We start from the raw sequence: 71864 nt of genomic DNA on the forward strand, positions 1-71864 counted from the left end.
GAGAGTAAGCTTTCAGGGAACATAAAAACTGACTGTAAAAGCTTTTATAGATATGTGAAGAGAAAAAGATTGGTGAAGTCAAGCGTAGGTCCCTTGCAGTCAGAATCAGGGGAATTTATAATGGGGAACAAAGAAATGGCAGGCCAATTAAATACAAATTTTGTTCTGTCTTCACAAAGGAGGACACAAATAACCTCCGAAAGATGTCGGGGAACATAGGGTCTAATGAAAGGGAGGAACTAATAGAAATCAGTATTTGAGGGAAATTGTGTTAGGGAAATTGATGGGATTGAAGGTCGATAAATCCCCAGGGCCTGATAATCTACATCCAAGGGTACTTAAGGAAGTGGCCCTAGAAATAGTAGATGCATTGCTGGTCATCTTTCAAAATTCGATACACTCTGGAACAGTACCCATGGATTGGCAGGTAGCTAATGTTACCCCACTGTGCAAAAAGGGTGGTAGAGAGAAAATGGGGAATTACAGACCGGTAAGCCTGACATCGGTAGTGGGGAAAATGCTAGAGTCCATTATAAAGGATGGACTTGGAAAAAAGTGCCCGGATTGGACAAAGTCAACATGGATTTACAAAAGGTAAATCATGCATGACTAAACTACTGGAATTTTTTGAGGATGTAACTGGTAAAATAGATAAGGGAGAACCAGTGGATGTGGTGTATTTGGACTTGCAAAAGGCTTTCGATAAGGTCTCGCATAAGAGATTAGCGTGTAAAATTAAGGCACATGGGATTGGGGGCAAGGTATTGACTTGGATAGAGAACTGATTGGCAGACAGAAAGCAAAGAGTTGGAATAAATGGCTCTTTTTCCGAGTGGCAGGCAGTGGCTAGTGGGGTACCGCATGGATCGGTCCTTGGACCCCAGCTATTCACAATATATATTAATGATCTGGACGAGGGAACTAGATGTAATATCTCCAAGTTTGCAGATGACACAAAGCTGGTTGGGCGTGTGTGCTGTGAGGAGGATGCCGAGAAACTCCAGTATGATTTGGACAGGTTGGGTGATTGGGCAGAAGCATGGCAAATGCAATATATTGTGGATAAATGCGAGTTTATTCACTTTGGTGTCATAAACAGGAAGGCAGATTATTATCTGAATGGCAATAGATTGGGAGAAGGGGAAGTGCAATGAGACCTGGGTGTCCTTGTGCACCAGTTGCTGAAAGTAAGCATGCAGGTTGAAGTAAGATTAAAAAATGAGCGTAACAGGGCACGTTTAGTAGAACGCAGTTGCGGCAGCAAAATGTGTAAAGATGAAATGTACTAATTATTCTATGTTTAATTGCAGAAATGACCATACCAGTTTAGAAAGATGAAACTTACAAAAAGAGACACTGACATAACCCTTTTCTGGAAAAACAAAACTTAGTACTGGTCAAGAGAGAGCATGACTCGTTTCTCAGAAATCACATGTCCTGGATGACTCATTTCCAAGAAATCAGAGGGTCCACAGGCCCCTGCAGTGAAAAGTGAAACTTATGTTACAGGCTACCTTGTATAAGTTAGACACACCTAGTTAGTGATTAATGTATAGACTTTTAAATCGATTGGACCTCTGGAGTAGGAGGTCTCGGAAAATGTGTATAACTGTGTGAACCTCAAGAGGTTTGGTGGAGTCAGAGCCTTGTGTTGGGACGCAAGAGCCATAGCTCCCCAGGCCTGAATAAACTGTTTTGACTTCAATTATTGGGTCTGTCTTTCTTACAACAAGCCAGTGACGTCGACCATGTATATCACTTGGTCCGCACTTTGGGGGCTTACATCACAGGTGCAGCAGGCGGTTAAGAAGGCAGATGGTATATTGGCCTTCGTAGCGAGAGGGTTTGAGTACAGGAACAAGGATGTCTTCCTGCAGTTGTACAGGGCCTTGGTGAGACCACATCTTGAGTATTGTGTGCAGTTTTGGTTGCCTTATCTGAGGAAGGATGTTCTTGCCACGGAAGGAGTGCAGCGAAGATTCACCAGGCTGATACCTGGGATGGCAGGAATGATGTATGAGGAGAGATTGGGTCGTCTGGGCTTATACTCGCTGGAGTTTAGAAGAATGAGAGGGGATCTCATCGAAACTTATAAAATTCTAACAGGACTAGACAGACTAGATGCTGGAAGGATGTTCCCGATGGTCGGGGAGTCCAGAACCAGGGGTCACAGTCTAAGGATCAGGCCAAGTCATTTAGGACAGAGATGAGGAGGAATTTCTTCACCCAGAGAGTGGTGAACCTGTGAAATTCTCTACCAAAGAAGGCAGTAGAGGCCAATTCATTAAATATATTCAAGAAGGAGTTGGATATATTTCTTAAGGCTAAAGGGATCAAGGGATATGGAGAGAAGGCAGGGACTGGGTACTGAATTTGGATGATCAGCCATGATCTCATTAAATGGTGGAGCAGGCTCGAGGGGCCGAATGGCCTACTCCTGCTCCTATCTTCTATGTTTCTATGTTTTGAACAAGCCAGTCCTTTGTGAGAAAACATTTTAAAGCCCATTTTTACCTAGTGCAAAATTAACCTTATTCAAGGCCAACAGCAATAGGAAACCTCTTTGGACAAAAGTAGTTTTACTAACTCTTTCCAAATGTAAAGACTAGGACCACGTCATTCCAAATTCAGCTAGCACACCAGAATTAACACAGGTGGGCGGACGCGCGCACTGAATCAAGCCAGCTCAGGTTTAATTTTACAAATAATAATTTTAAAAAAGCTGCAAATTGTGTTGGTCTGAAACAAAACCAGAAATTGTTGGAAATACACAGGTCAGTCAGTCAGCATATGTAAAGAGAAAAGCCAAGTTAATGTTTGAGGCTTATACCCTTTGTCAGAACTGAAAATTGAAAGATAAGCCAGCATTTTAATAGGGTTGAATGAAAACAAAAAGTGTTTCATACAATCCATCTTTTTTACCATGCGCAGTTGCAACCTGCCCTCCTCTATTTAGCAGTATTGCTTCAAACTATACTGCAGCTGTCCTGGTCCTCTGCTTTACGTCATCCTTTTTTTTGTTCAGCACTTTAATGAAAACACATTTTTCCTTTCAGGTAGCTGAAACCTGAAGCAATTCTTGGATTCCAATTCCAGATCCTTCGTTCCCTTCCTTCTGACCCTCTCTACTTCTAACCTCAGTTCTTGCTGGGATTTAACCTTCCCCTCTATCATCCCCTTTCTAACCCTAAATTATTTGTTTTCAGCAAGAGCCTCGGCTTTATCCCTCATGTCAGCACCTCAACGACTTCTGAGATTGATATGATTCTGCACTCTTCTACCACCTCTGTCTTTGTTGAGGCGGCTTCCCTTCCTGTTTTCAGCCTTCTTCACCCTGAATCCCTCCCTCTAAGCCATTTGCCTTTATTGATCCTTTTATTGAGAACTGCTACCATGATATTGGCTGCCTTAGTTTCTCTACTCCCGCTACTTAATCTATGTCCTTCTAAATTCATCTCTCTCTAGTCTTAATTCCAACCCGATCATCATTAAATCTGCTGACAAAAGGGGCAGTGTTCTCATGTGGTGGAAGGACCTCCACCTGGCTGAGGCTGAATGCCAACTATTGGATGACTTCTCTATCTCCTTCTAGAATTTGACTCCAATACCAAACGCCAAAACATAATTGCCCAGATTGTTATCGATCTCATCGCAACTGGAAATCGCCACTTGACCCACCTCCACTTCATTTTTCTCCAACCCTACTTCCTCCACTAGATACACAAAGATGATTGTATGAATAGACTGATTGGTGGGACAGCGGTGAGCTGAAACAAACTAATTTCCTTTAACATTCCACCATTACATTGATGACTGTGTTGGTGCTACTGCCTGCTCTCACTATGATCTTGATAATTTCATAACTGTCCTCCTAATTTCCACCCTTCCCTTGTCTCAGTCCATCTCTGACTTTCCTCTTCCCAGACTGCTCTTTCTATTCCTGGCACAGGGCTTTCCATGGACATCTTGTAGGGGTTTGCAAAATCCCTCAGCCCCGAAGATACTGGAGATATTAATCCACATCGTGGACGGAGACTGTGCGTGATTTTAAATTGTCTCTGGGTTGGACAATGTTTTAAAATGTGCCCAGAACCGCAAAAGGCTGCGTTGAGATGGGCAGCATGTGGACAACACCGGAATCAAGGAACTTTGTGGAAAAATTTGCACACTTTAAGACAGCACATTTTATTTTAAAATAATGTACTCTTGAGTTTTGAACTGTTTAAATTGCAAAGGGGTTTAAAATGGCCATCAGAAAAGCATGGCCAAGGACAAAAGAAAGCAGCTCGAGGATGTCTGTGAAAAGTGGGAGGATCAAGCAGTGGCAGTCAGATTCTGCCAATCAAAAAAAGGGAGTTTCCCTCCCTACAGAGGCCATGTTTGTTCAGGATGTTGACATAAGGGATTATCCACTTGAGACTGCAGTTTCGGTGACCGCAGGACAAAGGGGCTTCTGTTTACATAGTAATCCAACTCCATTCAAAGCCCAGCACACAATTGAGACACACCTAAACTACGGAAGAGATTTTTTAGACTAAGAAAAAGAATGAATGGGTTTGAATCACCAATTACTCAGACAATAGGGCAGTTGGGTCCCTTTTGTTTTAGCCAGATGAACTCCGGATGTGGGTGGGAACATTTCGGCCCCAGAATGAAGACACATTCAAACCACCCCAAGCTTTATTCGAAACCCATTCAGACAATGGGAGCAGTTTGGCCACTGGGAAATAGCCCGTTTGAATCAGACAATCATGGCCTTCCTCTTGTGTATTCAAACTTTTTGGCGCGAATTTGCACACAGACCTTTTCAGCGCCAAAACAGCAGGAGCTCACAGGATATAAAGATAGCTTCTCAGAAGCATTTCTCTCTTATTTTCCTTGGACTGCAGGTGAGCTCTTCTCTCTCTTTGGACCATAGGTGAGCAGGTTTCTGACTCCTCAGCAAGACAATCTAGTAAGGAGTTAGAGGGGTGGTAATTTAAGGGAAATTGCTAAGATTATTACATTGTAGCCATTTATCCCTTGTTTTTGCCGTCTGCCTTCCCCGTTAAGCAATTTTACAAAGATCATGTGTAGTTTCTTTATTGCTTTGATCGTGTGGTGTAGTTTTCTTTAGTTAATAAAGTTTGATTTTCTCGCATCCAGACCATTTTGTCTGTTTTAATATATCATTAATTATAAGTTCCTCCAGCCAGAACTGGAAGGGTGGGTTTAGCGATTCGACACCGCTGTTTGGTATTGGTCTCAGTGCAGTGGAAAGAAAAGGCTGCTTGACCAGGTAAATTACCGTAAACCAGGTAAAGGCAGGTAAATTACCGTAAACCAGGTAAAAGATGCCCCCTACAATCTATTACAAGTCCACTGATACCACAACTAACTCTCAATGTTCTTATCGCATTTGCTTCTCCAGCTCATTTGTTCAGAGGACTCCACTTTTCACCAGAACTTCTGAAATGTTCTTTTTCGTCAGCTGAGATTTGCATGCTACAGTTCATGAGAATTCAAGATATCCAGTAAGCTAAATTCACTAACAAGCTTTTCTGTTTAACTTACACAGTGGTCAACAAGACCTGTGACCATGTATGTCCCCATTTCCTATGCCTCTGCTCTTATTCAATCATCTCATGAAGACGAGAAGCTTCCCCTTGTCCTCACCTTCCATTACACCAGCCTCCACATGCACCAAATCATCTTCTGCAATCTACATGATCCCATCTCCAAGCACAATTTTCCCCTCCTCTCCAACAGCCTAGTTGTGTGTGTGTTTGTGTATGTGTGTATACCCTGCAACTGCAGTAATTTTTGGTTTTGTGTCTTAACTGTACACAGGACAGTATTATTTTGTCAATACAGATTGGAGTCCTTTTGTAACTTAAGTAGCCTTTATCTCAGTTGATTGAAAATGCTGTGATGTAATAAAAAAGACTCACACATCAAGGAACTTTAAAGTAAGCTTTAAGCAACTTATAATTATACTATATACAAGAGCGGTCTTCACCATGCCTCTAGGAGAAGCCCTTTTACATACTGAGCAGTTCAGTATTTACACTAGTCCAAACACAGGAAGTGACATATGCACAGGAAGTGAGGTATGCACAGAGCTCACAGTTCACAGGAAATGATGTGCACATAACTTCAACCGGAAGTTATTTATTATTATTACATTCTTCCTTCCTGCGAGATTAGAAGGCTGTGATCTTCCTTTTATTCCGCAGCCGCTGAACGAGGAAGAGTCGCACCCGTTTGGGTTCCCGTCGTAGCGGGTCACTGGTCCGCTTACATGCTGTTAGCCATTGGTCAGAGTCTGTGTGGCCTGGATTACCCTGTGAAGGGTCGGGGAGATCATGGCTTCGTGTACGAGCCCCAATAGGTGCAGAGTTGGTCTGTCTCTGTTCAGAGGGAGGTGCAGAGCTGGTCTGTGGCAGATCAGTACTTTGGTGCGCGGTACTGGGAGGGTCGCAACTTTGAGTACGGGGTACTACCGGCACCAAGCTAGTTGGTATCAGATCAGGATCCTGGAGAGGGGTACCTGGTAGGTTCCAAGAGGCTCCTGGTAAAATACCATCACTCGCTGTCCCACTAGGTCCTGGTGGGCAGGGAGCCAGATCCCGTAATGATACGGTAGATTCTCGGCCGTCGGGATATCGTATGTATGCATAGGTGGGGTTGGCATCGGTTAGTTCGACCTCGTCTACGAGAGGGTCATTTTTAGACGTCCGAACGTATCTTCGGAGTGGTACAGGTCCAGGAGTAGTTAGCCATGACGGGAGGGATGTCCCATAAGATGAGCGACGCTGGAATCCAAAGAACCGCTCATGAGGTGTAGTATTTGTGGCTGTAGAAAGAAGGGACTGTATAGAGTGCAATGCATCCGGAAGCACTGCTTCCCATTGCTGTTTTGGTAGGCCCCGAGATCTTAAAGCAAGATGTACGGAATTCCAGATGATACCGTTATACCTCTCTACCTGCCCATTTCCGATGGGATGATATGGCGTTGTTTTGCTTGTAGCAATTCCCCGTTCTGAGAGGTAGTCCTTGAGTTCCCTTGACATAAAAGATGGACCCCGATCCGAGTGAATGTAAGCCGCCATGCCACAGAGAGAAAATACTTGCTCAAGGCAGCAGATTACTGTGGACGCCAGCATATTGGAGCAGGGGAAGGCAAACGGAAAACGTGAATATTCATCAATCATGGTGAGCAAATATGTGTTCCGAGTTGAAGAGGGCACTGGGCCCTTAAAATCGATGCTAAGTCGTTACATTGGTTGGGTTGCGTGTATGAGCATACCATCTGAGGGGCGGAAGAACTGAGGTTTTAATTCTGCACAAAGCCGGCATTCTGAGCACATTTTCTTTACATCTCCAGTAGAAAAAGGGAGATTCCGTGATCGTACGAAATGTAGCATGCGCGTAACGCCAGGATGACACAATCCATTATGGACATCTATGAGAGTAGAGGACGACATAGTGGAGCAGAATGCTCGTGTGAGGGTATCCGGGGCCACATTCTCCTTGCCAGGTCGATAGTGAATGGTGTAACCAAAAGAGGCCAGTTCCATCCTCCAAAGCTGTATTTTATTATTCTTAATTTTGGTTCATTTTCGATTATCGAGCATGAAGGTGACTGATCGCTGGTCCGTGATTAATGTAAAGTGCTGGCGAGCTAGGAAATGGTTCCACTTCCGTGCCGCCTCTATGATGGCTGTGGCTTCCTTCTCAACCAGAGGATAATGTAGCTCGGCACCTTGTAAGGTCCTGGACATAAATGCTACAGGACGACCTTCCTGATTTAGAGTAGCCGAGATCGCCACCTCCGAGGCATCACATTCAACTATGAAAGGGAGATTCTCATCGATGAAGTGAAGAGTCGCTTTCTCCAACTGTTTTTTGAGAAGGTTAAAGGCTGCAACAGCCGCTGTTTCCAATGGAAATGATCTAGCATGCAGCAAGGGTTGGATTTTGTCTGAAAAATGAGGAATCCATTTAGCGTAGTATGCAAACAGACCGAGAGCCCGACGTAAAGAAGCTGGCTTGTTAGGTGACGGGAGCTCTTGGAGTGGGCGAAGTCTTTCTGGGTCTGGCTTAATGATACCATTGCCTACGCAGTAGCCAAGGATGTTGATGGTCGGTTGCGACTCAACAGATTTAGATTCATTCAAAGTTAAGTTACGGTGATGGAGAGCATCCCGAAATTTTTGGAGGTTGGCGTCGTGTTCCTGTTGATCGTGACCTGCAATAGTAATGTTATCAAGATAGGGAAAAGTGTCCCTTAAGTTTTCCTGCTTAACCAGGCCATCCATTGCCCGTTGGAAGACAGCCACTCCATTAGTAACCCCGGATGGGAGGCGACGAAATTGGTACAGCCGTCCATTAGCCTCAAAGGCCGTGTACTGCTTATCTGAGACCTTCAAGGGTACCTGATGATAGGCACTTTTTAAATCGTAAGTTGAGAACACTTTGTATTCGGGTAGTTTATTAACCATATCATCAATGCGTGGCAATGGGTAGGCGTCCAAGTCAGTATATTGATTGATGGTTTGCAAATAATCAATGCATAGTCGTTGTTTGTGAGGTTTTAGAGGGTTCTTGACGATGACGATTTGAGCCCGCCAGGGCGACGAACATGGTTCGATGATATCCTGTGCTAAAAGTCGAGAGATTTCAGCCTCAATAAAAGATTGGTCTTCCTGACTAAAGCGCCGTGATTTTGTTATTATTGGTTTGCATCGAGGAGGAATACTGGCAAATAATGAGGGTTCATCAAGTGAAGCTGCTGATAATGCACAAAACGGTCATTTAGACAGTATATTAGAAATAGTAAGTCCAGGTTTGGATCCGCCGAACTCAATGGTGAGTTTCTCATGCTGTTTTTGAAAATCCAGCCCAAGATGAGATCACTACATAAGTCCTTGAGCACCGAAAGTCGGGTGGAGGGATACATGCGACCATTAAGTGTCATATCAATAACACAAAAGCCGGAGATTCTGGTATTAAGTGATGACTGAGCCATCGCAATTGCCTGGTCCGATGGGAAGATATGTAGTTTCAATTTCGCAACAATCTGTTCTCGAATGAAACTATCAGTACTTCCTGAGTCAATTAAGGCATCTAAGGTATGCCCATTAATTGAAACTTTTGTAGCTGCATGGAACAGGTTCTGCCGGCAAGCAGCTGTAATTGGTGTGGTTGCACAGAGAGTGGCTGAAACTCTAGGTGTGCTTCTTCGGGAGAGAGCTCGAGAGGAAGCTTGATAGGTCCTAGCCAGAGCATCTTGATAGGCCCTAATTGGGGCAGTTCGGTAGGCCTTAGCTGGATAGGCCCTCGTAGAGGCTCTTGATTGGCAAACTTTTGCAAAGTGTCCCTTTTTATCGCAATGACTGCAGATCGCATTGCGAGCAGGGCAGAATTTCCTAGGGTGAAAAGAATCTCCACAAAAGAAGCATTCCTTCCGAGATTGCCAAGAGGCTGCTAAAGTGGGGTCATCCTCCTCTTCTTCATCAGAATTATCATCAGGATTAGATTCCTCCATGATAGGGTTCACCTGAGGCCACTTGAATCGTCTGGTTGCAGTTACAGCAGCAGATCGAGATCTGGGCAGCTGATAGAGGTCTGCATTTTTCTTTGCCAAATCCAGAGAACAAGCCAGGTCAAAGCCTTTTGTAGCTCAAGTGTTTTACTTTCTAGTAGACGCTGGCGTATAAATGGAGATTAATCCCGCAGATGAAAGCATCACGAATCATTTCTTCGCGGTACAGCTCAGCCGAGGCTGCCTGAAAGTTACAATCTACGCTGAGCCTGCGAAGTTCTTGAAGGAATTCGTTAATCGATTCCTCTGGCCCTTGTCGGGCTGTGGCCAGTAGATGTCTAGCATAGACCTCATTTGCGGTCTTGGCATATAGTTTTTTAAGTGCCCGGATCACCTCATCATAATTATCCCATTCATCAACATATTCAAACACTGTTGGGGTCATATAGTTGATAAGTATCCTCAGTTTAGTAGAAGCATTCGCTTTACATTCATCAAGAAAATTCTCAAAAGTACGGTACCAATGCTTCCATACCCTGCCAGCTGCTGGTGCGTTTGGGTCCAAGTCCAGACGAGTAGGTTAAAGGATGTTTTCCATGATGGGTGGTTCCCTGGATCCTTAACTCCGAGTTTGTCCGAAGGTCTAGTATTTGTGAGTGTAAATACTAAGTTGCTTAAATTGATGTAATAAAAAAGACTCACATATCAAGGAACTTTAAAGTAAGCTTTAAGCAACTTATAATTATACTATATACAAGAGCGGTCTTCACCATGCCTCTAGGAGAAGCCCTTTTACATACTGAGCAGTTCAGTATTTATACTAGTCCAAACACAGGAAGTGACGTATGCACAGGAAGTGAGGTATGCACAGAGTTCACAGTTCACAGGAAATGATGTGCACATAACTTCAACCGGAAGTTATTTATTATTATTACATGCTGTCTAGGCAGATATATACTTTGAGCCATCTCTCCTGGTTCTTCTGAGATCGAAAGGAAAAACTGGAGTTGATATACGGTGAGTAAGCAAAGAACCACGAAAGCTAAGGGAGATTATCTTAGGTTCAGTATTAGCAAAATATCGTATGTTCTGTAACTTACTATAATGTTTATTGCTACTAATCATTTGCTATTTTCAAAAACTTTTCATAGTTTATGCTTAAGACATTGTCTGATAGAATACCACTTTCTAAAGCCTAGTAGTTCATGAGAATATGAGATATATCAAGTAAACAAAATGCATTAACAAGTTTTTCTGTTTAACCTCCAGACTAGCTTTGGGAATGGTCTTGGACATAGAAATGTACACTCCAGGTCATTGGGAATGAGAGCTCACTCTCAGATTTACCATGCTTGAAGCAAGACCATCCCTAAGTAATAACAAACTAAGATTAGAGAATCAGTCAAACTGTAAAGTTAAATTCTTCAGTAGCAAACAGCAGTTTTTATAATAAATGAGATGCAGATCATGAGCTAGTTTGACCAGCAGTGGAAAAAGAACCAATTTGAACTACTTAAATAAGAGACTGAAAGAACAATGGCATAGGTTTGAGGTCAGTGGTAATGGCACAGAAGGAGGCCATTTGGCCCATCTGGTCTATGCTGGCTCTCTGTACATTCCAACAAGAGGGAAGGGTAAGGGAACCAAAGTAAGGGCTCCTTGGATGCCGAAGGAGATAGCGAAGATGATGACAGAAAAAGTGTATGATGCATGTCAGGTGAATTCTTCAAGGGAGAACCAGACCAAATACAATAAGTTGAGGGGAAAGTGAAGATGAAAATAAGATTGGCAAAGAGAGAATATGAGAGTAGAATGGCAGTTAACATAAGGGAACCCAAAAATCTTCTACTGGCATGTAAACAGTAAGTGGGTAGTAAGAGGCAGGGTAGGGCTGATTAGGGACAAAGGTGATATATGCTTAGAGGCACAGGGCAAGGCTAAAATACAAAACTTTTTTGTATCTGTTTACTAAGGAGCTGGATGCTGACAAAATAGCGGTAGAAGTGGAAAAGGTAGAACCAATGGAAGGGGTGAAAATTGATACAGGATGTACTAGAAAGGCTGGGAATGCTTAGGGTGAATAAGTCACGTGGTCCAGATGGCTTACATCCCAGGTTGCGAAGGGAATGGGGGAAGGAGATAGTGGAAGCGCTTGCCATCATTTTCCCATCTTCCCTAGATGAGGGGGAGGTGCTGGAGGATTTGAAAGTGGCACTAGCAAAGCTCCCCGCAAGAATATTTGTCCTGCGGCGGAGGAAGAATTGAGCCAGTGCAAACTGAAGGCTAATGAAAAGGATCAATGTATACTTGAGCTAGAGGAAAAGGAGAAACAGCAAGTAGAGGCTATGCACTAGCAAAAGGTGAAAGAAAGGTAATAGCATGAACAGAATGGCTGGACATTTACAATAAACAATCCAATTGAATGAAGATTCAGCCTATTGTACCAAAATCTGTTCTGAGGTAAACACATCATAGTTTGATATTGGGAAATGGTCAGTAAACCTGAGTATTTGAACTGCTAGCAGAAGTAAAAGTAACAGAAAATGCTGGACTCAGCAATATAGGCAGCATCTGTGGAGAGAGAAAGGGAGTTAACATTTCAGGTCAATGACTTTTAATCAGAACAGCTTTTTACTTCAGATTTCCAGCAATGCTGCATTTTGCTTCAGCAGAATTAGAAGAAATGAAACCAACTACATGGACAGGGATACTGATGCTACTCATTGGGAAAGCTTTAACTATTCTCACATTTAGAACCCAACTCTATTATTCAAGTCTTGTAATTTCATCAGAAGCGAGTGCATTTCAGATGAAACAAAATGAGCCAAATGATACCTGAAAGAAATGGTTCTGGAGATGTATGGCCTGGGAGGAAAGAAAGCAAGAAATTATTACAATATTGTCAGATGTGAACTAAGGTGGAGTGTAATTTCTGTGAACTGTTTTAGGAAGATTTACCAGTTACTGAACAATGCCAATCATTGTGGTATCAAGCACTAGGAAACCTATGTAGGTGGGAAGTCACTTGCTCCATGCTGACTTTAGCCTGTGCACTGGAGCTTGTGTTGATAAAGCCAAAACAAACTCAGATGCTAGTGTTTATATGGCATTTAAGTGAGTTAGGATGGATCACAAAGTAGCTGCCTATATCTGTAGCATAAAAACAGAACCTGCATTTAGAGCAGCTTTCATGTCAGCAGGATCTCCCAAAGCACTTCACAGCCAATTAAGTAATTTTGAAGTGTAGTCTTTATTGCAATGTAGACAAACATAATTGGGAAGATTGATTATGGATTGACTACAAATCTGGAAGAAAACAAAATTACCCAGAGTTAATGAATGAGAATCAAACAAAGAGTTTATATAGCTTAGGGTGTACTTGTATGCAACTATGTGAAGGGCAGAATTTATTACATTAAGGATTACATGTAGAATTAGAGGTTTACAGCACGAGGCCATTTGACCCAGTGTGGCTGCAGCAACTCTTGGGTACAGCAATCCAAAGATTGTCTCACCACCTTGTTCTTTTCCCCATAACCTGGCATATTGTCCTCAGCTTCAAATGTTTATCTAATTTTCCCTTAACAGATGCAATGGTCACTGCATCATACATTTCTTGTGGCAAAGCATTCTCCCAACAGTACTGTAAATAAATTATCTTGAGGCTTGTTAATTATTAAATGAGTTGAACATAAGAACATAAGAACATAAGAAGTAGGAGCAGGAGTAGGTCATACGGCCCCTTGGGCCTGCTCCGCCATTCAATAGGATCATGGCTGATCCGAATCTAGACTCACGTCCACTTCCCTGCCCTCTCCCCGTAACCCCTAATTCCCTTATCTGCCAGGAAACTGTCTATCTCCATTTTAAATTTATTTAATGTTGCAGCTTCCACAGCTCTCTGGGGTAGCAAATTCCATAGATTTACTACCCTCTGAGTGAAGAAGTTTCTCCTCATCTCAGTTTTGAAAGGGCAGCCCCTTATTCTAAGATTATGCCCCCTAGTTCTAGTCTCACCCATCAGTGGAAACATCCTCACCGCATCCACCCGATCAAGCCCCCTCACAATCTTATATGTTTCGATAAGATCGCCTCTCATTCTTCTGAACTCCAATGAGTAGAGCCCCAACCTACTCAACCTTTCCTCATACATCAACCCTCTCATCTCCGGAATCAACCGAGTGAACCTTCTCTGAACTGCCTCGAGAGCAAGTATATCTTTTCTTAAATATGGAAACCAAAACTGCACGCAGTATTCCAGGTGTGGCCTCACCAATACCCTGTATAACTGAAGCAAGACTTCCCTGTTTTTATACTCCATCCCCCTTGCAATAAAAGCCAAGATTCCATTGGCCTTCCTGATCACCTGCTGCACCTGCATACTAACATTCTGTGTTTCATGCACCAGGACCCCCAGATCCCTTTGAACTGTAGCACTTTGCAGTTTCCCTCCATTTAGATAATAACTTGCTCTTTGATTTTTTCTGCCAAAGTGCATAACCTCACACTTTCCAACATTATATTGCATCTGCCAAATCTCTGCCCACTCACTTAGCCTGTCTATGTCCTTTTGCAGGTTTTTTATGCCCTCCTCACTCAATGCTTTCCCTCCCATCTTTGTATCGTCGGCAAACTTGGATTGTTGCACTCGGTCCCTTCCTCCAAATCGTTAATATAGGTTGTAAAGAGTTGGGGTCCCAGCACTGACCCCTGCGGAACACCACTGGTTACTAATTGCCAGCCCGAGAACGAACCATTTATCCCAACTCTTTGTTTTCTGTTAGATAGCCAATCTTCCACCCATGCCAGTATATTACCCCCAATCCCGTGATTTTTTATCTTGATCAGTAATCTTTTGTGTAGAATAGAAAGAAACTATTTCCTCTGGTAGGAGAGTCCAGATCAAGGTCATGGATTGAGTGTGTTCAGGATAGTTTTCTGCAATATGTCCTCGGACCAGCAAGGAGGCAGGCCATATTAGATTTAGTGTTGAGTAATGAGCCAGATTTAGTTAACAGCCTAACAGGGCATGAACATTTATCCAATAGCAATCATAGAGTTCAAAGGGGTGAAATTCGGTTGGTCGCGCCACTGATTAACGCCTAAAGAGGCCGAGAAGTGGGGCGCTAGCCAATTTCCGGGTGGGCGCAGGGAGCCTAGCGCCTCACCCCGTATTGAGCATGCATCTAGCGCCGGCGCAAACTCTTACGTCCGCTCACGGGCGCAGGCTGATCATGACGTCATTTCAGTGTGCAATGCCTTTTTTGCGCCCCGGACTGGAAATTGAGTGGTGCCCGCCTCCGTTCCGCCTGGCGCTAATAGTGACAGCTCACTGGAACGTTCCCCAGGCACTCTCGGGCTAGGGTGGCGCTCTTTAAAGGGGACTGCACTGTTATCAAAGCGTCAGCCATTTCGAGAGTGCAACTTGTTGGTTGGTTTCAGAGAGTTGCAGAGCTGCAGTGGGAGAGCCTTATTGCCATTCAGCCAGCGGTGCCAGAGGACCGTCAGCCCTGTGAACATTACCTTGCTGCTGGTGAGACATTACAACCTTTACCTTGTTCGCTCTTATTATGGGGGCTGCTCTGGAGGGGAACGTCCTGCTGGTCAACCATGCTGAGAAGGCACAGAGACGGAGGGAGAGAGGGCCAGGAGTGGCCAGACGGGGGAGGGCAAACAGACGTCGCCACAGCAGAGCTTACGCGGCGAGGGTTTTCAGGCAGCAGTTCTCCTACCACAACATGTCGGAGGAGCAGTGTGTCAGAAGGCTGCGATTCCACAAGGAGGTGGTGACTGAGCTGTGCCACCTGCTTCAGGACGATTTGCAGCCGAAGATACGGTGCAGGACCTCTCTGTCGGTGGCCGTAAAGGTTACTGTAGCCCTGAATTTCTTTGCCAGCGGCTCGTTTCAGGCAGCAACTGGGGACATTGCTAACATTTCCCAGTTTGCGGTGCATTGCTGCATCCGCCAAGTTACAGATGCCCTATATAAGAGGAGGCGGCAATTCATCTCGTCCCCTTTGACACCGGAGAAGCAGTGGGAGCGCGCACAGGGCTTCGCGGCAATAGCTGACTTCCCCATGGTGCAGGGCGCCATTGACTGTACGCACGTGGCTTTGCGCGCGCCTGTACATAATCCCGAGGAGTTCCACAACCCCAAGGGGTTCCACTCCCTCAATGTACAGCTGGTCTGTGACCACCGGCAGCTGATCCTCGCGGTCAACGCACAATACCCTGGCAGCAGCCACGATGCTTTCATCCTGTGACAGACCTCAGTGGCAGACCTTTTCGAGGCCCCGGCTCACCCACGAGGCTGGCTTCTCGGAGACGAGGGCTATCCTCTGTGCCCCTGGCTTATGACCCCGCTCCGCTCGCCCAGCACCCCAGCAGAGGAGCAGTACAACGCCAGCCATCACGCAACACGGAACATTGTGGAGCACACAATCAGTGTGCTCAAGCAGCGGTTCCGCTGTCTCGACCATTCGGGGGCGCCCTGCAGTACTCGCCGGAGCGAGTCGCCCACATCGTCGTTGTCTGCTTCATGCTCCACAACCTCGCCATCCAATGCACCCAGCCAATAGGAGGAGGGGGAGGGGGAGGAGGAGGGGGAGGGGGAGGAGGAGGAGGGGGAGGAGGGGGAGGGGGAGGAGGAGGAGGGGGAGGAGGAGGAGGAGGAGGGGGAGGAGGAGGAGGAGGAGGAGGGGGAGGAGGAGGGGGAGGGGGAGGGGGAGGAGGAGGGGGAGGGGGAGGGGGAGGAGGAGGAGGAGGAGGGGGAGGAGGAGGAGGGGGAGGAGGAGGAGGAGGAGGAGGAAGAAACTGGAAGGGCCCTCCGTCAGAGGCGCATAACGGGTCGGTTCTAGGCCCCTCTGACGGAATGCTTGGTGTCATTGGGAGAGAACCGTCTGGGTCACCCAGAGCCTATGAAGGCCAGAATGATTGCAAATAGTATAGATGGCCATTGTAAATAAAACCTTTTCTTTATTTTCAAAAATGTGCTTCCTTCCAACATGACAAAGCAATGGCAACCGAAAGCATAACTAACGAAATAACACATAACTGTCTCGCAAACCCGCCAGACTACCCAAAACATAACTAACATTCACAGCAGGTGTATACGGCCTTGCATTCAACAAATAAGATGTCTCAGCAGCTCCCTCTACTCTTTACCCCTTGATGGTGATCTACTTCTCTTACGAGATCGGCCCCTTCCTGCAGCTCCTCCATAATTGGACCCCAGTGGCTGCATCAAGGCTGGGGGACGCCTGCTGAGTGTCCGAAAGCGCAGAAGCCCCTGAGGGATGGCGTGGACGACCTCTGGGCTTGGAGGGCCCGGGTGCTGACTGCTCCAACTGTGCATGGGTGGAAGCAGTCTGTCCTGCAGGTGGTGCCAGCTGCAGTGGAGACGTCCCAGTGGTGGCATCAGGAATGCTGACATCCTGAGAGCGGACACCTGCTCCGTGCTCAGCCGACACACTGGCACTCTGACGGGGCAGCACCGCAGCATGCACCCCAATCGGCTGGTCCACAGATTGACGGCCTGCTGTGGTGCTGCAAGGGCCCCGGGTAATCCTGCCTGAGCCATCGAGGGTGGCAGCAGTCAGTGCTCACGTGGCCTCAATCTGCGTCTGCATGAGGCCAGCGAGTGAGTGCGTGGCAGCACTCAGCACTTGCATGGCAGGTGCATGTGCTTCGGTGAAGCCCTGGACAGTCCTTTCCAGTGCTTCGCTGAAGGCTGGGACAGTCCTTTCCACTGCTTCGGTGAAGCCCTGGACAGTCCTTTCCAGTGCTGCCCCGAAGCCGTGGACAGTCCTTTCCAGTGATGCCCTGAAGTCCTGGACAGTCCTTTCCCGTGCTGCCCCAAAGTCATGCGCACTCCTTGCCTGTGCTGCCCTGAAGTCTTGGACACTCCTTGCCTGTGCTGCCCCGAAGTCTTGGACACTCCTTGCCAGTATCTTGATGGATTCAGGCATCCTTGCCACTGCAGCCATCAGCTCAGTGTGCCTGAGCCGAGCCTGGGCGCTCATTTCAGCGAGGGACCGCACCTCTTCCGCGCTCTGTGCAGCAGTCATCGTGGCCTGACTCGCCCTCCGGGGAGACGGCCCCCGAGTTTCCCTACCCCCCTTGCGTTGCTGCAGCCTGCTGGTTCCTGGAATTGGTTCCTCATCAGAGCCAACCGCCCCCCCCCCGCTCCCCTCCAGGGAAGTACTATCCCCAGTCTCCAGATGGGCTGGCTCGCCTGAGGCTGGCACGGATGTTCCAGCTTCCTCCTGCTGGTCGCCTCCAGAGTCAGTGGCACTGGCAGCTTGAGGGCCCATCTCCCGAGCTGGTAATGCAGCACCTGAAAGCAGGGAGGTTAAAGAGTGGCTTTAGCGAAAGGACAGGGTGGCAGCAAGGGATGCAAGATTGCTGCAATGCTATGACATGGGTCCAGAGTGAAAAGCATGCTGGTGGGGGGAACAAGTGGAAAGAGACAGATCAAAAAGGTGATGACCTAACCATCGCTGTGCACAATGGGGTCGGCAGCTCCAGTGGTGACAGGTCCAGTCATCCGGCCTCCAACAATCTGGTGAACTCTCTCCTCGATGTCCGTGAGGATCTGGAGGCGAGGAGGTCCTCCTCCGGTCCGAAGCTGCTCTTTGCGGTTCCTGGCCAGCTCGGCCTGCAGGAGAAAGGACGGGAAGTGATGAAACATGATGCCCTGAGCTGTCATCTCATGCTCCCCATGGTGGAATAGCCCTTACATGATGCCCTGAGTTTAATGTGCATGTGTGTTCCCAGTTGTCATCTCATGCCCCCCATGGTGGACTAGCCCTTACATGATGCCCTGAGTTGTCATCTCATGCCGCCCATGGTGGACTAGCCCTTACATGATGCCCTGAGTTTAATGTGCATGTGTGTTCCCAGAAAGGGCCATGGGTGCTTGCGGACAGATGGCCAATGGGGCATCGCGCACCCTCTAGCCATAAAGTCAGGTGCAGATGGAGGGACGAAGAAGATTGCCGAAACACCACTCACCCTGACGACCCGAGTGAGGTCGTTGAATTTCTTCCTGCATTGCACAGGGCTCCTGGTCACCATGCTGTTGGAGTTGACCTTTTGAGAAACTTCCCTCCAAGCTCTGTGGTATTCCTTCTGATTAGGCCTCCTGCCATTGTTGGGGTACAGCACAGCTCGCCGGCGCTCCACTGCGCCCACCAAAGCATCCAATGCCCCATTGGTAAAGCGCTCCGCTCTCTGCCTCACCCTCTCCATCTTCTCAAAGTTTTTAACGCCACAGAATGCACAGCGCCGATTTTGAGGCCTACAAGTCGCAGAGTGTGACTGCTGATCCTTACTGACCCACCCCTTTAAGAGCTGGCCGGTGCCTGAAAGTCTCGTGGTCATCGATTATTGACAGCACCTGCGCTGCACCCGCCCGTGCCGATATTGAGTAGCGCCGCCGAGTTAGCGCCTTAGGAGCCCCGTGTAATGCCTGATTTTGCGTCGCAATCACCTTTAGGGGTGCTGCAACCCAATATCGCGCGAGGTGGCGATAAGTTGCGTCTGGCTATAAAATTTGCGCAGCGCCAATTCTACCGCCCCAAGCGGGGCTATACCCAATTTCTAGGCCCAAGTGTTTGAAAGGGAGAAACACAAAACAGCCAAGATTCTAGGATTTACATAATGCTGACTTCAATCTGATGAGACTGTCCACAGTAACTGGACAAATCTGTTAATGGGTAAAATGACAGATCATCAGAGAGAGATGATCAGAAAAGAATTTAATATGATACAGAACCAGGTTAATACTCCCAAGGTGCAACAGCTCTACTTGACACAAAAGCACCATGGATGACAGAGGTGAGGGACAATATGAACCAGTTTATACCCCCCAGGTGCAACAGCTCTTCTTGACAAAAAAGTGCCATGGATGAAAGGTGAGGGACAATATGAAAAAGTATACAAAAATGCAAAAACTAGTACAGATCCTGGCAACTGCAAGAGATAAAGAACAAAAGGTGACAAAAAACAGATAGCAAGAGTGGGAGTGTGAAAAGAAACTTGCAAGGGACATCAAAAACCACCCCAAAACATTTACAATTATATTAGAGAAAAGGGTGGTCAGGAGCAATATGGGCCCCTTGAAAACTGGTAATACTGTAAATGAAAGAGGAAATGTTGAATAATTACTTTGCATCAGTATTTACAGTAGAGGAAATGGTTAGAATGCTGGACATCAAGTTAACTAATATTGAATAAGGGATGAGGACTTACCAAAATTAACAAGCAAAGTAACAGTAATGAAGAAAATGGCACTAATGAGGACAAATCCACCAGGACCAAATGGTTTCTGTCCCAAGGTTCTAAAGGAAGTAGGCGAGAACATTGCAGATGCCCCAACTATAAGCTTCCAAATTTCTCTCGATTCAGGAACCATTCTTTTAGAATCAGAAAATTCTGCATGTCACTCTGCTATTTAAGAAAGGCAAGAGGGAAACCAGAGAATTATAGACCAGTTAGCCTAACATCAGTTGTTGGGAAATTACTAGAATCTATAATTAAGGATAGAGTGCCTGAACACCTTGAAAATTCAACTGGTCAGAGAACCAGCATGGATTTGTAAAGGGCAAGTCATATCTGAAACTTGATTGAATTTTTTTGAAGGTGACTAAAGTAGTGGACAGGGAATGTCCATAAATGTTGGGCTGGATTTTGCGAGCACCCACATGCACTGAAAACCGGCACTTGTGATCTGCTACGAATGCTCTTACCAGATCATCCACATGCCCAAGTAAAGGGACTCTGCAGGTGGAGAGCTGCATTTTGCACAACGTCTGCCTGTTAAATGACGTCAAATTCTTACAGCTTGAGTTTAAAAAATAAGAACTGAAATTTGATAATTTACAAGTTATAAGTTACAAACTTAGTTTTTTAGCCCTGTAAACATTAAATATTTTAAACAAATTCAATTTTGAGATTAAGTGGCATTTAAATAAATTAAACAACTTAAAATTGTGTATTTTTTAGCTGATCCCATTCATACTTTTGACAGTAACCTTTAAAATTAGAGCTAAGCCATTCAGGGTGATGTCAGGAGGCACCAAACGTTCGTGGAAATCTGACTTCACCCCCAAAAGCTGTTGAGGCCATGTGGGTCATTGAAAATTTCAAAATTCAGATTAATGGATTGTTAGGCAAGAGCATAAAGGGTTAGGGAACCAAGGTGGTTAGATGGAGTTAAGAAACAGATCAGCCTTGATACAACTGAATTACAAAATAGGCTTGAATGGCTGAATGACCCACTTCTGTTCCTATCTTTTACTATTCATGAGTGAGTAACCTGATATTCAGGATGTTATTGGTCAGCTGCCTCAAAAGGCTAGTGGTCCAAGTGGGCCAGATTGTGCCAGGACAGCTAGTTGGAATAAATGTTGGAATTGTTCAGCACACTTGATCCCTGCCCCTTAAGAGCCATAGGGTCACCATGTCTACAGAGAGGGGCTGTGCTGTGGAGTTCCTAGAAGAGAAATTATGCCAGCAGCAAGTCCCACACTAAGAATGGAGAGGCACAGAGCCTGGCTAAAATAAGCAAAAATGGACTGAAAAAGTTCAGTTTTCTGACCATGCCATATAGCTAATAGTCACGGTTGAGGGGAGCCATTTTACCCCTACCAAAATGTTTATGGAGGAAGCCAGACAAAACAGAAGGTATCCCATGTCTTGCCTGCCAAGGAAAGGTTGCAAGGTGGGTACCTTAATCCAAGAAGGTGGTGAACTTCAGGCTATGATGCTTCAGGCAAGTGGCTGGCTAAATTGAGTGGAGAAAGCAGAGATATGGGGGTAGATTTTCCCGAACCTGTCGGGAAGAAGGCGGGACTTCCCCTTTCGGGTTTTTGACCCGCCTACTTCGATGTCTGGTCAATCTGCTTTTCCCTTGATTGACCTTGTTGAGTCTGCCCAGCAGGCTCAGGCCAATTAAGGGCCACCTGGCAACAGGTGACATCACAGACTGTAATTTCATGTCAAGAGTTCTTGACAGATGAAATATCAATGTTTCACAGCTGTTTGAAGCTGTCAAACACTGACAGTCTGAGTTCTACCATGAGTCATTCTGCACAGACTCAGTTAGAACTCTTACCGGCACTCAAAGCTGAAGGCTGTCACTTTTCACAGATTGCAGCCGATCAGCTTTCAGTTCCGGCTGAGTGATGCGCTCCCGACGGCTACAGGAAGAAAGGCTGTGAAGTTAAGTACAGGTAAGTAAAAGTTCTTTACACACTTTAGACACACCAAACACACTTACCTTTACACTCATGCACCCATCACTCACCTGAGTGCCAACATCGCGACCCCTCCAGCTCCTTCAACCCGACGGCGCGCCTGCTCCAACCTGGCGTGGTTTGGAGCCGTCGGGAATCCCACACAAAACCCCTCAAAATAGGGATTAGGCTAAAAACTGCAGTTAACTGGCACTAATCCCTTCCCGCCTGGTTTCAGCAGGTCCCAGTGCGGGGCGGGTACCCTGCGCCTCTGAAACTTACGTGGGGTGGGGTTTTGGGCGGGATGATGTCAGGACCCTCAAATTTGGGATTTCCCCCCCCCCACACACACCTGAAACCCCGCCTGACGGCTCCACGAAACCTAGCCCATACAATTTGTTCAGGGGGTAGAAGCACTTTGGCAGTTTGTATTTTGCATTGGTTAGTACAATGTGACACTTTATGGGCAAACACAAGATGGATACTTTGGTCTATTAATTAGACCAATGGGGTGGCAGAGTTGCCCCAGAGTCAGCACCACAAGTGTCCCTTCTGAAGGGAACCACCAATACAATCCAACATGTGGTCCAATTAAACTGAAAGATGCTTAATAAAACAAAGCCCCACTTCAACAAAAAAATGAATCTTATACGCCTAAAGTGTTTATTAGACACTATTCCCCATGGTGCTTACCAGTCAAGAAAGACTTGGTGCCTAAGCTTGCACTAGGGTTAGGCAATTGTTAATACCACATGGTTCCATGGATTAATTTGAAAAGTTCCTGAATTGGTAAGGAATTAGAGAAAAACCTCACCAGCCAAACATGCAATCATAAGCACTCACCGACTACCCAACAATTGGCACAAGTCAGAATCATGGCAACACAGCTTGGGACATACAAACATGAGCTGTTTACAGCATCAGATACTTCTAGGTAGTGCCATAAAAACTGTTCAATTTAGTTTTTTGAGTTAACAAAAAAAAAAGACAGACACCATTTGAATTAGAGTACTTTAATTTAAGATTGTGATCTGTTCATTTGGCATTGGTGACCAACAAGTCCAAGTACATTAAAAGCAACAATTATTGCTGAGCCTCCAATCAGTAGCCATGGCCAGGAGTAGGACTGCATGTGATTATCTGGAAAAAGCAAGACAAAAATAAGATTTCAGAATCACTGCTTAGGACTAACTCAAGAATGGTTAATCACCTTTCATGATCTGGTTTTCCACTGTAGGGAATTCTGCTAAGATCACCACTGCTCCTGATGATACAGATCCCTGCAGATGGTGCTTGGCATCAGCACTTCGACCTGCAATGACACAGCTTGTCAGTAGTATGCAACAGGCAACACCCACATGTTTTATTCTAATCTTAATACCTTACCCATTCGCTGTTTTCCTGGTACACATTGACCAGGACAGAGCAGCCCATTTACTGGTTCCTGCCTGCACAAGACTACACTGCAATGAAAGTACACCTAAAAAATAGAAGTACAGCATTATAGTGGGACATTATGTAGAAAGCTTTGACCAACATGTTGCTCTGAAGCAATCTTCACCTGTTCCAAGGTATTCTGGTTTCCAGAGGTAAAAGCAAACATCTTGACTTCAAACCTTTTGAAGTGAGTAGGATATCTGACCCTCTCATTACTTGTCACTGGATGGAAGATGGTCATATGCAGATCAGCCTTGTTCGCACAGCTATTAACAAAACAAGTTGTTACTCAAGTCAATCATTAGCTTCCCATCTTAAAATCAGAAGAGAGGCAGAGACTTGCCTTTTGACAATGATAGGCCACTGTGGAAGGCTGCTAGTGCTGTCTGGTGATGCAGTTGCCCAGCAATCTTGCAAAAACAATTCAATTTGTGGATCTTCACTCTGCAACAGTTGCACTTCAAAGTAGAGGGGATCAGTCAGATACTTCACTACTGGATAGTCACCTTCTTTATAAAGGTTAGAATACAACACATCTGCAAGAATCCAAGCAAAATAGTGAGTTCCAGAATACTGTGGTTGGAAGTTCTCTTTCCATTGCATGTCAATAATTCAAAGTTAACTGATCTTGGCTATTCTGGTTCAATAAGCAAAAATGCAGATGTGGAGTACAACTATTTTAAAATGGAAGCTAGTATAAAGCCACTGCAGTTTAGGAGTTTTACCTTTGGCAAGTTGCATAACCAAGACTACAGGTCCATATCCAGGTACAACAGTTGGCTGAGGATTTACTTGGTGTTCAAATTGAAGATGCAGAGAGTCATTTACATGGTAATGACAAGATATTGCAAGCCTAGGAGCAAACAGACATTTACTATTTATATGCATGTATGGGAGGGGCGGGACCCTTCACTCAGATTCTTACCGATATATTGGGTCACTAGCTGGTTCTGATTCTTTGAAGTACACCACTTCATTCTCATAGATCATGTAATCCTTTTCAAACTATCACAAAAGAAACCAAATAGTCAATTACTAAATGCTTGCTGAGCCCTTACTGCAGACTCACTCAGAAGTCATCCATTGTCAGCTTACCCTTCTACTTGTTCCACACGAGTTGGCAGAAAATTCAAAGATGGCTTTGAATTCATCACTCGCTTTTGGTCCACAGGTTTTATCCCTCAGCATCATTTTGCCAGTATCTATTCCCAACAATGCTTCAAGTTTTAGAGCAGTAATGACCATTCTTCCATTTGGGAAACAAGCTGAGAAATAAAAAAAAGTCAGTATGCCAATGCAGTGCAAGACAGGCAGGAGTTAGAAGTGACAGCAAGAGCTTACTTATGAAGTTGGCTGTAGAAAGGCTGCAGGAAACAGAAAAGTTGGTCAGCACATCCAGGGTTTTATTATCCTTCAGTCGGAAGTCAAATCTGCTTCTAAGGCCTTGGTTGTTTATTGCCTGTAAAGAAGCCAATTAATCAGATCAAATTTTAAAAAACAAGCCAAAAGGGACTTGGACTTGGAAGAAGAAGCTTACCCCATGGACAACTTCAGCTGCATCATGTGGAACGACAAGTATTAAGTGGGTACCATTATCTCTTGAGATGTAACCACTCTGCTCAGCAGAGTGAGGGGTTAGTAGTACATTTCCAATGAAAGGAATCCAGTACTGATCCAAGGTTCCATGTGTTACTACCAGTGTCATGTTTTCTTCATCACAAAAGCCATTTGCCACAGGAAGTACTAGAGTGAACATTATAATATTACTTGAAGCCTTTAAAGCAAGCATTCCTTCCTTGGTCTGCACAAGGACAAAAACGTACCTATTTTATGTTTATGTATTAAATGAGCAACATGTGTGAATATCACATTTTCTGGTACCACAGTCAGGGCATAGATGATTTCAAGGGTATATTGTTCAACACCATCTCCTATATACTAAAAAGAAAGTGAAGAGTCAGCAACAGGTCAGTGTGGAAACATGCATCCTACCCCAATATTCCATTACCTTGCTGTCTACAACTGGTGACTGCATTGGAACTTCAAGAATGAAGATTCTATTTAGGGCGGTCTCATTTGTGGTAGTCCAGCTGTAAACATTAAACATCTGGTTTTGTTCATCCACAGGGAAGGATTGAGAGCCCAGAGTGAGCTTTTCTAGTTCAGCATCAGGAAGAAAGTTGCCTAGTGTGACATTGAATAGCCATTGCTCAGGAATGGTCTCTGGGAGAGAAAAAGTTGAACTTTGAATACATGTATGCATCAACATAAACAAACCATTTAATCTTTCACTGCATAGAAAGTTCAATTAGCCATGTAGAGAAAGTGCAAGTTAACTGAATTGGTCAGCTTTGAGTTCTACACCCTTGATCCAATGCTATAAAAGTGAGCACTGAACAGTTTGTTGGAGCCCAGTTAAAGACTTTTTCACCTTGGAGCCTGGATTTAACTCACTCAGAATGATGGACATGCTGTTGGAGAAAAAGCTCCCAACTGGAGCAGTTTTGGCAGCATGAACCCAGTTCTTTTGGGAATTCTTCCTTTCCCCAATAGGGCAGGACAATAGAGGGGAAAGATGGACTTAATGTCTACTTGCCTGTTCCTGTAAGACCACTGCTCAAGCACTCCCAGTGGGAATCAAGGTAATTGTTGATACTTGTAAATTGCTGAGGTCAATTAGAGGTCAGTAACTTGCTTGTAAATGTTAGCCTCTAGATCAGAAGAGTGGGTGAGGAGTACACATCTCCACTGAAAAGATTTATAAATAATTTTACAAGAGATCTGCTTAGAAACAGAGAAGTGTTTTGTTTCCTCTTATCTTCTAGATAACAAATGTAACCAACAGCTAAGGGTGGAGCCATTAAAGGTACCACCTCTCACTTTGAATCACTCCACCCTTCTTGCTTCCTCATCTGTTGAAATTCTTGGTTTTTCTTTCTCTAACTGGAACTTCCATGTCTCCTTGCTGAACCTGCCTCCAAAAAAGTTAGTATTGTGGCGACACGCCACCATTGGACATAATCCGCTCACGGTGGCACGGACAGTTTACGCAGGTGCACTGCCGGCAGCAGCCGCCCCCAGTCGTGGGCCCTTTCCTCCGGCAACTTGTTTCCCGCAGGGACAGGCTGCCGGGAGCACTTCCTGTCTGGGGAGTATTTAAGTGGTTGCGCGGGCTTTTTAAGCACTTGTTTTGCCATGATGTAAATTAAAGCAGTTGTGTTCCATCAACTCTGGTCTCGACTCCCACGTTTGCCGCGGTATCTCAACAGTATCTTGTATTGTTCCAAATGCATGTTTTCCTTCAGTAACTCTTAATTCTTCACAAAGCCTAAATCGATCCAAGACTTAAAACACTGCTCCCATATTCAGGAATGTATCTCCAACGACTTTTAGGTATTTCTGGACAAGATAAAAACTAAAACTTGTTGTCTGATAGTTGATCCTTTGCTCACCTCTAGCCTCCAACCTCTGACACAACCTTTCTTTCTCTATTCATCGATACTTCTAAGATCAGAGCTCCTCCGAACTTTTGTCTCATTCCTTATAAGCCCTAAATATATTGGCCCTGAAATTAGATCAGGGGCTTGCCGCGCGTGCAAGCCCCCGATCTGCACTCACCCTGCGCGCCGACATCTGAAGCCCGGGCCTGCTTGCATTTCCTTTCACAGGCCCAGTTCAGTTGTCGGTGCGCTGTGCTAACCTGATCCAGCGGCGTAGTTAGTGCGATGTGCCGGCTGGGATCAGGTGAGCACTGTGCAGCCAATCAGGGGAGGGGAAACTCATTCATGAGTTTGACAGTAAGAACTGTCAAACTCATGAAAAGTATGGGCTGCCAAAACACTACCTTAACTTTAAATAAAATTTAAAAAAACATCCCACTGATTATAATAACTATAAATAAGTTTTTAAAAATGTTTTAAACAATTAATCAATTTTTTGAAAAAAATAAATTTTTTAAAAATAGGGTCTAAAACTAAACTTACCATCCTGTAAATTCTTTAAAAATAACAAACCTGTGGGAAAAAAATTTCTACATTGCACTAAAAGCCCACTTACCTGAAAAACGAAATACTTACGTCTTGTTTTTCCACGCGTAAAGACCGGAGGCCTTTACACGCGTGCAACACTGAAAAAAAAAAGGAATTTTACTGCGCATGCGCTGCCTGTGCAGTCGCACGCGTTCTGCCTCTGAACCGCTTCATTCAGAGGGCAGGAAATGCCGGATTTCCCCGCATGCGCTGTGCATGCTGAAAACCGGCATTTCCTCCAGCCAGACGCATGAGTACCCCGACCGTACTCACGCGTTGGGACAGGAATTACTGGCCCAATGTTCTACATGCTCGTCTTCCTCCCTACATTGCCAATGTGCTGAGAACATTGCACAGGCTTCTGCTCTAACTCATTCCTTCCTAGAACTTCATGATTGTGAAAATATGAGTCTTTCCTTTCACTTTCCTTTCCTGTGGCCATTTAAATCTTAAATTTGGAGTTCCCAAATCACCATTTCCTGATTTACTTTGTTTTCTTTTTTACTCTTTCTAACCTTGGTAATGTCCTACATTATGGTCCTTGATCCTTTGTATGTTGACTTCTCAACAAGGAACAAAAAGGTTCCTAAAGGCTTCTTCCTACTATGTGTAATGATCAGTAACCTGTCATTCTGGAACGGTACGCTAGGTGGTGCTGTATGTATATAAGAGTGGGCTACCCACGATGCACCAGGCTACCCACAAGGCAGCAGTCAAGATGGATGCCTCTACAGATACTGTACCTAGTTCACATGTGCTCAATAAAGTGTCTAGCAAAAGCTAGCTGTTCTTAATAAAAATGACTAGTTATTAATGAACATAACATGGTACCAGGATTGGTAAGATCTGCTGAATATTGTGCAACGTGACATGGAGAATTTGAAGCCACCAGAGCGTTTGAAACTCACAGGGAATATCGACTACAATTGGCAGACTTTTAAACAACAATTCGAACTCTACATTGCTGCCATCGGGTACGGTACGAAGCCAGACGCAAGGAAAATAGGGTTTCAATTCACGGTTGCAGGCCCACAGGCGATAGAGGTATTTAATACATTTGTATTTAATCCAGAGGAGAACAGAGGAAAATTAGACGATGTGCTAAAGAAGTTTGATACACATTGTTCTCCCAAAAAGAATGAAACCTATGAGAGGTACATCTTCTGTTCTCGGACACAGCAGCAAAATGAGACTTTTGATAGCTTTATAACTGATCTGAAACTGAAAGCACAGACATGTAATTTATCTGAGCTGAAAGCATCCATGATTCGTGACCAGATTGTGTTTGGTATTCATGATAAAAAAGTCAGGGAACGTCTGTTGAGAGAAACCGATCCAACATTGGCAATTGCTGTGAAAATATGCCAAGCCAGCTAGCTAGCTCGAAAGCACGCGAAGACTTTCAGTGAAATCAATAATGATGCGATTGTAATGAGTGATAATGCTGCTGTCGGTGCTGTGTCCTACAAGGGGAAGAAACGTGGGCAGAACAGAAATGAAAAGCAATCGGAGGGTGAAATTTTTAATTGTAAATGCTGTGGTGACAAATACCAGTTAAGACAATGCCCAGCGTTTGGAAAAATGTGCAGAAATTGTAATGGAAAGAATCACTTTGCCAAACAATGCTTTTCAAAAGTAAAAACAAAGAAAGGGCAACGAGTTAATGTGATTGAGGACACTGATTTAAGTGAGACATTTTTTGTACGAATGGTGTCATGTGACAATGTCAAAAATGAAACAGAAAATGTGCAGCCCTCAGATATGGACAATGCTGAACATAAAATTAATGCAGTAAAAGAGGACAAATGGATGATCCCACTGCAGATAAATGGAGCATTAGTTACATTGAAACTGGACACTGGGGCAAAAGCAAACTTAATCAGTATGAGTGACATTAAAAACATGAAAGAAAAGCCCAAAATACAGAAAAAGTCAGTCCTACTGAAGGACTATAATGGACAGAAAATAGATAGCTTAGTTGTATGCAGACTTAAAGTGACAGTCAAAGACAAAGTGCATCATCTCATGTTTTCTGTTGTGGCTGAAGGACTTGATTCACTACTGGGTGACAAAGCTTGTGAGGACTTAGAACTGGTCAAGAGAGTATACCGTATAAACTGTGCCATAAGCAGACCAGATGACTCAATGGATTCTGTAGTAAATAATTTCCAGGATGTGTTCAAAGGATTTGGAGTTCTACCATTCACTTACAAGATCCAGCTAAAGGAGAATGCTCAGCCAGTGGTACATGCTCCACGAAGAGTTCCAGCACCCCTGCGTGACCGGCTCAAGAATGAACTGGACAGAATGACCACACTAGGAGTCATCAGGAAAGTCAAAGAGCCAACAGACTGGGTTAACTCCATGGTATGTGTAAAGAAAAAGAACAATGATCTAAGAATATGCATGGATCCAAAGGACTTAAATGCAAACATAAAACGTGAACACTACCAGATTCCCAAGCGAGAAGAAATCACCAGTGAAATGTCAGGTGCCAGATACTTTACAAAGCTCGATGCCTCACAAGGATTTTGGCAACTAAAACTGGATGAAGAGAGCACCAAATACTGTACCTTCAACACACCATTTGGCAGGTATTGTTTCCTCAGAATGCCTTTCGGGATAATATCTGCATCTGAAATCTTTCATAGAGCGATGGAACACATAATTGAAGGTCTGGAAGGAGTTCGGGTCTATGTTGATGACATCATCATCTGGGGCTCCACACTGAAAGAACACAATGAGAAACTGACTAAAGTGCTACAGAGCATACGCCGGAACGGACTGAATCTCAACAAAGCCAAGTGTCAGTTTGGCGTCCAGGAAGTCACTTTCCTAGGAGATAATCTATCTGGTAAAGGAATAGAGCCAGATATGGAAAAAGTAAACGCCATACTCAAAATGCCCGACCCACAAACAAAAAAGGAGTGCTACGCATCATGGGGATGATAAACTTCATTGGAAAGTTCATTCCTAACTTGTCAGCCAAGACAGCCTGTCTGCGAGACCTGCTACGTAAAACAAATGAGTTCGCATGGACAGAAAGACATGAACAAGAGTGGATAAACCTCAAAACAGTGCTGACAACCACACCTGTACTCACCTTCTTTGACCCAACAAAAAGTATCAAAGTGTCAACGGATGCATCAAAAGATGGCCTAGGTACGGTCTTGCTACAAGCAGAGGGTGAAGATTGGAAGCCTGTTGCCTATGCCTCCAGGTCTATAACTGATACTGAGTGTCGATACGCCCAGTTTGAAAAGGAATGTCTAGGCTTGGTAGTTGGACTAGAAAAGTTTCATGGCTCCATATATGGACTTCCCACCTTCACAGTTGAGACAGACCACAGCCCACTGGTTGCCATCATAAAAAAGAACCTGAATGAGATGTCTCCAAGGATTCAACGACTCATGATGAAGCTGCAAAGATATGACTTTGAACTGATCTGCACACCAGGCAAATACATAGTGTTAGCAGATGCACTATCCCGAGCACCCACAATGAGTCATGTGAGCTCTACTGAAGAAGACGTGGATGTTCATGTGAGTATGGTCACTGCTGCGCTGCCCGTGTCAGACACAAAATCAAAGCAAATAGCAGAAGAAACAGTAAAAGATACAGTATTACAAACAGTAATAGAGAACATTCATCATGGTTGGCCAAAAGGTTCCTGTCCAAAATATTTTCACATAAGGTCAGAATTGAGTGTCGCAAGTGGACTATTACTAAAACAGAACAGAATAGTCATTCCACAGGCTGTACGTCAAGACATGCTCAAAAGGATTCATGAGGGATGCCTCGGAATTGAAAAACGCAAAAGGAGAACAAGAGACGCTGTTTATTGGCCTGGCATAAATAAGGACATTGAGAACATGATAGGCAAATGTGAGACATGTCAGAAACACCAAAACAAACAAGCAAAGGAACCAATGATAGTAGCTGACATACCAACAGCACCATGGCAAAAGGTTGGTATGGAACTTTTTCATTTAAATGGTAAAGACTATCTAATAGTGATTGACTACTATTCTAACTATCCTGAGATGGCGCTGCTCTCAAGCACCACAGCAAGCAGTGTCATAATGCATGTGAAATCCATCTTCGCCAGACATGGAATTCCCAGGATTGCCGTTAGCGACAATGGTCCGTGCTTCAACTGTAAGGAGTGGCAACAGTTTGCAGCACATTATGACTTTCAACACATCACATCCAGTCCTTTGTATGCTCAGTCGAATGGTAAGGCAGAGAAAGGTGTTCAAGTTCTCAAGCAGCTACTGAAGAAAGCGACAGAAAGCAAGTCTGATCCTTATCTCGCCCTGCTGAGCTACCGAGCCTCACCTTTAGACTCTGGTTCTTCACCTGCTGAACTCCAAATGGGTCGCAAGTTGCGTTCCACGCTACCCTGCTGTGCAAAAGAAAAGCAGAGTAAGGAACTGAGACAGAGACTTCAACTGTTAAAGCTGAAACAGAAATCATACTATGACAAGTCATCCAAAACTCTGAAACCATTGACAAGGGATGATGTTGTCAGGATTGAGGATCCAGATGCATGGAACAGGAAAGCTACAGTTCTTGAGGAAGTAGGACCAAGGTCATACACTGTTAGAACTGAGGAAGGACAGATTCTCAGGAGGAACCGCCGTTCCCTCCTAAAAACACAAGAGACTATCGAAGAGCAAATCGATGACAATGCCGCAACTGAATCTTGTCACTCACCACCAGAACAATCTAACACAAATACACATACAGGCTCTCATGAAAACACATCGGACTTACCTGTGCTGAGAAGATCCACACGTGAAGTAAAAATGCCTGATAGACTTAATCTTTGAGTACAAAGAAAAGTACATTGAAAATGTATTGACTGTTGAAGATGTTTATGTTGTTATTGATTGATATTGATTGATACTGATTTTGTTTAACCTCAAAGAAAGGGGGATGTAATGATCAGTAACCTGTCATTCTGGAATGGTACACTAGGTGGTGCTGTATGTATATAAGAATGGGCTACCCATGATGCACTAGTCTACCCACAAGGCAGCAGTCAAGATGGAGGCCTCTACAGATACTGTACCTAGTCCACATGTGCTCAATAAAGTGTCTAGCAAAAGCTAGCTGTTCTTAATAAAAATGACTAGTTATTAATGAACATAACATAGATGATATAGAGCTGCAGACACAGATAAATGGTTTCAAGACCCAGTTAAGAAAACTCCTAACAGAGGAGAACACAGTGGTGGGCTCAGAGCTGCATGAGGACCAGGCTATGACGGTCCATTTAAAGGAGATAATAGCTGAGCTGGAGAGACATGCCAAAACAGTAAATGCACTTATATGGGAGGACAGGAATGCTTCGGATCAAGCTGCACAGAATGAGGTGTGCATTGTACTCTCTGGTGAAGAAGGCACGGCAGCGCCTATATTTCCTAAGGAGGCTGAAGGGATGTAACCTGTCACCCCTGATCCTCTCTAACTTTTACCGCTGCACAATAGAGAGCATCCTGACGAACTGTATCACAGTATGGTATGGCAGCTGTAGCTACTATGACCGGAAAGCCCTGCAGCGGGTAGTCAAAACTGCCCAACGCATTACCGGCACCCGGCTACCGACCATAGAGCACATATACCAGAAACGCTGTTTACGGAGGTCACGGACCATCATCAAAGACCCTACCCACCCCAGCCACAGTCTGTTCGCCCTCCTGCCATCTGGGAGACGCTACAGATGCATTCGCACCCGAATGACCAGATTTAGGAACAGCTTCTTTCCCAGGGCTGTCATCCTACTGAACTCCACAAATAAACTCGAAAGCCTGCACATCTGCCAATGCACTTTATTATGTTTATGTTAATGTATTACAAGCCAAATGAATGTTGTATGTGTAAATGTCTCCAAATGTACACTCTCGGGAGCCGCAAGCCTACGTTTCGTTGTACTGCACTTGTGCACTAACAATGACAATAAAGTTGATTATTATTATTATTATTATATGGGGCATGGTTGCTGGGCGAGGGCCGCAGAAACCTGGATGATTTAAAACAAGGTTTAGTCCCCTCCTGGATTAGCAACAAGCACCTCGCAACCCTCCACCCGTTTAGTAATTCGCTGAGCCCGTGTCAGCTCCGTCTAGCCTCTGAAGCCTACCCTGTCCCAGTGGATTGTGGACGTTCCAATCATACTATCTGGGGATAGTAGTGAGGATGACGGTCATGGGTGGGACAGCCCGACCCGCTCTGGTATACAGGGTGGAGAACATTGGGATCATTCAAGCGGGTGCACACGTTCATTTTGCAGAGGTCCCACCTTATGTCATAAAGTGGGAGCATGCTATGACAGGTACAGACCTCTCCGGGTGTCGGAGCCGGGGAGCACACATAATCCTGTGTCCCCAGCACTTGAATGCCTATTCGAGACCACAGTGCGGGTTTAAAGCTGCTGGTGCACGACCTGTGAACATGGAGGTAATGGCAATGGACCATGTTTCCCCTCAGGTAGCATTCATAGGGGGTGGGACATATTGTGTCACCACAAGTGCGCCCCACTACCGGCATGGACAGTACATCTGGTGTCCAGTGAGTGACAGCAGTTTTTGTTTTAAACCCGAGGCAGAAGTTCAAGTGGCCCAGGAACGGATTGTACCCATCCCTGAACCCTCGACTGTTCACCTCATTGTCAGGGAAAACATCACCAACCTGCAAAGTTACGTCACACATTTTGGCTATGAGATTCCCCCTATACCAGAACATCTTACCGCCCTATTAAAAGCAGTGGTCATCTGACAGAAACATTTCTATACATTGGAGCAGAAGGCAGTAGAGATAGGGGCCAAAATATTGGATATTGTGGTTCCACCCTGGTGGGACATTTTTGAAAATATAGAAGTCCCCTCTTGGATTAGGCTGGCTTCCCACATTTTAGTGGTTTGCCAGCTGGGAATAGTTTTCTATTTGGTGTGTGCAAAGTGCAAAGGAAGGGACCAATTGCTCCGCTCTCAGCATGAGGGAGCATGGGACAAAAACAAAAATAAAGGCTATGCCCAGGTATAAAACCAACCGTGAACATGATTAAAAATAAAGTTGAACAAGTGTGTGTGTCAATTTATTGTTCCTGTGTGTGTTTCCAAGTGGTGCAAGAGTGTTGGACCTCTCCGTGCGTGGATGTCAATGTAATAAAAGGTTTTACTTTGTGTATTTTGATAAACACTACACCCAAAAGGATGGGAGAGCGTTTCGTTTTGTGGGTGTATTAGTTTAGGTAATACAGGGGAAGGCTGGCTCCCGACGATCAGAAATTTTGCTCAGACCTGCATGATGCTGTAGTGTTATAAAGTGTCACAGGAGGGTGTGTAAGGTTCGAAAATTTCTGCACAACCCCAGAACAGAAGGAAAGTCATTTTAAAGTGATTTTTGAAACATCACAGAAGAAATATGGAAAAGGGGTAAAAGTGTGGTTGGGCCAGAACAGAAGGATTTCAAGGAGTTAATTTAAGGAAGAGATTTTTGGACTGTTTTAAAGAGTTATTGGGCAAAAGGGATTTAAAATTAAAATCCCAGGAAGTTTTGGCTGGTTTAAAAGACATATTCAGGCTTGCAAAAGGCTGAAACAACAGGGAGGCAGGGTGGGCCCCTGAAGTTTGGATATTGGACTGTCTGAGGAATGTCCAGGGACGCCCCAGTTTTACATGAGGACAATGAAGCCTGTTTTCCCGCCCAAAAGTCGCAGAGCCAGGTATCAGGTAAACAGGACATGTCCCCAGCCATACGAAAAAAGAACAACAGCCCTACAGTTACCATAAACAAACCACAGTCCAAAGTCAATTTAAAAGAGATTGACAAAAGTTTTGCATTTTAAATTGGTTTCAAGGCAATCCCGAAACCAGTTAAAAGCCGATTAAGTTTGGGTGAGCCATCCCCTAAACTCGTTAAGTTTTGGATGGGCCATCCCCGAAGCTCGTTAGAGTTTTAAAAGACATTAAGAATAATGAGCCCGCCAAATTGAACAAAGGAAACCGAGATTTGGCGGTCAGATATGCCAGGCCCCAAATGAGTATAATTGAGGCCTGCCTTTTCAGTTCAACAGTCAAGGACAAGAGCAGTGCAGTACAGTCAGTTCATTACCAGTTCGAGTTCAAGGTCGAGTGCAGTACAGCTCAAAAGAAAGATCATCATCGGAGACTCGAAGGAAGAAAGAAGAAACAGATATTGCGGCAACCAAAGGCCTACAGAAACCAACACCAGCCAATATTACCACCAACCAGGTAATATTGGGCCACCGTGACCAACAAGGAACTGACCGCTGAAAAGCTCACGAACCAAAGGCTTGTTTCCACTCTACAGGCTAGTCTAACTTATCCCTGGGTAAGATTTGGACACAAAAAGACTCTAACAACCCTAACCAAAGAAAATTGGGTACTTACCCGATAGATCCAACAGAGCGACTAACCGCATCAGCGGCCTCAACCCAACTGAAGACCCAACGCAGGTGCAGTCTTCTACCACGTCCGAGGTACGGCAGGCCCCAACCGCCACAACTAAAGAGATCCCCGAAATCGCGAACCTCTACAACTGTCAAGAAAGTCGTTTTTGGTGAGCATTTCCTGGTCATCAGGATTCCAGCCTAGCTAGCGTAGTGGGGTTGGGAGGGAGAGGGATTTTGTACATTGTAATTCTCCCTTGCTTATTCCATGTGTTCCCCACCCTTTTAAAGTGTAAGTTTTATCATATTGTATATTTTCCTGTCTCAAAATAAAGATCTGAATTCTTTTGACTAACCCAGGTGTCCGTTGCAAGTTTTATTACGACCCCTAAATAAGTCCAAAGTCTAGAACAAAAGGGAGTGGGAGCGATTTGAACCACTCAAAGGAGTCAGAGGTGAAGCTGACCACACACACAACACCACCCCCTACATGCTGCAGTCCGTGCGGTGAAGGTACTCGCACAGTGCTGTTAGGGAGGGAGTTCCAGGACTTTGACCCAGCGACGATGAAGGATCGGCGATATACTTCTAAGTCAGGATGGTGTGTGATTTGGAGGGGAACTTGGAGGTGGTGGTGTTCCCATGCGCCTGCTGCCCTTGTCTTTCTAGGTGGAAGAGGTCGCGGGTTTGGGAGGTACTGCCAAAGATGCCTTGGCAAGTTGTTGCAGTGCATCTTGTAGATGGTACACACTGCAGCCACCGTACGCCGGTGGTGGAGGGAGCAAATGTTTAAGGTGGTGGATTGGGTGCCAATCAAGAAGGCTGCTTTGTCCTGGATGGAGTCGAGCTTCTTGAGTGTTGTTGGAGCTGCACTCATCCAAGCAAGTGGAGAGTATTCCATCACACTCCTGACTTGTGCCTTGTAGATGCTGGAAAGGCTTTGGGGAGTCAGGAGGTGCGACACTTGCCGCAGAATACCTAGCCTCTGACCTGCTCTTGTTACTACAGTATGTGGCTGGTTCAGTTAAGTTTCTGGTCAATGGTGACCCCCAGGATGTTGATGGTGGGGATTCGGCGATGGTAATGCCATTGAATGTCAGGGGGCGGTGGTTAGACTCTCACTTGTTGGAGATAGTCATTGCCTGGCACTTCTGTGGCACTTCTGTTAGCTGCCACTTATCAGCCCAAGCCTGAATGTCGTCCAGGTCTTGTTGCCTGCGGGCATGGACTGCTTCATTATCTGAGTAGTTGTGAATGGCGCTGAACACTGTGCAGTCATCAGCGAACATCCCCATTTCTGACCTTATGTTGGAGGGAAGGTCATTGATGAAGCAGCTGAAGATGGTTAGGCCTAGAACACTGCCGTGAGGAACTCCTGCAGCGATGTCCTGGGGCTGTGATGATTGACCTTCAAGAACCACAACCATCCTCCTTTGTGCTAGGTATGACTCCAGCCAGTGGAGCATTTTCCCCCTGATTCCCATTGACTTTAGTTTTACTAGGGCCCCTTGATGCCATACTCAGGCAAATGCTGCCTTGATGTCAAGAGCAGTCACTCTCACCTCACCTCTGGAATTCAGCTCCTTTGTCCATGTTTGGACCAAGACTGTAATGAGGTCAGGAGCCAAGTGGTCTTGGTGGAACCCAAACTGGGCATCAATGAGCAGGTTACTGGTGAATAAGTGCCGCTTGATAGCACTGTTGATGACACCTTCCATCACTTTGCTGATGATTGAGAGTAGACTGATGGGACGCTAATTGGCCTGGTTGGATTTGTCCTGCTTTTTGTGGACAGGACATACATGGGCAGTTTTCCACATTGTCGGAAAGGTGCCAATGTTGTAGCAACGTTGATGCCAATGTTTGGCACATATTGCAGAGCTGCCTTGGAATGATATGTACTTATAAACATTTAGGCCATTGACTGAGTCTCTGATCTTATCTGAAAGTCAAGCAGAATGATACTGAATAACTGCCTCCCTGTTGAAGTGCAGCTGTGAAGGCAGATCTCTTCAGACACACCCCAATAGCTGTGCGTGGGTCTGTGACCAAGTTCCTTTGGTAGAATGGGTTAGGGTAGTCCTTCTCTGGTCTGGACAAACCTGCCTCTCAGATCTTCCTCCTCCAAAATAGACATTCTCATGGTCCAAACTCTTATCTTCTTCTTAGGCAGTCCCTCAGAACTGAGGATGACTTGCTTCCACACTAAAAATGAGTTCTCAGGTGACTGATCAGTCCAATGCAGGACCTACAGTCTCTGTCACAGGTGGGGCAGACGGTGTTTGAAGGGGCGGGTGGGTGGGGTGCTTGGGTTGACGTGCGCTCCTTCTGTTGTTTGCGCTTGGCTTCCAATTGCTCCTGGCGAAGAGACTCAAGGTGTTCGGCGCCTTCCCGAATGTTTCTCCTCCACTTTGTGTGGTCTTGGGCCAGGGATTCCCAGGTGTCGGTGGGGATGTTGCACTTTTTCAAGGAGGCTTTGAGGGTGTCCTTGAAGTGTTTCCTCTGCCCACCTGGGGCTCTCTTGCCACGTCAGAACTCCGAGTAGAGCATTTGTTTTGGGAGTCTCGTATCAGGCATGCGGACGATGTGGCCCATCCATCGGAGCTGATTGAGCGAGGTCAAAGCTTCGATGCTGAGGATGTTGGCCTGAGCGAGCACACTGACGCTGGTGTGCCTATCCTGCCAATGGATTTGCAGGATCTTGTGGAGGCAGCATTGGTGGTACCTCTCCAGTGCTTTGAGGTTCCTGCTGTACATGGTCCATGTCTCTGAAGCATACAGGAGGGAGGGTATCACTACTGCTCTGTAGACCATGAGCTTGGTGCTTGGTTTGAAGTCCTGGTCTTCAAACACTCTCTTCCACAGGCGACTGAAGGCTGCACTGGCACACTGAATGCGGGTTGGACTTCGTCATCGACGTCTGCCCTTGTTGACAGTAGGCTCCCGAGGTATGGAAAGTGGTCCACGTTGTCCAAGGCTTCATCATGGATTTTGATAATCGGGGGGTAGTACTGTGTGGCGGGGGCAGGTTGGTAGAGGACCATTGTCTTATGGATGTTTAGTGTAAGGCCTATGCTCTCGTATGCTTCGGTGAAGGTGTTGACGATGGTTTGGAGTTCGACCTCAGAGTGTGTGCCAATGCAAGCATCATCTGCATACTGTAATTCGATGACAGAGGATGGGACAACCTTGGATCTGGACTGGAGACGACGGAGGTTGAGCAGTTTCCCGTTTGTTCTGTAGATTAGCTCCACTCCAGCGGGGAGTTTACTGAGGGTGAGATGAAGCATTGCAGCCAGGAACATTGAGAGGAGCGTTGGTGCGATGACACAACCTTGCTTGACCCCGGTCCATACGTGAATTGGGTCTGTGTTGGATCCGTTGGTCAGGACCACAGCTTGCATGTCGTCGTGAAGCAGGCAGAGGATGGTGACAAACTTTTGAGGGCAGCCGAATTTGAGGAGAACACTCCATAATCCCAGAAATCCAACTTCAAGAGCATGAGTCAAGAAAGAAGTCAATAAGGAACATGAATGGGAGAAAATACACAGAAAGCTATGACAAATGTTTCGGTGTGCCTCTATCAAATAGTAAGGGACAGTGAATTCATAGAATCAGAGAATCATATCGAACAGAAGGAGGCTCTTTGAAAGAGCTATCCAATTAGTCCCACACCCCTGCTCTTTCACCATATCCCTGCAATTTCACCCCTTCATGTATTTATACAATTGAAGATGAGAACGTTTTTTTCCTGTCTATAAAGCATTAAATGTCTTAATTTGTATGCATTTTATATATGTTGTGGTGCCCTCGTAACAGAAAATGGCTTGGGGAGGCTCTCCTACACATTATCATTGCGGATTGTGTGAAATCTCTGAAAATTGACAAGACAGTGAGGACGAATGCTATCAGAAATGAACTGGAACCTGGGAAGGGATGTATGGAGGAGTGACGGCATTTGAGTTTCCATCGTTCATTTCACTTGGTTAATTTGCTCCAACAGCTCATTGGGATCGCTCGTGGAAATCCTCTGTCCTCCGAGATCAGTGACTTCCGATTGGTCAGCAACAACTCAGTAAGTGTTTCATTTTAGGGACAACTACCGCCAATTGTGAGGGAAGTGGTTGAAGAAGGTGATCATAGGTGTATATATATATTAATAGTTCCTTCAGTTTGTAGTGTAGATTGTACACTACATTATAGGATGGGTGTGTTGTTGGGGTAAGCCGGTTACATGTTCTCTAAGTAGTGATGTTTCATGTACGTTCCACATTGAGTGTGTTTCTTTTCCTTTCTAGGATAACGTTAGTTCTGACGGCGTTCATTACTAACACATGGACGCAACGCTCGCCGCCTCAAGGTCAGAATGGGATTTTTAATGACCTTTTTGTCTCGGTATAAGGACTTCTGAGCTACTTCCCTTCTCTCCCTTTTTTATGTAGGTCTTTTACAGAGTGGCTGTCAAGGGCGTCTCTTCTGGATCCGGCTGGATGCTTCCTTTCTGCAGGACAAATCGTGGACTCTTGGGGTCACGGGTAACTCTCTCTTTCTCGCGCGCGCACAATATTGGATGCTGTTTTCCTGTTCTGTCCCAATCTCATTGCATCTTTCGATTGCTAGATACAAGCGGCAAAGTCTATCTGCTCACTCCACTGTTCGCAACCGAATGTGGGTACAGTGTATCTGAGGATCCGTTTGGCAATGTTGTGTTGCGTGCCTCGGTGTTGGCATGCCTGGTAGTAAACGAGGTAAGACTTTGCGTACACTAGATGTTACTAAAATTATATTTCGCTATTAGCGTTCGGAAACCGGTGGGTAATACTGACATGTGGTTTTGCGTTTTAAAATCGCACGCACTTTGCTGTGAGCCAGTTGTTTGAGGGGCCCTCCTTGTAAAAGAGGGAACTTGGTCGGTAATTGAGGCATTTTGTGGGATTTGCAATTTTACATCTTTCCCATCTAGTTGCGGTGAACAGGATTGAAGAGGCCTCTGACCAAGGCAACTGCTTAGCCATGCCTGAGCAGATTTAGCTCGATAAGCAAAATACTGCAGATGCTGGAAATCTGACAGAAATTGCTGGAAAAACTCAGCAGGTCAGGCAACATCTGCGGAGAGACATTTGAGTTTATTTTCTTTCCGGTTTTGGCTGGAAACGTCAACTCCAATTTCTCGCCACGGATGTTGCCTGACCTGAGTTTTTCCAGCAATTTCTGTTTCAGATTTAGTTCGTTATGTTAAAGTGAAATGAAGCAAGATGGAATGTGTGTGGAGCATAAACCTGTTTGGCCGAATGGCCTGTTTCTGTGCTGTGAATTCTATGTAATACTATTGCATGGGGTTCTTGCCTGTTCTGGGCCTCATTAATAATACAATCCCCTTTTCTGTGACCACTGAATCTTGCTGATGTGACCGCAGTGGTTCTGCTGGCTGGGTGTCCTAAAGCACTCTAGGAATATCCAGTAAATCATTGTTTCATTTATAAAATGAGCTGTTTGACTTCTCATGGGCTCTGCTGCCCTTCTCTAATCCATTGCCAATCTCTGATGCCTGTTTGGGGATGTGTGCTTCTGCATCTCCACACATGGTTCAAGTCCCTGACCTTCATGCTTAAACACACAACGTCAGTGTATTCTAGTGACATGGGGCAGTGAGTGCTGATTTCAGACCAGGATTAATTAAAAATGTCCTAGTAAAGGATCCCCTTAGAATGAGTGACCATAACATGGTTGCATTCCATATTCAATTAGAGGGTGAGAAGGTTGGATCTCAAACAAGCGTGCTAAGCTTGAATAAAGGAGACTATGAAGGTATGAGAGTGGAATTGAGTAGAGTGGATTGGGAAAATAGATTAAAGGGTAAGATGATACATGATCAGTGGTGTACATTTTAAGGAGTTATTTTACAACTTCCAAAAAATATATATTCTACAGAGAAGAAAAGGGTGTAAAAGAGACAAGAGCCATCTGGCTAAGTAAAGAAATTAAGGATAGTATTTGACTAAAAACAAGGGCATATAAGGTAGCCAAATCTAGGGAGAGGATTGGGAACACTTTAAAAGACAGCAAAAAGTAACAAAGATTGATTAAGAAAGATAGATTATGAAAGTAAATTAGCAAAAAATATAAAAACAGTAAGTTTTTAGTTATAGAAAAAGGGTGGCTAAAGTAAATGTTGGTCCCTTAGAGGATGAGACTGGGAAATTATGGTGGGGAAATATGGAGATGGCAAAAACACTGACTATTCAATCAGTCTTTACAGTAGGAGACACTAAGAATATCCCAACACTGGACAAACAGGGGGCTATAGGGGGGGAGGAGCTAAAGACGATCAAAATCACTAAGGAAGTGGTACTCGGTAAAATAATGGGACTCCAGGCAGATAAATCACCTGGACCTGATTGCTTACATCCTAGGGTCTTGAGGGAAGTGGTGGTAGGGATTGTGGATGCATTGGTAGTATTTTTCCAAAACTCCCTGGACTCAGCAAAGGTCCTGGCAGACTGGAAAACTGCTAATGTAACACCCTTATTTAAAAAGGGCAGTAGACAGAAGGCTGGAAACTAAAGACCAGTTAGCCTAACATCTGTGGTAGGTAAAATATTGGAGTCCATTATTAAGGAGACAGTAACAGGACATTTGGATAATTTAATAGGACAGTCAGCATGGTTTTATGAAGGGGAAGTCATGTTTGACAAATTTGCTGGAGTTCTTTGAGGAAGTAACATATAGGGTGGATAAAGGGGAACCAGTGGACGTAGTGTATTTAGACTTCCAAAAGGCATTTGACAAGGTGCCACACAAGATTATTGCTTAAGATAAAAAAATCATGGGATTAGGGGTAATATTCTGGCATGGATAGAGGATTGGCAATCTAACAGAAGGCAGAGAGTTGGGATAAATGGTTCATTCTCAGACTGGCAATCAGTAACTAGTGGTGTTCCGCAGGGGTCAGTGCTGGGTCCCCAACTCTTTACAATCTATAACGATTTGGAGGAGGGGACCGAGTGTAACATATCAAAGTTTGCAGATGATACTAAGTTGGGAGGGAAAGTAGTGAGTGAGGAGGACATAAAAAAACCTGCAAGGGGACATAGACAGGCTAAGTAAGTGGGCAGAGATTTGGCAGATGGAATACAATACTGGGAAAGTGTGTGGTTATGCACTTTGGCAGGAAAAATCGTAGAGCAAGTTATTATCTTAATGGCAAGAAACTGGGAAGTACAAAGGGATTGGGGGTCCTGGTGCACGAAACTCAAAAGGTTAGTATGCAAGTGATTAAGAAGGCCAATGGAATGTTGGCTTTCATTGCTAGGGGGATAGAATATAAAAATAGGGAGGTATTGCTTCAGTTGTACAAGGTATTGGTGAGACCGCACCTGGAATACTGCACCGTTTTGGTGTCCATACTTAAGAAAAGACATACTTACACTCGAGTCAGTGCAAAGAAGGTTCACTCGGTTAATCCTGGGGCTGAGGGGATGGACATATGAGAGGTTGAGTAGATTGGGACTCTACTCATTGGAGTTCAGAAGAATGAGAGGCGATCTTATTGAAACATATAAGATTGTGAAGGGGTCGGATCGGGTGGATGCGGGGAAGATGCTCCCGATGGGTGAAACTAGAACTAGGGGGCATAGTCTTAGAATAAGGGACTGCTCTTTCAAAACTGAGATGAGGAGGAACTATTTCAGAGGGTGGTAGGTCCATGGAATATGCTGCCCCAAAAAGCTGTGGAAGCTACATTACATAAATTTAAAACAAATAGACAGTTTCCTAGAAGTAAAGGGTTATGGGGAACGGGCAGGAATTTGGACATGAGTCTAGGTTCGGATCGGTCATGGCCCTGTGGGTAGCGGAGCGGGCCCAGGGGCCATGTAGCCTGATCCTGCTCCTATTTCGTGTGTCTAATTCTGTTAGATTCATGAGATGGTTCAGTGATAGTAGATTGGCGGTTAGGATCACATCAGCCATGATCTTATTGAATGGCGGAGTGGGCTCGAGGGGCCGATTGGCCTAGTCCTATTTCTTATGTTCTTAAATGCTTTGTTTATGCTATTCTCTAGTGGAATCAGGATTTAATTCTCCTGGTCTGCTCCTAATCAGTTTTTACTGGTGGATTGTGATGTAATGGCAGAAATGACTTTCTGATTCTGGATGGATTTCTCAGTGCTGGAATGACTAATTTTCCACGAACTTTGTTAAGCTCCAACTTTGTCAATTCCAGGGTGATGACCTGTTTAGGCTAACTGTACAAATTTGGATTGCTGCAATTGGTCATATGGAAAGGGCATCAACTTACCTACATACCATGACTTGTTCATATTTCCCATGGCTGGCGAGAGAAATCCTATGTGAACAGAATTATATGGAGGTATGCATTCTAGCTCTGGCAAAGACACTAGGGCTAATATGGTTTCATTCCATATTCAGACTTGCAGATTTAATTCAGTTCTTCACACTTTTTTTTTTCCTGGACTATTGGTTGTGGTTTTTTTCTTGACTGTTTTAATTGTGACAAGTGTTGCTAAAGTAGATTCTCCCTTTTTTACATGTATGGATTTGTAATTTGGACAGTGAATCTTCTAGGCCTTGCTTACTGTTGTGGTCCTTGAGCACTTTCCATGTAAAAGCTGTAGCATCATCCAGCAAAGTGAACCATTGATTAATGAGTATAATATTCGATTCCTGACAGCTGAAATTGCACCCACTAAACTAAATAAACCTAAAGCACTTATTCACTGCAATTTTATTTCTTTAATTGTCCATTCTGTTTGAGCACTTCTACACATTGACAATTCAATAGTTCTTTTTAATTTTCATGGTCCTTCTCTGGTACATTCCTATTGTACATCTAGAGGGAGTGTGGCAATTTGTTTGTTCCCTGATGCAGCAGGTCCTTGGGTGGGTCCCAACCTGCTTGTCCCCCCCCGACCCCCAAGCAGCCCCTTGTGTTACAAGGGGTATGGCCAGTGACTAGACCCATAATGGTACAGCTGACAGCCAGAAAATGTATTTAGGGACTCTCCCTGCTGGACTTCCAGGGTTAAGGGAGAGGAAATTGGTGCAAGGTTCCCAGCAGCTGCAGGTTGGCACTTGTGATTAAGTCAAGGATTCATGGCTGACTGGTCATCTAGCTGAGATCTTTGCATTTGTTGGAAGAATCCATGCCACTAAGTAAAGTGGCTGCTCAGCCTGGATCCTGATGGTTGCAGTGTTGGGTTGGCAAGGATTCTTCCTACAGCTTTAAATTGTGCTCTACTTCTGTAGAAATTAGGGAGGAAGACCAGATGATTCAGCTGTTGGCTAGTTATTAGTGTAACTTAAGCTGTACATCTGATGAATTTAAATCTTGTGGCCATGTCTAACTACAGCTAGTGTTTATCTATGGATTTGGGATGAAACTATAGTAGTTAGGAAATACTAACTGAATTCTTGAGGGAGGAATTAACTTAGTTGTGCAAATTAAATTACTTTGGAGATGAAATGTATAATTTGAAGTATCATTACCAGTAAAATGAATGGAGAAGTAAGGCAAGTAATTTTCTTCTAGCTTATTTATTGACTTGAATGACCTGTGTTTGGCATTGGGCAGGTTTCAGTACAAAGAATCATACCAGGAATTGAAAATGACTATAATGAAGACTGGATGGCAGCTATTCCATCAGTAAGTTGTTTGCCCAGCTTTTGTTCACTTCTGGAATCTGATTGCATTAGTTAAGTAACATGTTAAATATGGTTGTTTTAGGCACATGAAGCTGAAAACTCAGTTTGGCAAGTTGTATTTCATCTTCCTGAAGGAACTAAAACCATGACTGTGAATGAAACTTTGGGGGCTCATTACAGAATTGACACGACTGTTTCTCGGCTATTATTACGAGCTCCCTATAATGCAACCGAAGCTGAGCAGTTAATGGTGAGTACTGAGATGGCGCAAGCAAATATTACTTTTGCATTATAATGTTCTAGGGTAAGATGGTTAAATTTACCCTTGTCCTTTTAACCCATCCAACCGTTTCAAAATTTCAGATCTGTGGAACAGACAACACGAGGATTTGAGTAACTTTTTTATTTTTTATTTTTGCTTGCATCAGCAAGAGGTTACAAGTAAGCGTGCTCAAAACTGATGCATATAATACTCTAAGCATACACCGGTTTATTCCCTTACTTTAAGATCAAGCAATAGTAAGCATGTAGTGTTGGCTTACTAACACCAGCGAGTGGTCAGTTTGGCAATGGTTAGATGTATGACTTTTTCACTGGCAATTGACCCAGCCCCGAGTGTCTTAAAACAGCATCTCTTATACCCTTAAAAACCTGGGCAGGCTCCTGTGTATATGTCCCAAACTGAGACGAAATGATCGGCAGTTGATTTCCTCTTATTGGTGGCCCCCAAAGCCCTTCACACCACTTGCCTGAAGATGTTCCTGTAACGCCCAACAGTTTATTCCTGCTTGGGGTCTGTTGCTTCCATATCTGATTAACAGCTTTCGTACCAAGTTCCCACAGGAACCAATCTCTGCCTCCCAAAGCATGCTGGGATATTAAATTTGGTCATGTTCTAGCAAATGGCTTATTCTTAGTCAGCTGTAGCTCGGTTGGTGGCACCCTTGCCTCTCAGAAGGTTGTGGGTTCAAGTTCCACTGCAGAGACTTGAGCACAAAATCTAGGTGACACTGCAGTGCTGAGGGTGGAGGTGCTCTTTCAGATGAGACAAACTGAGGCCCTGTCTGCCCCTTGGGTGGATGTAAAAGATACGATACCACTATTGAAGAGCAGGGATGCTATCCCTGATGTCCTGGCCAATATTTATCCCTAAATCAACATCATAAAAACATGGATTGTGGGAGTTAGCTGTGTGCAAATTGGCTGCCATGTTTCCTACATTACAACAGTGACTACACTTCAAAAATACTTCATTGGCTGTAAAGCACTTGGACATCCAGTGGTTGTGAAAAGCACTAAATGCTAGTTCATTCTTTCTAGGTAGAAAATGTGCCAATATCTAGCATCCGATCAACCACCTTCTACAAACAAGAATGGATGATCATCTTGATTGACACAGCAGTGGCCTGTCCTACTGGTGAGCTTTTTTACTGGGTGTCTTGTGTTTCTAAACCAAGCTATTACAAAATCCACAAGTAGTTTGCATTTACCCAACATGTGCACGCTAAATGTTTCATCCCTTGTCACAAGAAACCTCCCTATATATTCTCAAATCTACTTTACACTTGACTCTCTTGCATGTGTATTGTTTAGATACTTGGTTAATCCCAGGGATGAGGGGATGGACATATGAGGAGAGGTTGAGTAGATTGGGACGCTACTCATTGGAGTTCAGAAGAATGCGAGGCGATCTTATTGAAACATATAAGATTGTGACGGGGTTGGATCGGGTGGCTGCGGGGAGGATGTTCCTGATGGGTGAAACTAGAACTAGGGGGCATAGTCTTAGAATAAGGGGCTGCTCTTTCAAAACTGAGATGAGGAGGAACTACTTCACTCAGAAGGTGGTAGGTTCATGGCATATGCTGCCCCAAAAAGCTGTAGAAGCTACATTACATAAATTTAAAACAGAAATAGACAATTTCCTAGAAGTAAAGGGAATTAAGGGTTATGGGGAGTGGGCAGGAATTTGGACATGAGTCTAGGTTTGGATTGGTCATGGCCCTGTGGGTAGCAGAGCGGGCCCAAGGGCCGTGTAGCCTGATCCTATTTCGTGTCTAATTCTGTTGGATTCAGGAGATGGTTCTGTGATAGTGGATTGGCGGTTAGGCTCAGATCAGCCATGATCTTATTGAATGGCGGAGCAGGCTCGAGGGGCCGATTGGCCTACTCCTGCTCCTATTTCTTATGTTCTTAGACACTTTTTTGTATGTCACAAGTATTAATGTGATGAATTGGGATATACTACTTGTATCTTAACTGTCTGCAATCTTAGTGTTAAGATCTGTTTCGAGAGCCATGCCTTAATGATTTGAAGAAGCTTGCTTTGATTTTCTCAAGCTATTTTTAGCATTCTTCAACTAAAAAACCCAAGACATTAAGATCTTGACTTATGATCATACATTGAGGTTCAATATTTATTGCAAAATGCACTTGAGGCTCAATGGATGTTTATGAATTTGCAGTTAGTGAATACCATTGGCTGTTTGACAAAGTTGAGAAATAGACAAATATTTATCTAATCTCCTCCTATATTCACAGATGGCACTACTTTTGCTGAGAATAAGATCACCTGGCAAATTCCAAGAAGAATCCCTTCACTTAGTTTCCCAGAAGAACAGTTCTATGATGACTCTATTGTTATGGGAGTCAACCATGTTGTACTGAACCCAGATACAATAGCTGAAATGAATTATACATTGACATACAATGATACAAACATTGTTGTTGTCATTCCCACTGGAGCAGAAGGTGGTTATTACAAGGTTTGTAAGTGGTATTGCCAAGGTCAATATATGAATTGCACAACTTTATCTGTTGCAATAGTGGTGAGGACTACTTAATAACCAGCTACTAACTTGTATTTCAGAGCCACATCGCTCATGGACAATATGGCATTTTGTACTACATAGAATTATTTGTAGAACATCAATGGAAGCTAACCAAGTACACAGTGATCCATCCAGTTGCCACTCCCTTCATGCCTCAACCACCAATTGTGACCAATAGTAAGTAATCGGAGATGACCTTCCTTTTAAATGGAGTAATACTTTGGATAATTGTTTTCTCTTTTCTCTCTCCCAGATACAATTCCAGCAAAGCGAGTGTTCAATGTTACTTTAGGAAACTTCCTTCCTGATGTAGAGCTTGTAACTCTAACTATTGGCAAACAGATAGTCACAGTGGATCAGGCAGATGAGATGGGATTCAAAATCTATGCAACTACATTGCCTAACGACACTAAAGCCTACATATTGGAAGTTCCATTTGAGAATGTAAATGTGAGGCAAGAGGTAAAGTGGCTAGTCTAATCTTTGTCCTGATGTACAGATGGTATCCCATTGGTTTAACTGATTATATCTTCATGCCTTTCCTATGTTGTAGAAACGAAGGTCATTACTTGACTTCACAATTGCTAGTTATTAAAATCACAAATTTTATTAGGTCATTGCTCAATTGAAGTAATCAGAACTCGACCAAAGCATTGGTTGAACTAGCAAGCTTTTACACTAAATTATCCATTGTCAATATTCATTGTGGATAAATGTGTAAACCTTATGTAGCCCGCAAAATCCAAATTGAACTTTTTGAACACTGAATAAACAGTATTTAAACAATAACCTGCCAAGCTGTTAAATGCTTGTCAAGTGGAACCTTATGGGCTACCTCCAGGGGCATAGCTGGTCAGACAGCCAGATTTGATTGAACAATAGCCTGAGCTGTTCTGTAGTCTTGGAACAGTCTATTAATTCTAATCCTACTCTCACCTGAAGTCTTGGGTTGTTTCCTTCAGTGGCTGCCTTTTACAGTTTTGGGGGTGGGGTTGATCATAACCGATTCAGCAGAATACTGGATTCTGAACTAACTCAAATGCACCCAATGTCTTTTTCTTGCTAGCTGTTCTGGAGTTTTGCATGGTTTTTGTGCTGAGATTGCCAACTTCCTGAACCCAGGGGGGTTCAGATTGCAGCTGTGTAGTACACTTCTCAAGGATTTAAATGGAGGCTTTTTTGCAAACCCTGCCCCAACCCCTAGATTATTCTAAAATCTTTCAAACAATTTAGATAAAAGTGGAAACTGTAGAAATACAAAGTGCAAGTCAATAGCATTCATACTAGTGTGGTTAGTCTAAGGCTGACTTGATTGTGCCTAGTAATATGGGACTTGGTGGTTTTGTCAGGAGGCAGTGTAATTTAGTGTGGGGGGGGGGGCAAGCACCAGTAATCAGGTTCTAATACAATAGCACAAGTATTAACACTGGGAGTCAGTTGTCATATGTGCCCAACTACTGTAGAACCTACAAGCTTTTTTCTCCAATCTGAATTGCAGAAACACTTTTTCCTTGCAGCATCTACATTCTGACATCAGATGCTATATATTGAATATCATCTACACATTCAACATAATTCCAGAAAATGAATTATTTATCCAGCATGTTGAAATAATACAGGAAGTGCCAGATATTGGTGAGTATTTAACACTGTTTTTGTATGAACTGGACAGTCCAGAAAACTAACTAATTTTTTCCCCTCTAGTATTGCCCAAGGCCACTGGATTCTGTGATGAAAAGAACCTGTACCTGCTAGTAACTATTGGGAACTTGGTGCATTACTGGCTTCCATTCATTGGTAAAATGCTAGTAACAGCACAATCTGCACATGATTATGGGTACCTGCTTGTGGAGAATACCACCCATACTTTATTTGGTGTCCCACTCTCTGCAATGGGTGTAATTTATGAGGTATGTGTTGCACATCACTTTTTGTTACTTCATACGAAAAAATATAGAAGCTAACTCCAGCCCAACTTTTTTATTTTAGGAACTGAGTCTTCATGGGACTGTAGTTAGGCTTAACCTGACCCTGAAGGACAAAAATACATTGAGGATTGAGATCCCTTTCTCTGTATCCTGCAGTTTTCCTCCTGTAGATCTTGCAGGCAAGTTCTACAATGTAGGCAGAATCTGGATTCAAAAGATTAACCTATAATTATGAAGTAAACACTTTTTTTCATTTTATTGGTAGTGTGCTTTCCAAATGGAACCATGGTGGTCACTGCAGTTGTAGATACACTACCTGACCTAGATCCTAGTAAGATGTTACTGAGGGATGGAAAATGTCAACCAATGGCATTTGATCATGATAAAGCCTTCTTCCAGTTTCATGTTAATAGCTGTGGCACCACCAGAACAGTAAGTTGGAAGTGTGGTGTCTCTGCTGCACTTTAAATTGCAACTACAAACTCCTCCCCATTTGTATCCTAGAGTATATGGCTTTTGTGGCTAATCTTGTACTGTGTAACTGTTTAGATTAAAGGGAACTACTTGATCTATGAGAATGAAGTTTCATACCCAAGAGAGCTGATTCCTGTTGACTTCCCAGTTATCACTAGAGACCCAGATTATCGGTAGGTACAACTATGCAAGATATATATCTGTAGACTTTGACTGGTGGTGGTAAAAGCTTGCTTGGTTTTTCCCAATAGGTTAACTGTCTCTTGTCGGTACCAAATAAACAATACTGTAGCCCTTGGGTTTGTGAAGGGACATCAGAAAGACACTGGTCACAATTCTACAGCCTATGGATGGCAAATAGTGAGGGGTAAGCATGCCTGTTGGTCTGAATTCTGTTACAGAAATATGGAGCATACTCCAACTTTGCTTTGAAAGTAACTTCCCATAGTCGATAACCTTTTTAAAATGCATGCCCACAACTACCTTTCCTATGGCATTTGGATAAACTGAACTTTGCTGTAGAGCATGTAACTCCTAACTGTAGACTGGTGTATTGGGCAAAAAATGGACTCGTGCTTCAATATATTTACTCTTGACCTTGCTAATCTACTGTAAAATGACCTGAAAGCCATTACCCACTAACTCACCTGTTCAGAGGCTTAGGTTCCTCACTTGGCTTGCTATTGTATTGTGAAATGTATCCTTTGAAAATACACATTCACATTCAATGTTCAGGCTAATACAAACTGGGCAGAAGATTGGTTAGTCCTCATCTGAATATTGTGCAGAAGCTTTTTTTTTTTTTAATTTTAGGGCGCAAGAATCCAAGGCATACTTTGGACCTACAGTCAAGGATTTACAAAAGTAAGCTGGACAAACACTACATTTTTGATCTCTTCATTCCCTGTACAAAAAACTAATAAATTCTGCCTCCATAGGTGCTGATTACTTGGATTTCTACAAAGATGATGAATACCCAGTGGTGGTGAATTGGACAGAATCCCTCTATTTTGAAGTTGAGCTGCTAAACCACCAAGATCCCCAAACTAACTTATTGTTGGATCAGTGCTGGATGACTACAACTCCTGATCATAATAGCCCACCAGAGTGGCGCATTATTCAGGCTGGGTGGGTAATAGTGTACATGTCTAGGTATTACTTCTCCTCCCATTGTCTGTCTAAACTAAATGTCTGTCTGTCTGAACAGTTGTGAGAATAAAGAAGAAATGTTCATGGCTGCCTTCCACCCAGTAACCAACAGTATCCAGTATTCCCACCAGTTGAAAAGATTTGAAGTAAAAACATTGAAACTGTCTCCTGCAGAACAAGCTGTCTTGCCAAAGAAAGTAAGTCTGGGGGTTGCACATCAATTTCACAAGGCATTGTGGGAATTGATCAAACCATTTCACCTAGCTTACAAAGGACATCTTCCACTTGCTTAATTTAGCATTTCACATTGGCAATTTCCTCAGATGCACTTAATTCACTAAATGATCAGGTTATTAACAATGCAACTATATTTACAGGTATACTTTCACTGCAGTGTTTGGGTTTGTGATAAGCAATTAGCTACCAACTCTTCTTGCAATGGGCAATGCACACCTGGAAAACAAGGTAAGAAATGGCACATGTGCAACTAATTTGAGCTTGAATGTTCTATGCACTGATGCTTAAATTCTTGCAGGTCCAAGCACCCACCTGGATATGCGCAAAGATTATGTATCACTTGGAGAAGTGTGGCTTTTTGCTGGAACATTGTTGGAACAAGCAAAGAATGAACCAAGTGAGTTTAATACAGATTCAAAATGAAGGGATGCCTTTAAAAAGCAATGTAACTCTTGCCTAATTGGTCCAATCACTGCCCATTTGGAAGTTTAGTTCTGATACTGGATGCCTAAACCAATTTGACTTGAACTACTGGTCATGCTCAACAGTTTCTTTTGTATCCTTAAGTGCTTGCTTGTGGTAACCTGGGGTGCTTGATTATCCTGCTCACAGGTTGTTGGAGAGGAATCCTCCATGTCCTGCTCAACAGGACTCCTGTTAAACTAATGACTAGTCTGAAATAGCCATCTTTCAACCAGCCCCCATAAGCTTGATGTCTCCTGAAGATGTTGAATGTACCTTTATCAAATCCCCACTTGATGACTAGTGTTGGCAGGCTATTCCCCAGGTGATCTTTCAGCTGATTCCTCTCTGGATGTGAGGTTGCACTGGCTGCAGGATTTCCACAAGAGCCACAATGTAGTTAGGTGCAGAGTGCAGGTTTTTTCCTTCCAGCCCAGAATTGCTGCAGCACCTAGTGTACCTAACTCTTGGCAGTTCTCCAGGGTCTCAGCTGGGACTGTTTGGTAATGTGTTTAGGGACATGTGAAGGCAGGAAGACATTCAATCTGTTTTGTTTTTCAGGTGTAATACACCCTTACTGGCTGTGGGTGCTGGGAAGCTGTTCAGCAATCTTCTTAATTCTTATACTAATTCTTGTAAAAATGCACATGTACCCTTGAACAAATAAAACCTGTTGAATTTGAACTGGCTTGGTGTAAACTTTTTTTAAAGCAAGGGTTAATTTTTCCTGGAATGAGAAATACTTTTTTCTCATTACTATCAATCATTGTATGGTGCTACAATATAAATCCAATTAATGGTCTTTTCAAATATTTGTTAAACCCTCCCCCCATGTACAGATTTCCATATCTATTTGGTATGTGGGTCACATCACCTCATGTAGAAGTTTCCACATTTATTTGAAATGCCTGTAGGTGGTGCTACACGTCACTGTTGATCGCTCTTAACAGATGGCTGGCTGCTACTGACTAACTCCAGACTCGGCCACTGTTGTAGAGCACTCGTCAAATCTCATCTGTTGATTTATGGCTTTAGGTTTTTAGTTCTCCTACAGATAGAATGAAAGGTAATGGACAGCCTGGTATGCAAATGATGGCTAGGATAATCAAAGGAGAGTTCTGTCTGCCACACTATTGCCATTGTAATAGTTGAGGTAGAGGCTGGAGTTGACCATTATGCTGCATGTTTCAGCAGATTGTATAAGCTCTGAATCTGCCACAGTGAAGGCCATGATTTGACTTTAAACATCCATTTTACAAGGATCGTGCAATTCTAATGTAGCACCTAGTCTACTAGTGGTTCATGTAATAGCATACCACTGCAGCACAAACTTCCATATTTTGTCTTTCAGCCTTTACCATTCCATTGCAGGTTTTTCTTTCCTTGACCTGAATACTGCCCTTAAATCTATGCAACACCAAGATCAACAAGTGACCTATTCTCACTTGGTGTGAACTTTCTCCCAGCATATCTTGAAATGAAGGACTCTCCTCCTTCCAACAAACTAACAATGTCAAGTGTTCTGCCTGGATCCTGAGTATTGGCTACTCACAGCAGTCTTGACCACATTTTGGGTGATTTTTAAGTGGATTGAGTGATCCCTTTACAAAGCCTTCTCTGTTCTGCCTGCAAGTGGTTCATTGAACCTCCTCTGCCCCTCCTCCAATGCCTTTCTTGGCATTCCTATAATCCTACAGAAACAGACCTTGATTATCTTTCCCATTTTCCTGTCTTCCTTTCAATTAGGATGTACTTTGTCTTCATTCTTATGACTAATGTGTTTATTTTCTAACCTACATTGCATATTCACTTTCACATCTTGCAGTGATTGTTTTGTGGTGGGAGCTGGCATGTCTAGTGCTACTTGATGGTTATCCTTCTCTTCCTTTTCCCCTCCCTCCCACCCATTTTATATCTTCCACTTCTGAGTGGCCTGTTGCTCAATGCTATTGGAATGCAGTGTATTTCCATTTGTATTCCCAAATTTCTTAATCACATTTTCCCTTGATGTATATTTCAAAAGATGGGGAGAACTGACCTACAGACCAGTTAGCCTGACATCAGTAGTAAGAAATACTAGATTCTTGGATGTGGTGACAGGGCACTTAAATCATGATTGGAAAGGGTCAATATGGATTCATGAAAGGGAAATTGTGTTCCAAGTTTTGAAGTTGTAACCAGCAGGGTAGTTAAGGGGAACCAGTGGATATGATGTATTTAGATTTTCAGAAAGCATTTGTTAAGGTGCCATACCAGCTTATTACACAAAATTGGGGGTAATAGTAGCATAGATCAGTCAACTGACATGAGTAGGAATAACTGTCTTTTGGGTTGGCAGGCTGTAACTAGTAGGGTACTTCAAGGATTGGCCCTCCACTATTTACAATCTATCAAGTTATTTAATTGGGGGTGTAAGACAATGTAATGTGTCCAAGTTTGCTGACAATACAATGCTAGGGGGAAAAGTTGAGGATGCAAAGGGATATAGACTGGTTAAGTGAGGGAACTGTGGGTGATCTACTTTGGTAGGAAAAATAGAAAAGCAGAATATTTTGAAATGTTTGTATTCAGCCAGAACATGCAAGCAATTGGGAAAGCTATGTTAACCTTGTACTCCAATCATTTTGTAATGAGTAAAAAGTCAACTGCAATTATATAGGGCCTTGAGACCACATCTAGTGCTGTAGACAGTCTTGGTCTCCTTGCCTAAAGAAGGATATACTTGCCTTGGAGGGAGTGCAATGAAAGTTCACCAGACTGATTCCTGGGATTTGGTTTGGGGGGGAGGAAGGATTGTCTTATGGAGATTAGGCCTATAGTCCTTGGAATTAGGTCATCTCATTGAAACACAATTCTTGCAGGCCTTGACTGGTAGATGGTGGGAGGATGATTCCCCTGGCTGGGGAGTCCAGCACTCAGTCTCCAGAATAAGGGGTTGGCCATTTTGGACTGAAATAGGAGAAATTTCTTCACTCTGGGTTGTGAATCTTTGGAATCCTCTAGATGCTCAGTCATTGAGTATTTTCTAGATTGATAGGTTTTTGGAAATTGAGGTTAGTGTAGGAAGGTAGAGTTGAAGTAGAGCAGCTATGATCTTGCTGAATGGCAGAGCAAGCTTACAGGGCAGTTATGACTCTGACACTAACAGAAGGAGGCCATTTGGCCTGTAGTCTGTGCTGGCTCTGTAGAGCAATCCAGTCAGTCCTATTTCCACTGCTAGCCCTGTAAGTTTATTTCCCTCAGTGCCTATCCAGTCTCCCCTGTCTCTCTACTTCCACCACTTCAGTCAGCAGCAAATTCCAGGTCCTCACCACTTGCTACAGATGGTTTTGCCTCAATCTTGCCCAAAACACTAAATCAGTGTCCCCCTAATCCCTGTCCCATCAACTAGTGAACAGCCTTTCCCCATCTACTGTATCCAAACCTGTCAATTTTGTACACCTCTATCAAATCGCCCCTCTACCTCCTTTGCCTTAATGAAAACAAATCCAGTTTCTCCAACCTGTCCTTGCAGCTAAGATTCTCCCCAATCCTGGAACAATTCTGGCAAATCTCCTCTGCTCCCTCTCTGGCCTTCACATCCTTCCTAAAGTGTGACCAGAACTGGTGCAGTACTCCAGTTGTGGCCTAACCACCACTTTAGAGAAGTTATGCTAAACCTTTATAATGTAATTATAAAGCTTTTGATCTTTTTTATAAAAAAAAAAAAAAAAAAAAAAATAATCCATCTCCAATGCCTCTACCCACTTTCAAACAGTCTTCTTTGACAGATCCATCCTTTAGTGGTGGTTTGTCATTACAAAAAGCACCCCAACCTTCACTAGTAAACCTGAGCTAGTATCAGATATCTGTTGCAAGTTCCCTAACATGGATGGTTTATGAAACTGGTACTGTGAACTTTAAAAAAGTTCCTCTTGATAAACTGAGGAATATGATGACTTGGTCCTCCATTCCTAAGTGTTTAAATTCTTGGAGTGTTAGTAAAACCTTTGCCTTCAGGTAATCCTCCTTTTCCTGATCTTCCTGCGTAACTTGGTGTTGTACCTGGAGAGAGGAAAATGACAGGCTTTAAACTTTCTCGTTGAACTGGCTGATATGTTTCTATTGGACATGTAGGTTATTTAACACCCATTGTTTTAAGCAGGTGGCTATTTGCAACACAAGGTCTGATTGGTCACCTTGGATAGCAGTCCTGATTTCGGAGTGGTCCCCTTGCCAGACAAGATACCCGGCAGCTTATCTGGAATGTGTCCAGAAAAGGCCCAGTCTTAACATGGTTTGGGATTGTCATTCTCACTTTGGGGAGATGGATTTCATGCAGGGGGGTGGGGAAATGGTATAGTAATGTTACTGAGCTAGTAATCCAGAGACTCATGATCCCTGAGATGTGAGTTCAAATCCCACCAGGGCAGCTGGGGAGTTTAAATTCCATTAATTGTGGAATAAAAAGCTAGTATCAGTTTCATGGTTACCATTACTATCAGATTGTAGTTTAAAAACCCATCTGGTTCACTAATGTTCATTTAGGGAAGGAAATCTGCTGTCCTTACTGATCTGTTCTATATATAACTCCAGACCCACAGCATGTGGTTGACTCTTAAATGGCCTAGCAAGTCACTAAGACAAAGAATAAAACCAGCTATGGATATGACAACAGCACACTCAGCCCAGTTGACCCTGCAAAATCCTCAACATCTAGGGTATTGTGCCAAAATTTGGGAGAGCAACAGCATAGCCATACTCAGAACGGTCCCAGACCTGAAACATTAACTTGGTTTCTCTCTCCACAGATGCTGCCTAGTCTGAGTACTTTCAGTCAAACTCCTCCATCAGCATCCCAGGGTATGGTCTGTCCCACTAACAACACTGGTACAGTTGCAAAGGAGTGGCCCTCATAGCTTCAGGTCAAGCATAGACAAGGAAACCACCTGCTGATTTACCACCTACCACCCTCCCTCAGCTGATGAATCAGTACTCCATGTTGAACGCCACTTGGAAGAAGCTCTGAGGGGTAGCAAGGGCACAGAATGCACTCTACGTGGGGGACTGCAATGACCAAGAATGACTCAGTCATACCACTACTGACTGAGCTGGCCAAGTCCTGAAGGACATGCGTGTCAGTCTGGGCCTGTCAGGTGGTGAGAACCAACACAAGGGGGAAAAACTTACCTGACCTCGTCCTACCTGTCACAGCTGCAGCTGTCCATGACAGCATTGGTAGCAGTGACCACCACTGTCACTGGAGACAGTCCTGTCTTCACACTGAGGATACCCTCCATTGTGGTGTGTGGTACTACCACTGTGCTAAATGTGATAGATTCAGAACCGATCTAGCAGCTCAACTAGGCATCCATAAGGTGCTGTAGGCCATCAGCAGCAGAATTGTATTCCTCCACAATCTGTAACCTCATTGCCTGGCATATCCCTCACTACCATTCCCATCAAGCCAGAGGACCAATCCTGGTTAATGAGTGTAGAAGAGGATGCCAGAAGCAGTACCAGGCATATCTTAAAAATGAGCTGCAACATAGGACTACATGCATGCTAAAAAATGGAAGCAGCATGCTATAGACTAGGCTAAGCGATCCCAAAATCAACGGATCAGATCTAAGCTCTACAATCCTGCCACCAATCGTGAATGGTGGTGGACCATTAAACGACTAGCTGGAGGAGGGGGCTCCATGAATATCCCCATCCTCCATGATGGTGGCGCCCAGCATGTGAGTGCAAAAGACAAGGCGGAAGATTTTGCAACCATCTTCAGCCAGAAGGGCCGAGTGGATGATCCATATCGGCCTCCTGAGGTCCCCACCATCACAGAAGCTAGTCTTCAGTCAATTTGATTCACTCCACATGATAGCAAGAAATGGCTGAGCGCACTGGATACAGCAAAGGCTATGGGCCCCGACAACATCCCGGCTGTCATGCTGAAGCCTTGTGCTCCAGAACTAGCCACGCCTCTAGTCGAGCTGTTCCATTACAGCTACAACATTGGCATCTATCCGACAATGTGGATAATTTATACCATCCTGACTTAGAAGTATATCGCTGTTCCTTCATTGTCGCTGGGTCAAAATCCTGGAACTCCCTCCCTAACAGCACTGTGGGAGTACCTTCACCTCACGGACTGCAACGGTTCAAGAAGGTGGCTCACCACCACCTTCTCAAGGGCAATTGGGGATGGGCAATAAATGCTGCCCTAGCCAGCGACGTCCACATTCCCATGAACGAATAATATAAAAAGTTGAGATGAATGGAAGAAGTCCACGACCTGCATCTGCAACACATTGCAGGAGGGTTCTCATAACCTGCACAACACCCTGGAGTCTAACAGCCTGGGATATTATTGTAGCTTCAAGACTTGTGAAAGATCCAAAGTGGGGGGGGGGTCTATTTTAGTCTGATAATTGCTCCTGTAAAGGATCTTGGGATGCTTTACTACATTAAATGCAAGTTGCTGTTGATATAGTAGCAATAATCATTTGGGCAGAAATGAGGTAGAGGGTTTAACTTTGCCCCATAGCCCCCATTTAAAGGTGGCAGAGCAGGCTTGTGGTGGACCTTAAAGGAATCTGGCAGTTTTTTGTGGCAGCAGTGGAAATGTATTTTTTTTTATCTTGTGGCAGATTTACGGTATTGGCCTTTGAGAATGCATTTTACTGCCCCTAAAATGGGTAGTAAGTCAGGAGAATCCAGGCCTAGATGTATTTTAACATCATTCCATGACAACAATGTAAACTTTAGTATGTAATTTCACACTATTTCCTTTATTCTGTAGTTTATGGTCTTCTAATTGTATATGCAATCCACTAGACCAATGTAAAAGGAAAGAAACGAAAATCAAGAATTCTTTTTCAGAAGGGAAGGTTAAATAAAAGTCAAGCTTTTGGGGGTTGAAATTGGGCTTGGATTGCTCAATGGTGATCGCCCTACCATTTGATTTTTTTGATTTTTAGAGGATGTATTGCATATTTCGCCTTGGATCAATTGTTTCTTCTCCCCACTAAGTCTGAAAGTAAATATCCTATTCTTTATCGGTTCAATATTTTGAATGTTTTCATGATTTGAAATACCTTCCATGCCAGTGTTCCTCTTCCAAGTGCTTGAAGTTTGAGTACAGTACAGCATCAAAGCTTAATATATAAATATTGGGCACATACCCAGAATGCTAGCGGCCACACCTGGACAGTCAATTCTGCTAAATAAGTGGTCTTTATGACTTGTGTGGAAGCACGTGGTACAGTAGTCAAAATTATCACAGAGTACAAACAAATCTGGTGCCCACAATTGGGTCTCTTCTGCAACCATCACACCTTTTTTGATCACAGAAGAGAAAGTACTGTTAGATTTTACATGTGGTAACTAGTGCTGTTTCTATAAATTATTTAATAACATGGCTCACTATTAATACAATATAATAAGGCTTTGCTGTTATAAGAAATTACAGCCAGTAATTGTGTACTAATTATACTTTAATTTTGCTTTTTTTTACCCCTCTTGAACAATTATCAACAAGTTGTTATTTTACTAAGTGCCCTGTGCCTCTTAAGCCAAAGTATCCTTATGGCCAACTGAACTGACTGGATGAAATTATTCTAAGTAACAAGAATGTTGCTACCAGTGTAAAGGGCAAAAACTTCTTCATTTATTAACGAGCATTTGGTGCTAGCCTGTGCAAAAGCTTTACTTGTCTACAGTAAGAAATGTTTGATCATGTCGAAGAGAGAGTTGGAGGATGAGAGTCTGGATATAAGCTCCTAAAGCCAGAGGCAGCTTTGCATTCCCAAACTGTTACTGCTACTAGACAAAACAAACCCATTAAGGTAGTGACCTAGGCTCGTCCTTTGCAAGCCCATTCATGGAATAACAAAAATGCCAGTCCTTTACCATTGTACATTGGCAGACATCTCCCCTACAATGTTCTGTTCCGATTAGCTAGCTTATTAAAAGTAGGCCGACCTACTCATCTACAGAGACACAAGACATCAGTTCCACATTCCACTATGGCTACCAGCAGCTTTAAAAACATACTTTTTCAAATATTTATCCAGTTCCTTTTTTAAATCTATTCTTGATCCTGCTTCCACCACTTCCAAAAACGATATCCAGTTCAGCTCACAAGGGGTCCAACTAGTCACATATTGGGCAGTATGGGTGCTCAGACCACTTGTGGGAGTGATAAGCCTCACTATACTCAAGACAATACCTAAGGAAGACCTTAAACTTGTAACATACACATAGAAACATAGAAGAAAGGAGTAGGCCATTCGGCCCCTCGAGCCTGCTCTGCCATTCAATGAGATCATGGCTGATCATCCAAATTCAGTACCCTGTCCCTGCCTTCTCCCCATATCCCTTGATCCCTTTAGCCTTAACTGTATCTATTTGTCCTTCTATGAATGGTAATAAAGATAATTGCAAATCAACCTGCATTAATGATCCCATATTTGAGTATTACATTTCAGCTTGAAAGATTGTGGATAATCTAGAAAAATAATAAACTATCACTAACGACACTTACAAAATAAAGAGTTCTGTAATGTAGTGTATCCATCCAAAATCAATATCATCTGTTTGTGGAATCCTGAAATATTTAAAAAATGGTAAGTGTGAGGTGCAATATTCCAATTTGAATAAAACATTTTTAGTACAATAGGGCTTCTTGCTCAATAGTTACAAATTTAAACAAGATACTATAGTTAGAGGAGGAATCAAAGCAAATCTTTTTCACATATTTACAGATAGTCAGCATAAGTTCCCCGAAACATACTTTTTTCAATTTTATTTGTGATGTTTAAACTGGGAATATTTTTTTTTTAAATACAACACAATTCAGTCCAACACTAGAATGGTCCCAGCATGTTTTACCTTTTGATGTTCCAAAGGTTTCATTTCTTTACTTTGAAATAGCAATATTTAATCTTATAAAAGCACCATGAACAGATTTGGTTCCCCAATAAGCAATTACTAGAAAAATTTTACTATTTCAAGATCTGTATTGAAATCCATGGATACTTTACAATTACCAACAAAACCTGTCTTTTGCCTCATAAAAGAAAAACTGAGAGGCAGACGCCATAGCCTGGATTTTGCTATAATAATAATGGCGAGACTATTATTACAGGGTAAATCTGACAGCAACTTCTGCCGTTCGCACGACTGTGTGGCTGTTCATGGTTCCAACACCATCAAGTTTGCGGATGATACCACGGTAGTAGGCCAGATCACCAACAACGATGAGTCAGCCTACAGGGAGGAGGTCCAGCATCTCGTGAAGCGGTGCGCCGATAACAACCTGGCCCTCAACATCAAGAAAACTAAAGAAATCATTGTGGACCTCAGGAAGTCGAAAGGCGGAAGTCACACCCCCATCCACATCCATGGGGCTGTGGTGGAAAGGGTGGACAGCTTTAAGTTCCTTGGAGTCCACATCACGGAACACCTCTCCTGGTCCCTCAATACCTCCTCTCTGGTAAAGAAGGCCCAGCAGCGCCTATATTTCCTAAGGAGGCTGAAGGGATGTAACCTGTCGCCCCTGATCCTCTCTAACTTTTACCACTGCACAATAGAGAGCATCCTGACGAACTGTATCGCAGTATGATATGGCAGCTGTAGTTACTATGACCGGAAAGCCCTGCAGCGGGTAGTCAAAACTGCCCAACGCATTACCGGCACCCGGCTACCGACCATAGAGCACATATACCAGAAATGCTGTTTACGGAGGTCACGGACCATCATCAAAGACCCTACCCATCCCAGCCACAGTCTGTTCGCCCTCCTGCCATCTGGGAGACGCTACAGATGCATTCGCACCCGAACGACCAGATTTAGGAACAGCTTCTTTCCCAGGGCTGTCATCCTACTGAACTCCACAAATAAACCCTAAAGCCTGCACATCTGCCAATGCACTTTATTATGTTTATGTTAATGTATTACAAGTCAAATGAATGTTGAATGTTTAAATGTCTTAATCTAAATGTGCACTCTCGGGAGCCGCAAGCCTACATTTCGTTGTACTGCACTTGTGCACTAACAATGACAATAAAGTTGATTATTATTATTATTATGCATAGTTAAATGCGGAAATCCAGAAGTTGCTGTCAGAGATACCCTGCTCCTCCACAGGATGCGCTGTTGCAGTCCTCACCGATTAGACTCGGCATTGAATCACTGTAAAGGCGTGAACTTGGGTATTTACCCACTAGTTCTGCACTAAAGACGGCTGAAAAAGTTAGGGCTAGTACATTTAGGAGTATGGAAGTTTTTAACGGCATAGTAAGTGATAATTACTGCTGAACAACCTCTCTGGCCCATAAAAGTTAATGTTATAAGTGTGGAGTCTCATTCCCTCAGAAGAAAATTAATGTTGCAGATTTTTAAAATTTTTTTTAAACTTTTTCTGTTTGTCTCTTTTATCTCTCCCTAATTCCTATCTCTATTTCCCAATCTTTATTTTGCTTTCTCTACATAATTTAAATATAATTTATATTTCCTGCTTCATACTTCCAGCTTTGGACTCTGCGTGGCACAGTAAGGATACTTCAATCTGATTGGTTGAAGAGCCTCACTGTTGCACAGACGCCACAGATCCCCTGTAGAGGGCTAGTGAAAATCTCCGCTGACAAACCCGCAAAATGGGCAGTTGTCACTAAGGTAAACAGCAAAGGCCATTCCTTCGCCGTTGAGAGCTAAATCCGGGCCCGTGTCTCTCGTTGCCTGAAATTGAACTTACTGCGGCAGAGGCTGAATTTTCTGCAGTTTTTTATATTTTACCTTTGCATTCTAGGACTGATTATGGGTTTCTTAATTCTCTTGCCTTTTAGCAGCTTTCACCTAAGCATGGTAAATCCAAGTACAATTCAATACAAATATATTTTCATGTAAATATTTTAAAAATTCTGTATTCCTGTGTGTACTTGGCTTTTCCTATTTATCTTTGTTTAGCACTTTTAAAAAAATATACTTTCGAGCTCTGGGACATCTTTTCCATTTTGATTCTCTCAAATAAAATTAATCAGAGATTTGTGAATTAGGTATAACAAAATTTGTTTGAGTTCTTAATTCAAAAGTTTTTTGGAATTTTTCTTCATTTCTGGTGAATTTTCATTTTTCTATTGTTAAGACTTAAGAATTAAAAGGGTGCTATCTTTTGAAATTTTGAAAATTTAGCACCAGGCACTAAGGATTCTGAACTTCTACTAAATTGGGAGTTAGCGTCTCAGGAAGGAAGTAGGGTGCTAAATCAAGCGCTAATGACCTCAGTGGGGTGGTACAGGGCCGTTACTAGCAGAGCGCTAATGAATTTCAGGTGCAATGCACTCAGCAATGATCCTTCACAGTGGTTCCTTCCAGCTCTTAAAGGGGAGATTGCAGCATTGTGCAGATTCTCATTTTCAGCATTGCTGGCTTTGAGGCGACCTGCGAGCAAGTGAATCCCTTGATGACTGTGGCTGTTCCCACTCCCAGGGAGAGAGCTTGTCGGTTCACAGACGTGGCATTGGTGGCTGGAGTGGAGCGAAGGAGGGCAATGCTGTTCCCGGCCACTGGAAGGAGGCCATTGCCCCTGGTGTTCAGGGCAATGGGGAGGGAAGTGGCCCAGGAGATCTCAGCCAGTAGTGTGGTGGAACATAGCCTGACACAGTGCTGCAAGAAATTCAACAACTTCAAGGTGAGTACATGCTTCAACAGCTCCTACATACCAGCATCTGCACCTCAGTATGTGCACACTGCACAAACAACCACTCACCTACTCAAACTTACATCCACATCTCACTCCTTACCTACAATCACAGCTATTCAACGACGGCAGACATATCTCCCAGACACACAGCTGGACTCTGACTCAAACACATTTGTTTCTCTTGCAGGCCAAGATGGCCCACAATAGGAGGGCGCAGCAGAGAACAGGCGGGGGTGATGCGCAGCACCAGCAGCTTTCAGACCTGGAGGAGCGAGTGCTGCGACTCATTTGGCAGCAGGTGGTGGACGCCGTGGCCATAGGCAACTTCGACCCCCTTGGGGGCAACAATGATACGTTCATCCCCTCTCCTCTCATCCCATTTCCCCCTCATACCGCAAACCTTTCTCACTTTACACCTCCTGAGAATGTCTGCATTCCTTGCTCCATTCCTGCCCCCCTGCCTTCACCTTAACGTGAGAGTTGTACCTTTTTGCTTTCAGATAATCAGCAACCAGATGACCAGCCTATCCCTGAGCGTGAGCTTATCCCCACAGAGTGAGGGAGGTGAAGAGCAGGAGGAGCAAAGCATCGCGTCACTGCATCTCTCACCCGCAGGCACCACCTTAGATACTGGCACTTTGCGATATTTAGAGGCAAGTTTAATAGAGGGGTCTGCACTGGTGATGCACCGGGGACGAGCGGGCTACAGCAAGGACAGGGGGAAAGGGTAGTTCAGGAGTCAGCTCCCCGGAGGGCGAGTTTGCGCGTGAGTTCTGCTGCACAGGACTCAGATGAGGACCTCAATGGGAAGGCATTCACTAGAAGGCTGATGGCCATGCACACCAAGATGATAGGTGCAATGGCAAGGGTGCTCGAGAGCCTCTCAACAATGGTAGGGCGCATGGAGGAGTCCACCTCCAACATTGCACAGAGCTCTGCGCACACCGTGGAGCCCATTACTTCCACTATGCAGAGGATGGTGGACTCCCAGAGAGACCATGCGATTCCAGACCTCATGCCGCGTGTGATGGGTGATGTGGCAGCTTCCATTGCAGCGCAGGCGGAAGCGACGCAACGTCTTAGTGCTGTAATGCAGTCAATGGTTGCTGCCATCAAGTCTCAGACTGTTCTCCTGCAGTCTCAGCTTGATGCCACAAAAGCTCTGAATGCTGCCATCATCGCTGAGTCTGCCACAGTCCACCGGGGATCTCACGGTGTCACAGCAGGCCAGCAATTGGTGCTCCAGCAGATTGGTAGGGATACTCAGGTGCTGCCCCAGGGGAGTGGGTCAGTGGAGCAGGAACCTGCAGTCCACTCTCAGGATGACAGCATTCCTGCTCCCACCACTGCCACTCCGCTATTGCACATGTCGCTGCCTGCCATCCAGTCAGCCCAGGCTGCTGCTGCCCATGCTGAGGTGGTGCAGTCTACAGCTGGGCCTTCCAGGCCCAGAGCTGGTCGAGGATATCCTGCAAGGCCATCTAAAATCTCTGACACCGACACTCCGCAGCCTTCCACCAGCCCTGCTGCAGCCACTCGGAAGACACTACGTAGGAGCACTAGATTAGGAAAGGGGACTGTAAAGAGGGGAGGCAAGGGTTTACACAAGGGTGATTAGTCAATATTGTTGTATATATGTGGTTAATGGTTTTTGATAAATTTATTACTGGAATGTTGCAGATTTGGTGCTGTGCCACACTTCAGTTCTGAGGTGTGGTATGGAATCACAAAGTGATGGAATGATGGCGACGTGCTCAGCAACCGGAAAGAGGACTCGAAATTACTGGAAACGACGTCTGATGAGGTGGTTACTGACTGACCTTGCAGAACGCCGATTGAGTGGCTGCCTCCTCCGTCACTTCTGTTCGTCCTCCTGCTCCTCTTCCTCCTTGTCCTCGTCTTTGTCCTACTGAGGTGGTGCGACTATGCCTGGTGGCAATGGCTGCACCCTCATAATGGCCAAGTTGTGCAGCATGCAGCAGACGATGACAAAAAGTGACACCCGCTCAGCTGAGTACAGGAGGGCTCCTCCCGAGTGGTCAAGGCAGTGGAACCGTTGCTTGAGCACCCCGATGGTCTGCTCAATGATGTTCCTGGTGGCAGCATGGCTCTCATTATATGAGTGCTGGCCAGGAGTGTTGGGGTTGCAGAGGGCAGTCATGAGCCAGGTGGAGAGCAGATAGCCCTTGTCTCCCAGCAGCCAGCCGCAAGCTTGATGTGGTGGCTGGAATAGAGTTGGCACACTGGTCTGGTGCAGGATGAAGGCATCGTGGCTGCTGCCAGGATAGCTGGCATTGATGGTCAGGATTCGCCATGTGTGGTCGCACACCAAATGCACTTTAAATGAGTGGTAGCCTTTGTGGTTATGGAATACCTCAAGATTGTTATGAGGTGCCCGTAAAGCAATATGGGTGTAGTCAGTGGCCCCCTGCACCATGGGGAAGCCCGCTATCCTGGTAAAGCCACATGCAGGCTCACACTGCTTCTCTGGTCATGGGGAAGGAAATGTAGTCCCTTCTTCTGTACAGAGCATCTGTGACCTGGCGGATGGAGCAATGGACGGCAAACTGGGAGATGTTGGAGATGTCGCCTGTCGCACACTGGAATGATCCACTGGCATAGAAATTGAGGGCAACAGCAACCTTGACTGCCACTGAGAGAGCGGTGGTGGTCCTGACCTGAGGCTCGAGGTCTGGCTGCAGGAGGTGGCAGAGCTCTGTGACCACATCCTTGCTGAAGCGGAGCCTTCTAAGACACTGCTCCTTAGTGAAATTAATGTAGGAGAACTGCTGCCGGATAAGGCCTTCTGTTGAGAGCCCTGTTGGCCCTCCCACCTCTGGCCCCATTTTGCACTCTTTCTCTGTGCTTCAGTTGCATCCGACGTTGACGCTGGAGGGCAAGGTCCAGTGCCAGTACTGCCCCCATGAAAGGATCCAAATATTGCACTTTCAAATCTTCCCTCAATGAAACTGAAGAATCTTTGTGCCAGAACACTCGTTAAAATGCAAAACGCTCAAATCGGTCAAAAGGCTTCTTTGCCGATGTGAAACTAACAAAGCAGCATTGTTGGCCGACGAAAACGAAACCGGGTGTGGACGCCTTTAAATAGCGTCCCCCAGAGACGCTAACGGGAGGCGCAAAGGTGCCCGATTTCTAGCCCAAAGTCTTTGAGAACTCCTACATTATTTCTGTAATTGATTTAATCAGGCTCTTAATTTTGCAGAAAGGTTTATTTCATTTCTTGCTTTGAGGTTCAGCCAGAGAAAATCTATCTCCGCCTGGCCTTGGCTACTTACATTTGTGTAATTTCACTTCTAAATTTTTCTGAGTTTATTTTATTTCCTAGAATTATTTCACTCAGAGGGTAGTAAATCTATGGAATTTGCTACCTCAGAGAGCTGTGGAAGCTGCGACATTAAATAAATTTAAAACGGAGATAGACAGTTTCCTAGCTGATAAGGGAATTAGGGGTTACGGGGAGCGGGCAGAGAAGTGGACGTGAGTCTAGGTTCGGATCAGCCATGATCCTATTGAATGGCGGAGCAGGCCCGAGGGGCCGTATGGCCTACTCCTGCTCCTACTTCTTATGTTCTTATTACCTCACTGCTTTCATGCCAAGGAAATCAATCCAAATGAAAACAACAGCTTTTTCCTGGTGACTCAATAAGGATCAAACTTACTGTAATGCAACCACAAATGCCTCAGGTTTGATCCCTACTGTGTGCTTGACTATTTTGTTTCAGCCAGCTAGACATAGATTTATTTCATTTTTTCTAGTCTTATCACTGTAAATTGAATGGCAAAACTTTCTCCTGTTTTTTTTATTCTCAAAGTCAAAGCTGAAAATAGAAAATCCCAATTCTTAAGGGGATTAGAGGTGAAACTATTTTCACCCCAATATAAGCACTAATAACACAGAACTTACTTGATTTGCTGTATCCATGTCTGAGCATTTTCTGAGCGCAGTACATGTCGCAGTACTGTTTTCTGACCCATAGCTATGTTAAGGTTGTCAATGTCATTTTTCGTCATGCCCTTTATGCTTTCAAGTGTGGAAAGACCATGGCGCTTTAACAGATTAATTGTGTCTTCATTCAGATAATGACATCTGCACCAATCTTCCATGCTGCTCACAAGCCTGTGAGAGTTAGCACAAACAGCATTTAGCTTAATAATTACTGTACAAATATTTTACGCTGAAAGAGGAACTTTTTTCCAGACACTATATAAATACAAGTTCTCTCTCTCTCTCTCTCATATCAGCAACTCAGAAAACTTATTCAACTACACCTCCTAGCTGTGCGACCTCTACCCTCAAGAAGGATAAGAGCAACAAAATCATAAGAACTTCACCAGACCAGTAAATTCAGCAAAAGGCACTCTGATCCCATGATCAGAGCTAGCACAAAGTGGCACTGGACTGCTAGCTGAAACAAAGCTGAGTAAACTTGTGACTAATAAGGCAAAAGTTAGAGGTACAAGGGGATTATAAAGTCCAGAAGGAGCCAGTTCAGGTTCTGAAATATTGGCCCAGATTTTGCGATGGGTAATTACAGTGACCTGTCAGCGTCCGCTGTCATTACCCCTCAGAAACTGACCGTAACTTCAGGATTTAATGCATGCGCATCTAATCGCAGAAATCCTGAAGTTGCGATCAGTCATTCAATGCTCCCACACTGGCTGTGCTGTGGACCACCCCGCCCCAAATAGCTGGCAATCCATGAAATCAGTGGAACTGACGAAAACTTTTCTGCGCTAATATCACTGTTAAATACTCCATTAAATGTTACTCCCTGTTGGAATAGGTGTAAGTGGGGTGTTAACTGCGTATTGACTGCTAAACAAATGTTCTGGCCCTGATAGACTCATTTTTATATTTGTGGAGTATCAAATTTCTCCATTATGATAACAATTAAAAAAAATTCTAAACTTACATCTTTTAAAATTTGGTCATGATATTTTAGCTTCTACCTTATCCCCATATGGAAGTCCCAATCTTTATTTTGCTGTCTAATATTTTTAAAAAGTGATGATAAAATGCAGCTTTTCATTTCCTGGTTTGCTGTCTGTGAGAATTCTTCAAAGTGATTGGCTGCTTAGATAGCCTGTTGGCGTCACTGCAGCTCTTTGCTGGAGTTTCCCATTACACTGCGCTACAATCAATTGCACGTCGAGAAAGGTAAATTTCTCACCACAGAGAGCACGAGATCACTGTGGGCAGCTTTCTTCAAGGCCAGCAGTGAGCGTCTTTGCTTCATTGCTGACCGCAAATTACGGGCTATTGTAATTCCTTTGCGTATGTGTACAATAGTTTTATCAATTATATACAATGTTTATTTTGGGACATGGGGTGCATGTTTTATGAACCTCTCCGGCTCTCCACCTCTCTTTCCTCCTTAAAACCTACCTCTTTGACCAAGCTTTTGGACACTTGCCCTAATTTCTCCTTATGTGGCTCAGTGTCAATTTTTTTTGTCTTATAATACTCCTGTGAAGTGCCTTGGGATGTTTTACTAAAGGTGCTATATAAGTACACGTTGTTGCTGTTGTTGGGTAGCACGATGTTTAAAGTACCTCACTGTGTGACACACACATGTTCACTCTGATATAGTGGCTATTCTCACCATGTGATTACACAACCTCGCCATCAGACAAGTGCTCAGGTTATATGTCTCGTGTCAGCTGTGGCTCAGAGAATAATTCAGTATTGTGGTGGTGAAATACATAGGCCCAGATACTCGTGTCGGGGGCTTCCCGCGGGTGCAAGCCCCCGACCTACACTTACCTAGCGCGCCGGCAGTTGAAGCCTGGGCCTGCATGGATTTCCTGTCTGTGGCCCGGCTCAGCTCCCGGCGCGCTGTGCTTGCGTGATCCAGCGGCGTAGTTAGTGCGATGTGTCGGCTGGGATCACGTGAGCACTGGGCAACCAATCGGAGGATGCAAAAGTTCATTCATGAGTTTGACAATAAGAACTGTCAAACACATGAAAACTCCGGGCGCCCAAACCAGTACTTAATCTTGAAATAAAAAAAATTTAAAGTCACACTATTTAAATGAACTATAAATAATTTAAATAACTATTTTAAACAATAATTTAAATTTTTGAAAAAAATAATTTTATAAAAAATCGGGGCTAAAAATACACTTGCCTTACTGTAAAGTCTTTCAAAATAATAAACCTGTGGAAAAAAAATTCTAATTTTAATTAATAGACCACTTACCTTTTAAAATCAAGTCCTTACATCTGCTTTTTTAAAGTGTAAAAAGTGGAGGCCTTCATGCACGGGCAAACCTGGAGAAAAAAAAGGAAGTTCAACGCGCAGGCGCAGACTCCTGTGCGCACGCGTTCGACCTCTGAACCCCTTGGTTCAGAGGATCGGAAATGCCGGTTTCCCGTGCATGCGCTGTGCATGCAGAAAACCGGCAATTCCATCGGTCCCACGCGTGAGTACACGGTGCTTACTCGCGCGTTGGGACACTAATTTCTGGGCCAGTATGTTTAAATGTTTAAATTTTATTTAAACCTTTATTTTGGACATTAGAGATTTCACTCACTGAGTAAAAAATTGTGTTTCTTTTAAGGAAGCATTTTGAATTTTGAGTGATTTGTGGAAACTCATTGGCCAGACTCTGCAATCGCAGGATGATATCATTTCACTACAATATTGTGGCTATTCTGTGTCGCACAGCGTGACACCTTTTGTAGTTTTTGCTTTGTGTTTTATAAACCTTTAAGTATATTAAGCTGAGAGAGAAATAGAGAGACTTCTATGTTCATGTTCAATTTCCCCCCCCCAAAAATGAATTTTGACGCCAATTACCCACCTGTGTTTTGTTAGCAGAAAAGATAACTCCTTACTCCTGTGAAACAGAGATAGCAATTACTAACACCCAAGAGAGAGACAGGCAAAAGATAGAGAAAAGCAGATTGATGGTATCTTTCCTCATTCTAATTTGATTTTTCATTCTAATTTGATTTTTTTTTTACTAAAGTTGAATTTTGAAAGCAGCATAGCATATTTGAGCCAAACAGATTGGAAGGAGAGGAAGTATAGGAGGAAACAAGTTGAGGGTGAGGGGCCTCTAGGCTCTCACTACCCACCCTTTTGAGAAAGTGAATGAAAATGGGAAGGGGACTGGATGAAGAACTAATGATGAGATGAATAACACAGTAGAGGAAGGGGAGGGAGCATACAGGGTTGTAGTTCAAAAGGAGAAGAGGAGGGGATAGTAGGGAGTTGAAAAAGTGTGGGATGTGATGGGAGGCGGGGCTGGAAGAAACTTGATAGTTGGAAGAGGGAATGGAAAGAGAACCACTGAGGGTCACATTTTCTCCAGAACCCCCTTCCAAATGTGGCCTACAGCCATTGGTGGCTCCTTTCTGCACAACATCACAGCAAACCATATTACACACCTCTTTTTTCCCATTTTGGGTGGGAGATGTTGGAGGCGATAGAGAAAAGCAAAAAAAGGAGTTAGGGAAAGAGAAGCGGTAAAGGGAAAGAGGCAAAAATCAAAGCGACCAGAGAAACAGCGACAGAAACACAAGAGCGATAAGAGTGAGACCATATTCTCTGACGCACAACGCCAAGGAAGGTTGACGAGCATCATTACTAATTAGGAGTTCAAATACCAATACAAAAACAAATCAGATCGATTAATTCAATTTACAGTAACACCACGATTCGCACTTTTAAATAATATTTCCCACATTACAACAGTGACTACACTTCAAAAGTGCTCCATTGGCTGTAAAGCGCTTTGGGACATCCTGAGATCGTGAAAGGTGCTATATAA

The 71864-nt window shown here is 44.0% G+C and overlaps 2 protein-coding genes across 3 annotated transcripts; one reads left to right on the plus strand and one right to left on the minus strand.

The window, feature by feature from the left end:
- Window positions 1-22780: 22780 nt before the first annotated feature.
- On the minus strand, window positions 22781-24467 carry LOC147112534 (zona pellucida sperm-binding protein 2-like). The gene is made up of 8 exons (XM_085998192.1): window positions 24295-24467; window positions 24125-24204; window positions 23925-24052; window positions 23543-23735; window positions 23324-23465; window positions 23149-23242; window positions 22973-23074; window positions 22781-22902 (listed from the first exon to the last, which is right to left on the minus strand). The coding sequence occupies exons 1-8, from the start codon at window positions 24442-24444 to the stop codon at window positions 22781-22783; spliced, it is 1011 nt and encodes a 336-aa protein (XP_085854318.1). The 5' UTR covers window positions 24445-24467.
- A 15365-nt stretch (window positions 24468-39832) lies between these two features.
- On the plus strand, window positions 39833-53071 carry LOC147112535 (uncharacterized). 2 transcript variants are annotated; one of them, XM_085996869.1, is made up of 23 exons: window positions 39833-39864; window positions 39942-40003; window positions 40086-40178; window positions 40264-40391; window positions 43868-44014; window positions 45236-45307; window positions 45389-45556; window positions 46627-46723; window positions 47848-48071; window positions 48176-48314; window positions 48391-48599; window positions 49655-49772; window positions 49842-50047; window positions 50127-50244; window positions 50331-50497; window positions 50615-50712; window positions 50791-50906; window positions 51353-51403; window positions 51478-51667; window positions 51747-51885; window positions 52066-52153; window positions 52224-52324; window positions 52948-53071. In XM_085996869.1, the coding sequence occupies exons 1-23, from the start codon at window positions 39848-39850 to the stop codon at window positions 53044-53046; spliced, it is 2847 nt and encodes a 948-aa protein (XP_085852995.1). In that variant the 5' UTR covers window positions 39833-39847; the 3' UTR covers window positions 53047-53071. The 2 variants fall into 2 exon arrangements, with proteins under 2 accessions (XP_085852995.1, XP_085852994.1); XM_085996868.1 differs by lacking the exon at window positions 39833-39864 and having other exon boundaries at window positions 39895-40003; window positions 52224-52322; window positions 52949-53071.
- The last annotated feature ends 18793 nt before the right edge of the window (window positions 53072-71864 follow it).

Source organism: Somniosus microcephalus, chromosome 9 (genome assembly GCF_052327205.1).
Source record: "Somniosus microcephalus isolate GS21.2 chromosome 9, FLI_Smic_1.0, whole genome shotgun sequence".
Taxonomy (NCBI): Eukaryota; Metazoa; Chordata; class Chondrichthyes; order Squaliformes; family Somniosidae; genus Somniosus; species Somniosus microcephalus.

Coding starts and splice junctions, on each gene's coding strand:
- LOC147112534 (XM_085998192.1), bottom strand. CDS start 24,444: ATGGTCATTACTGCTCTAAAACTTGAAGCATTGTTGGGAATAGATACT. Junction 23,736..23,924: donor GGTTATGCAACTTGCCAAAG/GTAAAACTCCTA, acceptor GGATTCTTGCAG/ATGTGTTGTATTCTAACCTT. Junction 22,903..22,972: donor GGAAAACCAGATCATGAAAG/GTGATTAACCAT, acceptor TGCTTTTTCCAG/ATAATCACATGCAGTCCTAC.
- LOC147112535 (XM_085996868.1), top strand. CDS start 39,895: ATGTTTCATGTACGTTCCACATTGAGTGTGTTTCTTTTCCTTTCTAGG. Junction 48,600..49,654: donor ATGTAAATGTGAGGCAAGAG/GTAAAGTGGCTA, acceptor TTTTCCTTGCAG/CATCTACATTCTGACATCAG. Junction 51,404..51,477: donor ACAGTCAAGGATTTACAAAA/GTAAGCTGGACA, acceptor CTGCCTCCATAG/GTGCTGATTACTTGGATTTC.